The sequence below is a fragment of the Papaver somniferum genome, chromosome 8, assembly GCF_003573695.1.
Source record: "Papaver somniferum cultivar HN1 chromosome 8, ASM357369v1, whole genome shotgun sequence".
Lineage (NCBI taxonomy): Eukaryota > Viridiplantae > Streptophyta > Magnoliopsida > Ranunculales > Papaveraceae > Papaver > Papaver somniferum.
Genome location: NC_039365.1, coordinates 42,285,389 through 42,357,477, shown reverse-complemented (window position 1 = coordinate 42,357,477; position 72,089 = coordinate 42,285,389).

The following is a 72,089-nucleotide window of genomic DNA, read 5'->3' as shown; positions in this document are numbered from 1 at the left end:
ACAGATAATTTCAAGTCTCCACATACCACTTAGTCGATGAAGTTCCACCAGTTCCTTGAGTAGTTCTTCGTCTTATATGATGATCGCCATGAATTTCTTGAGCTCAACTATACTTTCTATCCTAGTCTGAGACTTAGCTATAGTAGACTAGAGATCAAGACTTATAGTTTTGATCACTAACATTGACAAACATGCTTGAGATAGAAACACATGCGAGTTCGACCGAGAAGTGCTCTAACAAATTCCATTCAAGAAGGTTATGGTGGACAAATTATTGTTCACCCCAGCACAACTTAATTGTGTTGGTTGTGTATCTTGTCTCATGTTCCTGGTTCAAAAGAGACAAGGGTTTGCACACTTCAGGATTTAGGAAAAGAAAACTTTTTTTTTTTTGGTCTTGTTTCACCGTTTCGGAATTCTTCCATTCTTTCATATCTGATTGATATTTAAAAGGGTTTACTCTGTTTGATCAATAAAAGAGGGTTAAATCGATAATTCTGCCTTCTTTAGGGTTGTGAGTTGTGCGTACGTGAATCCTTTTTAGTATATAAAGGTTCCGTAACCCTACATTCCTTTCTCCTTCACCAAATACTCTTTTTATCACAAAAATGCTTGTTGAGTCTGATTTGTGAATTCCTCCCACAATCCCATACTTTTATGGAGAATCCAAGCATTATGTCTTCTAATGGAAAAGATGTGAAAATGATTGTTAAGCCATCAATCATGAAGGAAAAATATAAATCTCATGTTCTATCAACTTTGAAAATAAAAACAAGGAATGTGAGGAAATCAAGAGATGCTCCTTCAAATCTTTAGAAGTTTTATGATGTTCTTGAAGAGTTGATTGAGACAAGAAAGGAGATTCAACAAATAAAGGCTATTGTTTTGAGGACTCTCGAAATTCAGAAGGCCCTAGTTCAGCATCAGTGTTCGTTGGAATTGAATCCTTTCTTCATGAAACTTATATTCCAACGGATATTGACGACAAGGAGTTCGGGGACGATAAAGAATATTTTAGAGGCCTTAATGTATAGGAAATTTCTTATGAGAATTTATTCTTTTATTTTAATAAGGATAACTAAGGTTTGGAATAGCCATTATTGTGAGCATACATAGCTATTTCCAACGATTCTTGCAATGTTTTTAGATTTATTTATTGAAATTCTAAAGCTTATTTGGAAGATGATTTTGCAGTATTAATCTTTATGGTTTTATATATGGGATATGTGTGTTTGCGTCTGTGAACTATGATTGTCCCATATATATCAAAAGTTAAGTCTTTCATATGTCAGTATGCAAATATTGATAAAAGATTGAATGAACTTTTGACAACAAAAGTTAAGCCTATTAGGTCATTATGCAAATATTGATGGAAGATAGGATAAACTTTTGTTCACAAATATTAAGTCTATTACATGTCTCTATGCAAATATTGATGAAAAATAGAAAGAATCTTTGAATATTCCGCAGTATTGGTCTTTCACTGATCCACATCTTTGTGTAAGTACTGTGTGGCTCAGTAAGTTCTCTCATGTGAGCATTTTCGACTAAATTAATCATGGATTCTCTTGTGGTTAATTTAATTTAGTACTTTGGATACAAATTCATGTTTCATGTATTTTGTTCATGTCCAAAGAAATCCTTCTTTTCTTGTGAAAGTAAGGTCACTCTTGTTGTTCTTTCGGGAATGACATTTTATGGGGGAGAGTTCTTAATTGAACTTGTGCTTAATTGCGAAATCTTTGTGGGGAGTGCGGCTGTGGAATATTGTAGGCGTTCTCTTGTATCTTTATTAACTCCTTAGATGAATGCATTTAGTTTTGGCTATATGATTGCATCTAAAAAAAGTTGATATTTTGTTCTCTTTTGGTCATGAAGTATCTCTATGGAAATTTCATTAGGATCCCACTAGCTTTCATACCTTTGCCAATTTTTATTGACAAAAAGGGGGAGAATTAATGTGTAGTTTGATCGAATTTTATATAGTGGTAAGAAAGGGTGTCGTTCACTCGGACTTGGTGAGATTGATTTTAATAATTAATAAAAAAAATACTTAAACTAGCAAAAATATACAAATTATGGTGACAAGATGAAGAGACACCGAGACGCAGGATTTCACTAATTTTCATATTCTTGTGGTTCAGTCATTAACTCTAGACAATATATCTCAAACAAAAAAAATTGTGACTCTAATTGTTTGCCAAAAATAGATTTCATAAAACATTAGTTGTAAGTTGTAAGCATGACACATCAAAAGTAATTGAAACTAAGCATGCGACTTCAGACAAAATAACAAGTAATTAATAGAAATCATAAAGCAATTAAATCTATGCAAAAAGTCATAAAAATAATTAATTCATTTACCACAATCATGAAAAGTTTCTTCCTCCATTGTCCCAATGATGGGGTTTAGCTCCTCATGTGGTACACACTCTCAAAATAATTTTTCGTTGCTCAAAGTGTTTACAAATGATGAAAATGAGAGAAAATGGTGAAAACCGGTTTGTAACAATTATATTAGTTACAAACTCAATTGTTACAGAGAACAATAAAAGTAAAGTGTCACTGTCACTGTAGCTTTATGTCTTCCTTAAAGCGTCTTATGTTCTTCGTGTTCTTCTTCACCAGCAGAACTGGTTCATCTCTGCAACTTGATTTTTCTCCATCCTCAACCTTCTGTTCCCTCCCCTATCACTCCATGCCCCGCTCTAATCACCCTATACAACTTATATAGCCTCCAGCACCGAGAATCCTCCTCCATTACTCCCAAAATCCTCCATTAATTTAATTTCGATTATTCTCTTCTTCCTATCACGGGAATAATTTCCGTTTGAAGCTCCTTCACGTGTCTGCATGTTCTCTGCACACTCCCAACAGCATGATACACACTTCATAAGAATTATAGCACGTTTAAAATACATACAAACCTTCCCAAAATAATTCATAAATTTCCCGAGAATATGCTTTCCCTATTTTGTCGATATTATGAGAAATCTTCTCCTTTAATCGAATTTAAATCTAGATATAACAGGCTGGGATGTATCCAAATCAAGAAAAATATCTGATTAAATCTCATCCAAATCAATTCCAGAAGAAGTCGCAGGTGACGGGTTAACTTTCCCTGTTTCACTTCGAATGGATTATCCAGCCAATTTTAGCCGATTCCAAAGCCCATATCTCCCTTGTCTAGCTGAATTAAGCCTACGCAACAGAATTCAGCCATTGAGTCTCATGAAATCACGTCCAATTCTTGAATCTAAACATTGCCAGTTCACTACTCCATTTTCGCGCCAAAAACCATTTCAAACAAGGAAGAATAGGATATCCCTTATCCAACAACTGGGTGTCGATAATAACTGGGTTACCCCTTATCATTTTAGGTTCCCCTTATCCAAATTTAGAGTTCATTTAGCAGTTGTCCTTCGGGGTGCCTTTAACCACTTTCCGAACCGATTCTTCCAAAAAAAATTATTGCCCCAAAATACCTACAAATACAAGTTTATTAGCGAAAAATGAGTCGTAGCTAACGTAGTTATGGGTGAAAATGCGTCTCACTTGCGTGCTTACCAAATTCCCCCCCACTTACATTTTCCTAGTCCTCGAGAAAAACAGAAAATTTGACCCGCTCCACAACTAGTCATAAAATGATGAGAAAAAGAATAGACCCGCTCAACAGCTGGTCATATTATGATAAAAAAACAGAAAATAGACCCGCTCAACAGCTGGTCATAAGAACCCTACAATAGACCCGCTCCACAGCTGGTCATAAATTGCAAGAAAATTCCTGAAAAAATAAAAGTAAAAAGTTAACCACTCCCCTACAGTTAAATCTAACATTGTCCTCAATTTTCTGAAAATGAAATTAAAAACATGAACAAGGAGAAATTGTTACTACTTAAAGGAAGTGAGGACGGATATTACCAGAGTACCGGAAACATGGGTTACCTCCCAGCATGTGCTAAGTTTAAAGTCTTCAGCCAGACTAGGAAAGTCTTAGTCACCTCGTAGAATCATAAACCAGTAACCTGAATAACCTTATCTAATATTTTGTTTAAGACAACTATATCTAGTTGTGGTTCAGGTTCAGGCTCTATAAAAATTTCTTGATAAAAAAAATTCTTGGACTGGATTTCCTCAAAGGTAAGATCCCGAAGATCAGGTTGTATAGTCCGAAAATACTCAACTAAGAACTTAAAGGCACATAACAATAACCTGAATAATTGGGGATCCTCTAAGTCAATCAGATTTGACTCACACAGTTGACCACAGTGGTGGTCATTCTTAAGAAAATGTGTCGTTCCTAATCTCCTAAAGTAATTAGGTTTAGTCTCAAAACTCAATAACCAACACAACTGAAATTCATACGTTCCCGCAATTGGAAGAAAAGTTTTTAGTGGGAAAACAAAGTCAATCTTGGTATCATAGCCTAGGTCAACCACATCAACTAGAGGATGGATTTCTAACAACTTGTTGATGGTGGTTTTTAGCTTAGGGTTAAAATTGTAAAACCTTGCATCTGATGTGACGTCACTGTGTAAGGAAATGAAGCCATGAGTGTCAACCTCTTCACTGGAACATTTATTGAGCAACTCAATACTTTCTTATGAAATTTACCCAGAATGGTGCATGTAGCAACAATCCCAGGCATTCTGTAAATTTTGGCACCTTGCCTACACTCAATTAATATAAGTTTCTTTGAATGCTTTCTGTGCTATGTTCCCCGGTTGAACTCTTAATATTGATATGGCATGATAATTTTTGTTCACTCGCAGCAGAGTATCACGAATTTCCAAATAGAATCCCAAGCTCTCTCAGGAAGCGGTGTTGGGAAATACAACTGGGGACTGCTGACCACGGTTTATCTGAGAGACGCCGAGCTTGATAGCACATTAATCGACGCGAATTCTGACTTCAACATCGTTACTATCAAGACTCTGAGAGCTGCAAGAATTTCGAAGCAAGAGGCTACTCTTTCCCAAATTGCGGTCAAAAACTTGGAAGGAGAAGCAATAGACGCATATGGCTACATCAACCTTGAAATTAAGGTGGGAGATGCTCTAACACATGGCAAATTCCATATTGTCAAAGAACTCTCAAATTACGACATGATTCTGGGGCGCTCATGGGTACATGGAAATAAAGTGAAATTAGGAGTATCTCTTCTGCCGGTGTCGATACCCGAAAGATTTCCAACAAGCCATCTAACCCTGAAGATCACATGTTGCCATATCAACAACTTACCAAGGTAACTCAATTACCTAGAGAATTCCCGTCGACGTTCATCCGAAGATTCCGAACACAAGTAAGTCTTATTAAACAACCATTTTCTGCACCCAGTCACTTCTCCTCTCGGTCAGGCATGGGGACTCGGTCCAGTTATCAACCCGGGCGTCATTAAGAGATGTGAATGGGATGCTGGGCCTTTCAAATGATTTGCCAAAAATTTAGAAGCTTCCCCAGTCAAAGATAACGAGGTCAAAAATCAAGTGGTTGCTCAACGCCCAAACCCATTTCAAATTGGAGATATGGTAGTCAAGGCGACCGCGTTTCAAGTTGGAGATGTAACAGTGAAGCTAGTCGCTCAACCTAATTTTCCTAAAGAAAGGGAAGACGAGCCATACCTGGTGGCATATGTTTTCTTGGGAGGTTACTGCAAACTCATCAATGCCTACGAACTGGAAGGCGTGACAATTCACTTGTGATGGCTCAAGCCCTTCAATACCTAAAACGATGTGCTACCTTTTCCTCCAGCGTTTTCCTTTTAAGTATTTTCTTCAGTAATTTCCCTTTTCTCCGCAATATTTGTAATCCCTTCAAAATGATTGCACTGCTTGCATTCATAATTAGGGTTTCGATTTTAATTAAAAGCATCTTTATTTCAAAATAAGTTTTCCTAAATCATCTCAAGGGAAAAGTATCCATCAAACCCACTAAGTCACTACCCATCAATTAAAAACCAGAAAAAATCAAACCCTACAAGAAATATCTTATTCGAAAAAGAAAAAAAAATACTGAAGAAGGGAATGTGCAAGGAAGAAGATCATCGAGTGGCGGCACAGACGCCTTCCTTCAAGAACATTTGGATTCAACTTTTGCCCAACGAGGATTCTCTATTCCTCACGATGTACTTCCTAGCTTGTGACGGCTCACACTTCTACATACCCAGGCGGTATGTCAAAGACGTCCTGTGTAATTTGCGAGGGACAATCCAATAAAAGGTTGATCGAAATCCTTAATCATTGATACTGTTTTTCCTTGTTTTGAGATACTGTTGCCAACGACATGTGAGGAGTTCTCATGGGAGTAGCTAAATGGAGAGAATATGACACGCCTACTAGCACTATTGCTGCGTCATTTATGTGATTTGGCTTCCCATCCGCTGAATCGCTTTGGAAGGGTGGAAGAACTTGTTTTTCGTAAAAGGGGTTTTAGGTCTCTTCCGGGAGATTTTATTCATTCAATCAAGGATGTGAAATTATCAAAGCAGCATAAATGAAAGAATATTACTTGGTGAAATGTGGTTTCAGTCACACGAACAACAAGAAAAACTTAAGTATCAAAAACATCTACGATCTACGAAAAGATTGTTTTCTCTGTGGAAGGAAATCACAAAATGGAAAACCAGTTGTCAATGACAAGACACCTTGGTCAATGATGCCTCCATCAGAGCTTTTTCAAGCACTTTCCCCAGCACCCTCTCCGATAGCAAACATTCCATCCAGAAGTCGTTTCAGCAGCAGCTTCAATTTTCCATCCAGAAGCCGTTTCAGCAACAGCTTCAATTTTCCATCCAGAAGCCGTTTCAGCAACAGCTTCAATATTCCATCCAGAAGTCGTTTCAGCAGCAGCTTCAACATACCAACTAGAAGTCGTTTCAGTAGAAGCCTCATCATCCCGTCCAGGATCCGATTCGACAACATCTCCAACATATGCTTCCGCCGCCTCACCATCTACCTTGACAACATCCTCAGCTATCGCTTCAACTCCCTCAGCAACAGTTTCGGCGTCCAATCTGGAAGCTGCCTCAGTCTCGTAAACCGCGTCAACATCTTTCTCCGGAACTTTTCCAACAACCCCTTGAGGATGCTCCAGTTCGTCCACTTCAGAATCAAGGATTACGATGCCATTATGGATGGGGTAATCAAACTGGATCTCGCCCAGAAGTTTCTTGGGCTCAGTCCTTCGCCGTTTCAATTGGGAAGTGAATCGACTAGCCCTGACATTGGGATGTGGAGAAGCTTCATCACTTTGAGATTTCCTCTCTTGCTGGGACGCTTCATCATGTCTCCATTTCTCCTCCATGTCCATCAAAGCCATGAAAGCCTGAGCACGCACCCACACGATGCGTAGATGGGTGAGAGACATGCCTTGTATAATATGGCCGGTTACATGGAACAAAGGGTTGATTTGGTTTAGTATCTCCTCATGTGAAGATAACCTGGGTTTGTCAACTTCAAAAATTTTCTCCGAGAAGTCAAAGGTATGATCATCACTGAAAGATCCCATTGTGCACTACAAACAAACAATATTTTTTTTTACATTAGGTCTGCATCGGAAATCTACATGATGAAGAAGACAAAATAGATAACTAGGATAAGAGATACGAGATGGTACCTGCGAAGAGGATGGACACAATTCCATAGTGATCTATATGAAAGAAAGGTTCAATATCGCCTCTTATATTGGGCGGATTGATAAAGCCTGAGAAAGAAAACCCTGTTACTAGCCGTGTACAAAGGCTCCGAACGCGGGATACCAGCTGGATTAGATACTTGAATGTACGGATAATTAGGGTTTGGTATCCAGGTCAGCAGCCATCCCTACCATTTCATGACCTAGGCAGCTCCATCTTCCCGCTCCACAGCCATCCAAAGCAGCGCCATCTTCCCTCTCCACAGACTAGCAAGCAGCGCCATGACTCCAGCACTCCGTGATCAAAGCCGTGTTATCTCCACCCATCATGTGACCTAGACGGCCCCATCCTCACTGTTTGGATAGTCAAAGTTCCAAGTCCAGTTTCCACCATTCCGCGAAGTGAAGCCAGTCTCCATCGTTCGACATACTGAAGCAAAGCGCCATCTCTATACGTTCCGTGACCTAGCCAGATAGCGTCATCCACCGATTCGTGGCCCAAGCCAGCAACGTCATCGTTACCGCTCCACGACCGAAGCCGCGACGTCAGCATCCCTCCCATGGCCCAAGTTGGCACCAACGTTCCGGGAAGCAAAGCTTGCCAGCACCCTGCGGCCAAGCCGGAAATATGCCAAGTTGCCGACACAAGGATCATAAACTACTTGTGCCTCCTGAAAAAGGTTAGCCAAATCTTCCTGACAATCTCTTCATGACTTGACGTTTCGATTTTATCCTTGTCTGTCACCATCTCATGCTTACCCCGCAACAATGCCACTGTTCCGAGCTAAGCAGGGGACTTAATGTTGATGGTGGTTTTTAGCTTAGGGTTAAAATTGTAAAACCTTGCATCTGATGTGACGTCACTATGTAAGGAAACGAAGCCATGAGTGTCAACCTCTTCACTGGCACATTTATTGAGCAACTCAATACTTTCTTATGAAATTTACCCAGAATGGTGCATGTATCAACAATCTCAGGCATTCAGTAAATTTTGGCACCTTTCCTACACTCAATTAATATAAGTTTCTTTGAATGCTTTCTGTGCTATGTTCCCCGGCTGAACCCTTAATGTTGATATGGCATGACGATTTGTGTTCACTCGCAGCAGAGTAGCACGAATTTCCAAATATCATGGATAAGGTCTTTTCATAAGGTATTCAATCAGAAAGCATGCTGCTCTCTAGCAACGAACTTAAAAGAACTCTGTGTCAACACATAGAATTCAAACAATTATCTTGACTAATTTGCAAAAGTTGGGTTTTGCGCCTTGCGAAGTATATCAGACCTTGCTTGTAAGCCTAGGAAAACTAGGTAATTAATCCTCCATGGATTAGTAGATGCAAAATCTTGCCCAGAATCATAAAAAAAGGAGCCACAGGATAGAAGCAGCAACAAAGAGAGGTGTGGTGATGCCTTAGGCCAACCGGCACCATTTTCCATTGGCCACGCCCCATCCTAAACCGTCCCTATTTCCCTCGACCAATTAAGTCGCCTTAAACTCGCCACACGCACATAAGTTGTGGCTGGACCCATACTTACCGGCTCTATTTCCCATCGACCAATCAGGTCGCACTAAACCTGCCACGCACACCAAAAGGGTGTCCACGCCCATGCTTGGCCGGATCCCTGCTTTCATTGACCAATCAGGTTTCTGTAAACCTGCCACAACTTTTAAAAGGGTGGAAATTGTGTCAAAAGGTTGCCCTCCCAAGTTGGCTTCCCAAAACCATGCTAACAGCATGTCAAACATGCCAAAAAAAAAAAAACATGTCAGGCGCACATGCCAAACGCACATGCCATGCGCACATGCCAAGCTCGCAACCAGATGCACATGCCAAACGGCATGCCAATCGCACATTCCAAACAGGCATGCCAAGTGCACATGCACAGACTATGCCAGCCATGCCGCAACGCCACTAGCATGCACTAAAGGCGCCACTGTGCCATTGCCAGGCGCCAACAGAAGGTAGCCACAATCAACGACTACCCTTCCACATGAGATGCAATCTCAGCCATCCAAGTTTGCCACCAAACTAATAGACTTTTGGCAACTTTTAGGCGACCCGCCGCCTAAATCTAGTGGCCATGTCTACGCCAGGCGCCACTTGCACCACCGTGCCACTGACATGCACGAGCCATGCCAGCCATGCTGCAATGCCGCTGGCATGCACCAAAGGTGCCATTTCTCCATTACCAAGCGCTAACGGGAGGTATCCATAAACAACGGCTACCCTTCCTCATGAGATGTAATCTCAGCCATCCAAGTTTTCCACCGAATTGCTATACTTGTGGCAACCTTTAGGCGACCCGCTGCCTAAATCTAGTGTCCATGGCTACGCTAGGCTCCACTTGCACCACCGTGCCACTGACATGCACGATCCATGCCACCCATGATGCGATGTCGCTGGCATGCAACAAAGGTTCCATTGCGCCATTACCAGGCGCCAACAGAAAGTAGCCATAATCAACGGTTATCCTTCATCATGAGATGCAATCTCAGCCATTAAAGTTCGCTACCGAGCCGGCAGGCTTGTGGCAAGTTTCAGGCGACCAACCAAGACAAGCTTAATAACATCGCATGCTATTTTTCTGCGGAAAGCCTCTTGATTTTAACTTGCCACACGTAGTAAAGTGCTACATGTTTTCCACGAAAACACTCGAGACATCAAACATGTCACAAACTGGGGGATACTCATCAGGATATTGGTCTGGCAGTTTACAACGTGCGGCGTGCAATACGCCTGTTACAAAAAAGTATCATGAAGAAGAGCGGTTAGTAATGGCAAGAAGTAATGGTGTAAATGTTTCCTTCATCATGGAAGCATAAATTCTGACGTTACACGTTATTCCACTCTTCCACTACTCGATCGTTTCCACTTCCTACGAGACCAGGGTACGTTTTACTACGACTTGTATAAATAGGTTTCACCTATTTCCACCAAAGAACAAGTTTTGGTCGGGAAAGCAACATGGTATCTAGAAATCACCTGACAACTTTTCATTCAGCTAGCCAGTTCTACTTTCAGATACAAGTCATAAACAACCACGCCTTCAAAATTAACTATTCTGGTCTCAACACTTTCTTTGATTCCCTCCCTAAGACCAACCCTTCTCCTTCAATTTGTGACCGAAGCAAGCCTGGAACGGCCGTTTCTTGGTTTAGCTAGGATTGTACAAATTGATCTGTCGAATCAAAAGTACTCCCGTGCAGTACATTGTTTAGGGTCTAAACTCCTTTCTCATCCACACACACGAATTTACCAAAACCAGCAGAAACCGTTTTCACCCACAAACACAACTGAACTTCTTTTATGGACACAACTAGGTTCAATAAAAAGTGTATGAAGATAATCTTTTAAAATGGTTGATAGACACATTTTTGTGTCTAATTTGTCCTCAATGTCCGTATTGTTGGCACTCGATTTTGTACTAATTTTGTTATTTTATGTATTTGTAGGTATTTTTTGGAAATAAATATTTTAAGAAAATTCGGCTCGAAAAGTTGATTTTGGCACCCGGAGGACAAGTGTTATTCGGACTCTCGCTTTTGGATAAGGGGCGACCACTGGATAAGGGGCGACCTTCTTTCAAAATTCAAAATTTGTTTTGGCGGGAAAATTCTTTCCTTTACTGGCAGATTTTCAATTCGACATTTGAAGGTGTTTTAACGAGATTAAAGAGCTGAGACTTAATGGGTATATGTGATATGAGTTTATGAAGATATTATGGTGGTTGGGATCGATCAAATTTGTCCAGAAAATCAATTCCCAATCAAAACAGAGAAAAGAATATCGTCTCATTTTTGGAAAGAAAATCACGTAAAAGATGTTGCATGTTTGTGTAGTAAAGCCCAGATATTCTCCTAGGATGCGTATCAATCAGTTTATGAATATTTCCAAGACAATTAACGTACACAGAGGAAGAAATAAGAAATTATTCTCAAAAATATTTTTCTTCATTGTGAATATTTTTGAGGAGTTATGGAGAGATTCAATGAGGCTTAGGTGTATAAATAGGTTGCTACTATCACAGGGAAGGGCTGTCGAGAGTTGGGAGTCGAAAGGAGGGCCAGAGGAGCAGAAATCAAAGTTTTCAGAACTCTGTTGCTGCTGCTGCTGCTGCCCGTGAAGAACAGGAATCGGCACGGTTCCTTCATCCATTTGCAACTGTTTCTTCAACTGTTCTGCAACGTTTATCTTCATCGCAACAGTTTCTTCATCATATTTTGCAACAGAGAAGTAAACCACAGCATTTAATTTTCCGTCACCATTTGTTTCTCTGTAACAGTCCAACATCGTCTTCGCAACAGGAACTGCTGTTGCGATTTCTCTGTTGCATTGTTTACTCAATTGTAATCAACTTTGGAGCAATAATAAAACATTTTGAGATTATGATTAATATGAGGAGCTAAACCCAACATTGGGACGACGGAGGGAGTCTATTTTCGTCATTGTGGTAAATTTAATTTATTCTTTTTATGACTTTTGCACTGATTAAAAATTGAAAAATGATTTTAATTAATTAGTTATCATTTTATTTGATGCGGCATGCTTGCTTAAATGTTTGATGTCCCATGCTTACGATTTATAACTAATATTCTGAGAATCTATTTTGGCAAAATAAGAGTTCATATATTTATGTTTTGAGCAGTAATTGTTAAGAATAAATAAAATATACCACATGCATGAAGAATTGGCCAAGTCCTTAGTCCCAATACCTCTCGAACATCTTGTGACAAATTTGTACATATATTTTCGTTTTAAAATCTATTCAAGTCCGAGCAACGAACTTTTACTTACCTCTTGAAAAATACTATAACAAAATGGCGCCGCCGACGCGGACTTGTATATAGATTGATTTATTTTTTTTAGGTTTATTATTATTTTATTTTTTAGAATTGTTTGTTCCCTTTTACGTTTCTTTTTGTCTTTATTTTGCAGGTTCAAAGTGAAAACTAAGGACTTGGAGAGGAAAAATCTTAAAGCGAAAAGCGAAAAGAGAAGAAAAAAAGGACAATTTTAGGATTTAATTTTTAATATTTTTTTTTAGAGTGTGTGAGGAAAACTGTAATTTTTTTTCTTTTTTATTTAGTTGGACTTTGGACTGGACTCTTGGACTTTGTTATTATTTTTTTTAACCCTACGGAAGGGTATTATTATTAAAAAAAAAAATTATATAAACTGTGTGCAGGGAAGGACGACGATTACTATATCGTCTCGGCCCCTCGGGTTCGTACACGGCATAGGAGTCGTGGCCCGAGTCGACGACAACGGTTCATCGCCCGTCTGGTACGGGAGGTAAGTCCAATCGAAACACCCGCGAATCTTCTGCAAGCGGGTTACTGTCTGCCTTAAGGTGATAATTGTTTGAGGACGAACCGGACTGTCTTTATTTTCCTAGTAAAGGGCAAGGCCTGGCCTAAACAAGATAAGGGTTCGGATTTCATCACCGTTCCCTTCTTGCCCGCCTTAGGAAAACGAAACCTAACGCGAACCCAAGCTTAAAATTTGGAATAGAACGAGACCGATAGGGTAACGAGCTTAATAGGAAACTCGTTCGAAAAATATTGGTTGCTCTTTAAGCACACTCCAAAGTTCATGATGGTTTCTGTGGGTTGAATGCGTGACTGCGCCGCCTTGTGATAGCGGTGAGGCCTTGGGTATCAAAGCTCCACTGAGCTTCCCTCGCCTCAATTCAACTTACTTTGACTCGGATTGATTCCAGAGGGGTTTGCTCAAATTGCAACGAATTCCCTTTCGAAAGATAGAAGCTGGTCTAGAAACAATCTAAGTGGAGCCATCATGCTTTTTGTTTGCTAGAAATCTTTAGGTTTGTTTGGTGGAGTCGAGTCGGCCTTGTTTGTGATTGTATAGAATCCCTCTGTAGTTTATATTTCTTCGGTGATGAATCCTTTTGAGGAGACGCCACCTGCGATGACGTTGCGAGAATATATGTCTAGAAATTCTCGTTATCAAGAGACGTCTTCGGAAATGACTCTTGGTGAATATATGCGTGGGCAGCGATATATGGATACTCCAACTTTTATTGAGGAATCACCTCTAACGATCTATGAGAAATATTATAAACATAGACCATGTAGTTTGGAACAAAGATTGAGAATTCTTGAATTTCAAAAATTGTATCATGATGATGAGGATAGTGATGATGAAGAATCTGAAATATGTGGGAATAGTGATCAGGAATTTGTTACCCCAGTTGAGCCTTATAATGATTATATTATTTCTGATTCAGATCCTAATAATTTTAAAAATTATTCACCTATTCAAAAGGACGAGGATTTGACTAGAGATACCCCCGTTTCAGACGATGTAGTATGTCCTGTTTACGAAACCGATGATGGTTTAGAGGAACCAGTTTATCTTGAGATCGAGTCAAACGATTTAGAAACAATAGTCTTAGATGAACTCGTAGAGATTAGCGAGGATGAACCTGACTTAGAAAAATCAATTGCCGACCTAGAAATTAGGGAGGTTATGACTAGTCTATCTAGAGACGCCGAAAACTCTAAGTTTGGGGGTGAGTATCATTCTCCATGTGCTTTAACTCTTAGTAAGGTCCCTCACTTGGGACTTGACATCAATGCCTCAACCATCTTACAAGATTATCTTCATAATCGTTTTCCAGAACCTAATGATATCCAACAAGAGTCTCAAATGTTAGAAACCCATCCTCTGGTTGATGTGGTTAACCCATGCAATAATACCAAGATTGATTTTGTTTTCCCACCAAATAGTTTTCTTCCAATTGTGGGAACGTATAGATTTCAAATGTGTCACTTATTAAGTTCTGAGACTAAGCCTAAGTACTTTAGGTTAATGGAATCGACACATTTTCCTAAGAATGACCACTACTCTCACTGTGGTCAACTATGTAAGTCATATCTGATTGACTTAGAGGATCCGCAATTATTTAGGTTATTACTTCGTGATTCTAAGTTCGTATTTGAGTTTTTACAGACTCTAAGACCTAGTGATTCGGATCCCATCTATGAAGAAACGCAGCCAATGAAAATATTCTATCAAGATCCTTTCATAGAACCTGAACCTGAACCACAATGGGACATAGGTATCTTCATCAGGAAACTAGATAAGGGTATGCAGTACATGTTCACTTTCTTGGGTTATTGTAGTTTCCTTTGGTCAGCTCTATTTAGTTTTGAAGACCCACAGTTATTTCGACTGTTACTTTATGGTTCGAGTTGACTAATCCTTTCCTAAGTCTGGCTGAAGACTTTAAACTTAGCACTTCTTGGGAGGTAACCCAATCTCACGCAACACGGTAATATCCTTCCTTAACTCTTTTACTTCAAATAGTAACCGTTTCTCCTTGTTCATGTTTTTAATTTTATCTTTAGAACATTGAGGACAATGTTAGATTTAAGTTTGGGGGTATTGGGAGAAACTTTTTAGTTGCGCAATAAATAAACTCCAGAGCCTAGAAATTTATGCGTATTTAGGATAGCACTAACCAATCTAAGTGGATGGAAACATTTTTGTTTTAGGAGTTGAGGAACCAATCTGACTAGATGGAAACATCTATAGAGTCTATTCATAAAAGCACAGAGCTCAGGTGTTAGAAATAACATGATAGTTTCGCCATATCTTGTCGAGTCCTTTTCACTTTCTATTTTTAGTTTTCTTTTATTTCAAGTGATTTGGTGGGGCACACGATTCAAGTTGTTACCTTTGCTAGGGTGAAATAGAGTGACTGAGTTACCTTTTCAAAAAAAAAAAAAAAAAAAAAAAAAAAAAAAAAGACCGGACCAGTTAGACCAATCGGAATAAGTATTAACACTTGGATAGCAATATGCGTGTGTTCTCCCTGTTTCCGTCGCCTAAGCAAGCGTGGAATGCAGGACCCGTGGGAACTATCGTGTAATCTGCTGACAAGAAGCATGCGCTTGGATCCAAAAGATCTATTCATGCCGTTAAGTTAAAAAAAAAATGATTATTGTTATGTGTAGTCAACTGCTGGTTCCCTTGTATTTGCCAGTTTGTTGATCTAGATTTAAGTTATTGACCACTGGTTCCCTTGTATATGCCAGTGTGTTAATATTAGTCAGACCGGTATCTCAGTCATTTAGGTTAGGTTCATCTTGGCAGAGGCCTTCAGACAGATATGGGAAACACCGTTCGCTTTTCAACCATCTACATTTTTCTTTTTCCATCTTCTTAATCTTTTCATGTGATTAGTCTGACTCCGAGTATGATGTCCATCGTGAAACTATCTTAGTAGAGCTCTGTCACTTATATGAATTTTAGTATGCTTGAGTGCAAACTCGTATACAATTGGAATTTCGCGTCAGGGTACTTCCTCCTGTAATTAATAAGTATGCCAACCAAGGAGGTTCTTTAGTGCTTTCCAAGATTTTTCGTAGATAGCTAGGGTCTGGAGTATTGGTTTTTGTGGGTACACCTCTGATAAACCCACCCGAGATTAACTCGGTCACTTTTCAAGAATAAATTTTGCTCGAGGACTAGCAAATAATAAGTTTGGGGGTATTTGATAGACACATTTTTGTGTCTAATTTGTCCTCAATGTCCGTATTGTTGGCACTCGATTTTGTACTAATTTTGTTATTTTATGTATTTGTAGGTATTTTTTGGAAATAAATATTTTAAGAAAATTCGGCTCGAAAAGTTGATTTTGGCACCCGGAGGACAAGTGTTATTCGGACTCTCGCTTTTGGATAAGGGGCGACCACTGGATAAGGGGCGACCTTCTTTCAAAATTCAAAATTTGTTTTGGCGGGAAAATTCTTTCCTTTACTGGCAGATTTTCAATTCGACATTTGAAGGTGTTTTAACGAGATTAAAGAGATGAGACTTAATGGGTATATGTGATATGAGTATATGAAGATATTATGGTGGTTGGGATCGATCAAATTTGTCCAGAAAATCAATTCCCAATCAAAACAGAGAAAAGAATATCGTCTCATTTTTGGAAAGAAAATCACGTAAAATATGTTGCATGTTTGTGTAGTTAAGCCCAGATATTCTCCTAGGATGCGTATCAATCAGTTTATGAATATTTCCAAGACAATTAACGTACACAGAGGAAGAAATAAGAAATTATTCTCAAAAATATTTTTCTTCATTGTGAATATTTTTGAGGAGTTATGGAGAGATTCAATGAGGCTTAGGTGTATAAATAGGTTGCTACTATCACAGGGAAGGGCTGTCGAGAGTTGGGAGTCGAAAGGAGGGCCAGAGGAGCAGAAATCAAAGTTTTCAGAACTCTGTTGCTGCTGCTGCTGCTGCCCGTGAAGAACAAGGAATCGGCCACGGTTCCTTCATCCATTTGCAACTGTTTCTTCAACTGTTCTGCAACGTTTATCTTCATCGCAACAGTTTCTTCATCATATTTTGCAACAGAGAAGTAAACCACAGCATTTAATTTTCCGTCACCATTTGTTTCTCTGTAACAGTCCAACATCGTCTTCGCAACAGGAACTGCTGTTGCGATTTCTCTGTTGCATTGTTTACTCAATTGTAATCAACTTTGGAGCAATAATAAAACATTTTGAGATTATGATTAATATGAGGAGCTAAACCCAACATTGGGACGACGGAGGGAGTCTATTTTCGTCATTGTGGTAAATTTAATTTATTCTTTTTATGACTTTTGCACTGATTAAAAATTGAAAAATGATTTTAATTAATTAGTTATCATTTTATTTGATGCGGCATGCTTGCTTAAATGTTTGATGTCCCATGCTTACGATTTATAACTAATATTCTGAGAATCTATTTTGGCAAAATAAGAGTTCATATATTTATGTTTTGAGCAGTAATTGTTAAGACTAAATAAAATATACCACATGCATGAAGAATTGGCCAAGTCCTTAGTCCCAATACCTCTCGAACATCTTGTGACAAATTTGTACATATATTTTCGTTTTAAAATCTATTCAAGTCCGAGCAACGAACTTTTACTTACCTCTTGAAAAATACTATAAATGGTTGAGGCACAAATGCCAAGTCCCAAGTGAGGGAACTTCTTAAAAGTTAAGGGTATGGCACTAGGAAAGTGATAATTACCCCCAAACTTATAGTTTTCAGTGTTTCTAGATAGACCACAATTTCCCTAATTTCTAGATCATCACATTCTTGAAAATGGTTAATTGATTCTTCTAAGTTATTATCAGGTGGTGCATCCTTACTCATCTCTACGAGTTCATATTCCTTGTCTAAGACTATTGGTTTTAAATCGTTAGACTTTAAAATAGTGTTCTCAGGATAAACTCGTTCCTCTAAACCATTATCGGATTCGTAAAAAGGAAATACTACATCGTTTAAAACAATATCTCTATTAAAATCCTTGTCCTTTTGAATAGGTGAATAATTGTTAAAATTATTAGGATCTGAACAAGAAATAACATTTTTTTCGTGAAGGTCAATATTTGAAGTAACAAATTCCTGATTATTGTGCCTACACATTTCAGATTCTTCATCAACACTATCCTCGTCATAATCATCGTAATAGTATGAAAATGGTTGAACCTCATCTAAAGTATTGTCTCCAATTCTATCCTCATCATGTTGATTATATGAATAAACACTATCATTATTTTCAAGATTGGTATTGGGAACACTATATTGGAAATTAAGACTATCTTGAGAAAAAATTTCCACAATCTTATTTGTATTCTCAGTAAATCGCTTGAGGGACTCTTCTAGAGACATCTTAGTTGACCGCTCTATGGACTCTTATAGAAGCGGAATATTATAAGTCTTTTTCATAAATAAGTGAAACTTCTGTGTTGATTCATTGAAACTCTTGAGAGACTCTTCTAGAGAAATAAGAGGATCGTTTTGCTCGTATGACCTGTGGGTATGCGAATAGTAATTAGGCTCACCATGGTATGAGCCATAACCTTCAAAAGGTTGATGTTCCCAACCACTATTCACACTATGGTCAAAGTAATAATGTCCATTTTGTTCAGTTGTATATTAGTTGTATTGGCTATTGTAATACCAATTTGACATTCTCAACACAAAATAAAACCCACTGACAGGGGATTCGTGGGTGGATAAAGTCTTACTTCCCGTACCAGACGGGCGACGAACCGTTGGAGTCGACTCGGGCCACCGACTCCTATGTCAGTGTACGAACCCGAGGGGCCGAGACAGTATCGTAACTGTCGTCCTTACCTGTGCAGTTTAATATTTAAACTAACCCTTCCTTGGGGTTTTTTAAAAAAATAATAAAGTTCAATGTCCCAAAAATAAAATTCCAAAAGTCCAAAAATAAAAGATTACAACAATAAATCCCTAATTACAGTTTCTAAAAATAAAAAGAAATAAAATCTAAAAAATAAAATCTAATAAAAATAAAATAACTATTCAAAAAATCTTCTTCTTCACTCCTTTTGGATTCCTATTTTCTTTACTTTTTGGGCTTTGCCTTTCTTTTCAGCATTTTTTCTTTTTCTTTAGCTTAGCTCCGATTCTGAAAGCGAATAGAAAATACCAAAACGCGTAAAAAAGAACAAAAATAATAAACATAAAAATAAAACCTAAAAACAAATCTAAAAACAAGTCCGCGTCGGCGACGCCAAAATTGATATGATCTCGGGAAAACCTATATATAATAACGCAATCGCACGGTGTCTAACTAGTAGACAGAGGCAAGTACGGGTCGAACCCACAGGGAGCGGTGGAAATACTCTAATCAATATCTCTAATGAACTAACCAGAAACGGTTTTTGGGAAGTATCCACCACTATTTATATCTATTCAATTACTGAAATGAAACATAATTCATGAATTATTTATTGTTCGTTATATTGACATCACCTATTATATGTATTAGAGTCACAAATATCACTGGGACGTCCTAAGCATGACACATCAAAAGACTAAACCGAAGCATGCACCATCAAATTACATTAGCGAGAAAGTTATACGAAACTAATTATAGGTTCACAAATATTACCTGGCTATTCTAAGTATACCCCATCAAAAGATTTAACCCAGCATGGAATATCAAATAAGTAGACACAAATATTTGCTATCTTAATAATTATGCACAGAAGTTACTGTGTCCTACAGAACCGGTGAAGCAACAACTAAATTCATCGTTAAATCAAATATATAAAATCATGGAATTAATTTATTCAAATCAAAATAGCCTCAAAACCTTATGTGTTTCAAATCAAAGTGGTTTAATGCTCAAAAGTGGTTTCAACATAAACCCTAATTATAAAAATCTAGCAATACATAATTATGGGTTTCTAAAAACCCATCAAAAATAATAACAAGATAAGAAATGATTAAACCGAAATCGATTGTCTTCGTCTTGTCTTGTTCTTCCGCCCTGAAAAAACCTTCGCGGCCGCCAACCTTCTCTTTCTCTGTCTGTCACCAACAGAGCCAAGTGTTATATAAGACTTCCAACAAGCCAAGTGTTAGAAAGAGTGGTAGTTGGTTCGATTTCTCAAGGTGCAGAGAAATCAAACAAGAGAGTATCAGCCGTTTTATCCCATAAAGTTTTCGACAGAATTGACTGCTTGCACAATCAAGAGACAGAGTCGCGAAACACCATAAAGATAGAGGCTTAGTCCGCGACTCAGCTGTTTGAGATTTATTATTTGATTTTTTCGTGCATTGTTTCCAACATGAGTTCATGGAAGACTTCACCAATTGATCTCCATATTCAAATCATGTTGCTGATTGTTCTTCCATTATGGACTGAGGCATCAGCAAATACCACCAGCTGTAATTTCTTCTCATAAGCATATGACTGCCATGTTGAGACAATTCCTCCACTGGCCGAACAAAGAAGATCGATCATCTCCTTCCATTCTCTTCCATCTCCAATCACAGCAACACTTCTCACTTTCTGACACTCTAATCACCATTGCATGCAACGGCGGCTGATTCAATCCTTTTCGCTTTTCAGTCCACATAACGACCTTTCTTTGCTCAACACGGACATGGAACCTGTAAATAATTGATGCCGCTTCTTCCACTGATCGCAGCACTAAATATCCCCAAATTCAAGTGCTCCATCACTGTTGTACGTGCCTTTACTCTCTGCTTAATGAGTTGATCTGTCCCCTTCTTTGATAAGAATATTAGATGCTTCTCGAGAATTTCTTCTGGTTGATAAGAAATAAAATGGTAGATAACTGAACACGTGACACCTATCTCCTCAATCTTGAATGCTTTACATCTCTCGGAACCATCAAGTTACACTTACTTTCTTACCTTTCAGTGCCTTAACATGCGTGGCCCTTTGCCTGAAATATGTGAGTTGACTTTGATTTTGCGACCAACAAAAGTAGTGACTAACAAGGTTGATCAGTACTAATTCAAGCCCTGTCTCTTTTGGTGCTGTGATTCAGTTTGGTATCCGCAAATGCCATTTTGCTTCCATTTAACCATTTGTTCTCCGAATGAGCCGAATTCACTTGTACTTTCTACAAAAGCACTAAAATAGTGTTATTACACAAAATATTGAGTCCTAGCTAATATAAATATGGGTATAAAATGCATCACTTACATGTTTATCATAGTTCACACTACAAATACATATGGTTTACGGATCATTATGTAAGGGGGAGTGGTTTTCATGTGAGATGAAGTATTGACTAAGGGAGAGTGATACATATCACCATAGTATTGTTGTCAAAGTTATGATACAATTGGACTTTGATGATGCGTAATAATACTATGACATTGTATAACAATGATTGAGAGCTATTGCTCTCTCATTGTTACAGCTACGGATCTTCAACAACTACGATGCTGATTTTGAACACATTCAGAATCACTGGAGTATTTGGAAGTGACGAATATTTCGAGTAATGTTGAAGAACCAAGGAAATCAAGCATTTGTATTGAGAGATAAAAGTTTATTTATTTTGTATTCCATATGTATTGATAGTTTTGTCACTAAAATTGACAAAGGGGGGGACTGTTAGAGCACCGCTCTGTCAAACTCGTAAGCATTGCTATCTCAAGCTTGTTTTCAAGTTTAGTTGCCAAAACTATAAGTCTTGATTTCTAATCTACTTATAGTTATGTCTCGGATTAGGACAGAATGTGTAGTTGAGCTTTAGACTTCACGATGTTCATCGATTAAAGACGAAGATCTACTAAGGGGAGCTTGGAGGAACTTCATCAACAAAAGGTATGTGGAGACTTGAACTCATCTATAACTCAACCGTCTATCTACTTTATACCCTATTTGAGACCAAATTCTTATATCTAGATAGACTTCAATTACACACATTTGATATTTTGAGCTGAGTTTAACTCGCTTACATATTTCTCGAAATATGTGTTGGTAAGCTTTCGCTTTAACCAAGTTCATCTTATATTCTTGACGAAAGTCAAAAGATGATCATGTGAAAATCGTCTGGTAATATCTTACATAATTTGTGTGAGACAGTCATTTGATGTAGACTCAGAATGTTTCGTATTGATCATTCGATCACTTGAAAAATTCTTTGAAGCTAATAGTTTGTGTGAGACAGCTATTGTCGTCTTCCGAGAATGTTTCAATAGTTAAAATGAGAGTTTAGAAAAATTGTATATAAGCACAGTATACGTACTTTCATATGTGTAACCCAAGTCCGGGAACCATGGTATGCATACCCGTGTGCGTACTGATTGGTTTAGTCAAGGTCCGGGAACCAAGTACGCATACTGGTACGCGTACTGGCATGAGGTTCAAGTTCCGAGACTTTAACTGAGTTTGTAGTATGCGTACCAGTTCGCGTACTGGCGAATTCAAACTTAGTCCAGCCACTTAGGTATGCGTACCCTTTTGCAAAATTGAGTGGGTTAAGTTCTAAAATCGGTTGTTCATGAACTAATACATTTATATAATAAGGAATGCAGTTTTTTGCAAACCGTGGCTATAATCTTCTTGACTTGATTCGAGTGAATCAAAATCGATTTTGCTTCAATTGTGTCTTGTATACTTCTATGAGAATATAAACAATTTAACAACTCTATAACTAGTTTCATTTGAGTCATTTGAACTAGTTATGGTTAAGATGAATATGGTTGATATTAAAGTTTTCATATGGATACCTTCGATTAACTATTGTTGAGCCAACAAAGGTGCACACGTTTAGGTACGGTTACTCAAATCTAAATGAAGTCACTTTTCATTGGTGTGTAACAAGTTAAGTTCGATCTAACGGTTGAAAGATATTAGCTTGAGTTTCATCTAACGGTGAATATTGAATGCTTTGTTTCCAAGGTAACATTGATTGCAAACCCTGATTTGAAGACTATATAAAGGAGAACTCTAGCAAATGGGTACCCTAATCCCCACACGGCCACACCTCCTGTGTGATACTAGTTGCGACTAGAGTCGATTCTCCTTTAACCTTAAGTTTTTCCAAAACTCTGTAAGTTAACGACTTGAAGACTTCATTGGGATTGTGAAGCCATACCCAACTATTTTCCCTGTATTTGCGTGTTATGAGATTCTTTTTTTTATCGTGATTGAGTAATATCTTCTCTAAGATTTGCTCGAGATTTAATCTCCGATAGGAAAGATAAAAAGTAGTCACAAACATCTTCATCTCATCGTTTGTGATTCCACAATATCTTGTTTTGATACCATACGATTAAGATTATCGTGAGGTGATTGATATTTCTAGGATGTTCTTCAGGAATATAAGACCGGTTTATCAATTGGTTCCTGTTCACCTTGATTATCAAAAGACGAAACAAAAACTCTTGGATATTTCTGTGGGAGAGGGATTTATTCATTCTATAGACTTTTCTGTGTGAGATATATTTGTTTATCAAGTCTTCGACTTTGGGTCATAACAACTCTTGTTTGTGGGTGAGATCAACTAAGGGAATCAAGTGCGTACAGTCATGCTGGGATCAGAGACGTAAGGAACGCAACTGTATCTTGAATCAGTGCGAGGTTGATTAGGGTTCAACTACAGTCCAGTCCAAAGTTCATTGGTAGTAGGCTAGTATCTGTAGCGGCTTAATACAGTGTGGTGTTCAACTCTGGACTAGGTCCCGGGGTTTTTCTGCATTTGCGGTTTCCTCGTTAATAAAATTTCCGGTGTCTGTGTTATTTCTTTTCCGCATTATATTTGTTTACATAATTGAAATATCACAGGTTGTGTGTAAGTTCAATCAATTGTGAATCCAACCTTTTGTTGTTGATTGACACTTGGATATTATTTTTTGATACCGTCCAAGTTGTTTCTTATATTAATCAGGATCACGGATTTTTATCCGTTTAATTTGTTGATTACATTAAAAACAGAGATATAACTTTTCGATATATTTCTTGATTGAGCTCGCTTTATTAGTTGGTACTCTTAGAATTATATTGGAGTTAGTCCATATACATATTGCTAAGCCAAATATTTGGTGTGGTTGTTAGACCCCTGTTTTTTCAGACTTGTTCATCAACTATACATATAGTATGTAGTTTGTACTATTCTTAAAATGTAGTATGTAGTTTGTTTACATTTTGGTTCTTAAAATGTAAATTATACATATAGTTTGTAAACTACATATAATATGCACTTTACTTTTATATTTTATTTATTTTAGCTATCACTTATTTTCTATTTTTGCTTCTTACAAGTGGTGATCCCATCATAGTATTTGGGATCAAATATTCCATCATTATAAAGATTTGTACTCCTTCGTTCGGTATTAAAAGTGACAAAGATATGAAACACATTATGGAAGAAAACAATATTTTGTCCCATATCGACAAACAATTTCGAGGTTATGACTTTTCGTAATCAAGATTTGAAACGGTTGCCGAGAAGATATACATTTTTTATAAAAAATAGAGAATGGTAAGCATAATCTAAAATATTAGTATATCTTCGAGTCCGGTGAATATATTTTTGTTTTTCTATTCATTTTATTTATCGGCCTAAATTAATTAGTGGGTTAAACTACCAAAATACGTATCATTAATTTTCTGTTTATCAAACAAAAATAAAACAACTTGAATAGAATTTTGGTATTTATTTTTATCTATCCGTCTTATTGATAATCAAACTTTCATAAATAATAGACAAAACTCTATTTATTTATTTTTACCTTCGATTATATTTATATTAATTGACTTTTTAAGGGCAAACTTTTCAAATGACAATAATATATTTATACCAACTTCGAACTTCTCATTTTCGTAGTTTCGTAATTATTTTTTAATGTTTATCGAATATTAAAATCTAACTAGAAACTAGTGAGAAAGATTTCTTTTATTTTATTTAGGAATAAAATTGATCAATTTTAATTTTTTATTCTTTAAAGATTTCTGTGATAATTATTTTACATAATTTCTTATGTATGAGTTTACATATAACAAAAATTATTAATTGTCATGGACAAAGGTTACGAACAACCAGGCGAGTATTTTCTGAATATATACTTATTCTCACTGTCAATAACAAATATAATTAGATATCTATATTATAAGGGACAATGGTGTTTTTCTATTTGGACGGAGATCTACAGTTTAGACACATAAAGAACGGCCCAGATTAAGGCACCTATTTAACTTATTCAGTTACATTTCTGGCATATAAAGAATGGTCAAGATTGAGCTACATATTTAAGATTTTCAATCTATATTTTAGGAATATAAAGAGGGTCCAGATTAATTCACATATTAATTTTACCTAAGATAATGAATTTAAATTGATTTCCCGTTAATTTAATATCATTTATTTGGGAGTTATTCCTCCCATTTAATGTTAAACTATTTATTTTCTTATTCTAAATTAAACGCCCATTAACTTTACTCTTAACTTAATCCTTTTATAATCAAATTTCTTTCCCAAGGTTCATTTTTTGTGCAACTCTATTCCCAAGATATGATTCACTCTTGTTTTGGTTGATTTAGATAATTGTTATTAATGGATGTGAATCATTTTCTTAGTACTGTTTAATATTGACATAATAATACAATATCAACCTAATTTTTGTGACATTTATACAGTTTAATTTCTTTTTGATTCTTTTCATTAATATTGAATTTTCCTATCTCGATTTTGTTTAGTAACTGGATTACTAAATTATCTATACATAGTCAACCATCTTACTAATACTGAATTTAGGAAGCCTCAAAATAAGCAACACGGAACTGGATTATTGAAGCTCACCTATAATCTTTCATTTTCTGATATCGGTAGATTCTTTTTAAGCAATGGATAGGTTTAGGGAAGAATACAGTGATGCATTTTTTTTATGGTGTGTCACTATAACTATATATGTCGGGACTAAACAAATTTCCATTCCATACATTTTATCATTGACGAAGATGAAGAAGTTTTGATATTCCAGAAAGGTAAAAGTCTAATTTTTGCTAGAATATGTGGTTCATTTGCACATATGTGAGTTCCATGACTAAAATGTCGAGTTTTCTAAAGATTATCTTGGATCAAGAGAGCTTAGTGCATAGGAATACATATAGATCTTGCATGTAAAGATACCATCTTGCTAAAACTGAAATTTAGGAAGCCTTAAAATAAGCAACACGGAACTGGATTATTGAAGCTCACCTATAATCTTTCATTTTCTGATATCAGGAGATTCTTTTTAAGCAATGAATAGGTTTAGGGAACAATACAATGAAGCATTTTCACATATGTGACTTCCATGACCAAAATATCGAGTTTTCTAAAGATTATCTTGGATCAAGAGAGCTAGTGCATAGGAACACATCTAGATCTTGCATGTAAAGATACCATCTTACTAATACTGAAATTTAGGAAGCCTTAAAATTAGCAACACAGAACTGGATTATTGAAGCTCACCTATAATCTTTCATTTTCTAATATCAGGAGATTCTTTTTAAGCAATGAATAGGTTTAGGGAACAATACAATGATGCATTTTTTATTTGTGGTGCGTCACTATACCTATATATGTTGGGACTAAACAAATTTACATTACATACATTTTATCATTGACGAAGATGAAGAAGTTTTGGTATTCCAGAAAGGTACAAGTCTAATTTTTGCTAGAATATGTAGTTCATTTGCACATATGTGATTTCCATGACTAAAATCTCGAGTTTTCTAAAGATTATCTTGGATCAAGAGAGCTTAGTGCATAGGAACACATTTAGATCTTGCATGTAAGGATACCATGACTAATGCTTGATCCATCACCTGTCTTTTACTCCATGAATATCATCTAATACCTGAGATTCTTTTATTTCATTTAAGATACCAACAAACCAAATTATGTATAAATATATTACACTTTGTAGAAGTTGATTTAAGAAATATTTTGATATTCAGCTGTAATGTCATATTCATTTTGTGCTAGCAATTTGTAAGATTATGGTTTTTTTAGGTCTCTTATGTACAATTAGGTCAAGGTATAATATCAGTTCAATCTGCAAGTTTTCATACCATTGGTATTTAGACTGGGTCTCTTATTTACTTCTAGGCCTCAAACACATATGCTAATAAAGAGAAACTCTCTTATACACGTACAATTTATCGATTCATGTATTAGAGGGGGAAATTTCTTTTATTTGGATATGTAATTTATTTAATGCGAGTATTTCACTATTTAGTAAGACAACAAGATTGTATTATCAATTGCAAGGAAAAGCATACTTGGCATATGATGTATGCAATTTCATCAGGCGCATCATTTTTCACTGCTAAGAAAGATTCAAGGACGCTTCATATCACCAATATCCAAGGGAAGGTTGTAGGATTTAATATTTTACTTTTATTTATTTTTGTGACGTTGTTAGCTGCGCGTTTTTCATGTGTTAGTTTAAAACATAAATGTATAGTTACCATTCTTTTTCAGGAGGCTTCACAGTACAGTGTAACGTCTCTCAAACTATAATACTGTAGGGAATGATGGATGTATATATATACAAATGACATGTTTAATGGCTGTACATTATATTAATCTAGCCAATTAAACTTTTTTACCATGGGTTCGAGTATTACTAATGTGTAACCATGCCAATTATACATTGATACTAGCACAAAGTTAATATTCATTTTCAAAATTGTCAACGGTTCCAAAAACTAAAGCATGTGTAACACTTTTTAGGTATATGAATGAAGGGTTCCCAACTCATATTCAACTTTTTGAATTTCGAAAAAAATTGCACTAATTTTTTTTAGCGCAAAATAACAATCTAATTAAATGTTGACTGAACTGCATTTGTAATTTGGAATGCAATCGACAAGTTAATTTTATTCAAACAATGAATTTCTGCGAGTTCCCGCTTAGGAATTTAGGTTTTCAAGTTTGTTGGTATTGTTTGCAACAACTGTGGCTGGATAGTTATCTCAATAAGCATAAATGAAACTAGGTGCAGATTCCAGTATACACATTTACATTGGATATCTTTACCACCAAAAAAATTACTCTCTGGTGTATATATGTCTGTGTACATGCATATATGGACATCCTAATCACCATCTAATTAGAAAACAATCACGTTGACGTTAGTAATATCGATTAAAGCTTCGAATTCAGTTTAAGAAAGATTACCATTCCCCGAGTTTTCCATGCTCAGCTCATGGTAGTCTCGCAAGAAACGAAATACACAACTAATACAAAAACAACTCATTGCCCGGGTCATTATGGCACGGGTCATATCCTAGTGTACATTTAAAAGAAAAGGGATATTATTTGTGAAAATTGCCATTAAGTAATAAGAGGTAATTATCACATCACAATCAATAATTGGAGGAGCCAACAAATTAAGAATAAACCCATAATTTCTGCTAAAGAGTAAAGAAGCTAAAATAAGGAAGATGTACCTAGAGTACCGAAAACACTGACTCAGGTTGACTTGACCTAAGTGGGGATTGAGTTGACATGGAATTCGCTCACACCATTTGAGAGCTCGACCATAAGCCGCGACATTTAAGAAGGATCCAAACAGATAAGAAAAAAGTTCTCCATAAATTGGTAAAGAATCCAAGCTAAGGAAAATCTTAACAAGCCACAGACTCACTCGCCTATTCGTTTTCTTGTAATAAACTTATGGCCATTTATCGTGTCGTTTTTGTATATGTTCCTTTCGAAGCCATCCAAAAATACAAAAGTGCAGGTATATATCATTTGTGCCAAAGTAACTATGTTGACACCAAAAAGTAATTTATCTTCTTGTTCCGCCGACAATGGTTGTTGTCAATCAAGTGTACTCGAAGAACTTGGACTTAAAACGTATGGATTCAATGTAGAAAGTTTAAATTTGAAAAAGCAAATCCTGGATTCTTTATCATAATCCCATGACTATTAAATTGTCTCATAACACATGAATACTTTCAAGCTATCATATAATAAGAATATTATACGCTATATTCAATTATCAATGTCATATTACTGGTAAATTTACACATGTAATTATATATTAATGCCGATGACAATAGATATATTTCTAAGTAATTTGTGTCTCGTTTGTAACCATTATCCATTACAATTAATAATATTAATTACAAGAGTAAACCCATTCATAAGAAATCTAGATTAAAAACTACCATCACATATATCACAAAAATCATAAAAACATAAAATTAGTGAGCCTGGTCAATCTTTTTCTGTTTAAAAAAAAATATAAAATCCATCACTCTCGAAGATGGAAGATTGATGAAGATATTTGGAGAACTTTTGTATCATGTATGTGAAGGCTAAACCATTCTATTTACTTACTATCTTACCATTCTATCATTTGAGACTGTATTGTATGACTTCTAGTAGATTTACAAAGAAGAAATTTCGAGTCAAGCTTGTCTTGTTAAATATCTCGAAATATGATTCAATCGTAGCTGTTCAAGGTCCTTCAGAATATTAGTTCGAAACAATTTATCGTTCCAGAATTAATTTGTAGATCAATTGAAAATTGCACCTGCAAATGGTTTTGTCACTTGGGAATGTTTGAAACATCAAAAGAGAGAAATTCAGAACTTCTGATATTTATGCTTAGTGTAGGTTGGCGAACCACTTCGCAAACCATAGATATCTAAGTTTCAGAAATATAGGGAAGGTTGGCGAACCAGTTCGCAAATCGTAAGTGAAAAAGCGGGGGTACAACAACCGCACCCAATATTTTGTTAGGCAATATGTATGGACTAACTCCAATATAATTCTAAGAGAATCAACTAGATAGTCAGACTCAATCAAGGAAAATATATCCAAGAGTTATATCACTATTTCTCAATGTAATCAGCAAATCAAACAGATAGAATCCGCGAGCCTGATTATTATGAGAAACAACTTGAACGGTACCAAAGACCAATGTTCAAGTGTCAATCAATTTCGATCAACAACCAAAGGTTGGATTTACCAATTGATTGAACTACGCATAACCTGTAATATTTCAATAATATAAAAAATATATGCGGAAAATAAATAACACAGACACCAGAATTTTTGTTAACGAGGAAACCGCAAATGCAGAAAAACCTCGGGACCTAGTCCAGATTTGAACACCACATTGTATTAAGCCGCTACAGACTCTAGCCTACTACAAGTGAACTTCGAACTGGAATGTAGTTGAGCCCCAACCAATCTCACACTGATTAATGTACAGTCGCGTTCTTTACGTCTCTGAATCCCAGTAGGACTCTACGCACTTGATTCCATTAGTTGATCTCACCCACAAAAAACAGTTGCTATGACCCAAATTCGAAGACTTGATACACAAATCTGTCTCCCACAGAAGAGTCTATTCTGATAGATAAATCTGTCTCCCACAGAAATACCTATGAAATTTGTGTTCTGTCTTTTGAAAAATAAAGGTGAACATGAACCAATTGATAATCCAGTTTTATATTTGAAAAAGCGGGGGGTCTAACAACCACACCCAATATTTCGTTTAGGCAATCTCTATGGACTAACTCCAATATAATTCCAAGAGAATCAACTAGACAGACAGACTCAATCAAATAAAATATATCCAAGAGTTATATCTATGTTTCTCAATGTAATCAGCAAATCACACAGCTAGAAATACGCGAGCCTGATTATTATGAAAAATAACTTGAACAGTACCAATGTTCAAGTGTCAATCAATTTCAATCAACAACCAAAGTTTAGATTTACCAATTGATTGAACTACGTACTGGTAGCTGGGCAAAGAGTACCTAAAACTACAACCTATGTTTTACCTACAAGTATACAGGGTCTTGATGAAGCTAGTGTGCAAGTAGGGGAAAGTCCACAGGGACAAGGAGGGTGATTTTTTTTTTCTAAGTGATTTCCTAAAGAATTCTAAATGGCAGTGATATGGGAGGGACTAGGATCTTGAATCCACCCTTTTCCTAAGCTAAGTCCTCCTAGTTCTAACAAAGTCTTGTTCCTTGTATAGATATTAGTGAAGTTCTAGCCTCATGTAACTATCTAGATGGCAGTTGAGGTTTTATGCCTGCTGCTCATCAAAGGATGGTCTTAGGAGAATGGTTCAGTGTCTCTAAGATGATCCTAATCCTAGTTCTAGCTGCCTTCTCACAATGCAACTAACTATGGATTAACCTCTTAGATAGCTAAACAATCCTGAAGGATATTCTAATCGCAACTAAGGTGTTCCTACAAAGTACTAACTGTCTGATTAAAGTACAATTAGTCAAAGTTATGAACAACAATCTGTTAAGCATGAGTTGCAACACATTCAACATAGAAATAACCTGACTACAATGGATACAAGGCATACATTGTGAAAGTAAAATGCTGACATGTTTAGATTATATTTATCCACAACAATATATCACAACAAGAACACTGTCTAGAATATGAACAACTTAACATCAGAATTGGGGTTTCATCTAAACCCTAGACATGAAATCAGAACATAACAAACATTGTGCAAAACAATTAAAAATAACACAGTTGAGGAACTGGCTAGTCCAGTCCTCTTGGGTGAAGCTCTGGCTAGCCCAGGCATGCCCCAACACAACACACAAGCCTTCTATTTATACCCAATTTCAATTCCCCCAAAATACCTAATTTCTAAAATTAGGGTTTACAAATTAAATCAAAAATTCTTACCAACTACTTCTGATATCCACTCAATTAGCTTGACCCACGCTTCCTCTTCCTCTCCTGCTCACTCTTCTGGTAAAATTTCCCTAGCTCGAGCTATTCCATCATTTTCTCTCCTAGGGTTTCAGGAATTGTGAAGAGGAGAAAGTGATAGAATAGTAGGCTAGAATGATGGGGGATTAGGTGGTAGTGATGGGTTCGAGTGTTTGGGGATTTGACGGCTCGTGGAGGGGAGTGGTGGTGGTTGAGGCGACGGAGAGGGTGGAGTTGGCAGGAGCATAGCTCGACTGCTCGAAGGAGGAAGATGAAAATTTGGGTAAGGTGCGTTTGGCTGAAGGGTATAGGTGTCAGGTGTTGTAGTGTTGAGCGGAACATCAAAATCTGATGCACATCGAAGCGAAAACATTGGATTATCAATTCTAGATTGATTCTAACGGAAAGATGGAAGCAGGTCTTGAGAGACCGTTGGATGCGTGACACAAAGAAACTGACGGCTCAAGATGGAGTTAGGTGCTATAGTGTTTGACAGGAGCTTCAGATTTTGATGCACTATGATGAAGCGACCGTAGGATGCTGAGATGATCCAATCTGACGGCTGAAGATGGAGGCGGGTATGGATATTGGAAATGGGTTTGGGTAAAGGTTTTGGACCTTGGGTATGCCAAGCCCATACCTTCTTTAAGAACAATTATTCCTTGTTAAGCCCATTTCTAGCCTTTTACTCTTGTGCATAACATTCCTCGCGGCTTCCTTGCGTAATTCCTCTCGACTTTTCACTACTTTTCTGCTCTTTTCGCTCCGCAATTCATCCAAACTTTATTTACAACCTAAAAATGCAAAATTAATTAATAAAAATATTTATTCTTGAAAACAATGAAAATACAGAATATGGGATAGAATGTAGAATTAATGCACAAAAGATGAGTTAAATGCCAAGAAAAATATATAAAAATACGCACTTTTTAGCACTCATCAAATACCCCCAAACCTGAATTTTACTTGTCCTCAAGTAAAACAAAACTAAGGAAATCCTACCTATACCACTGTCGCTGGTCTCTCGAATGCATTTAGCGTATGCACTAAGCCTTTTAAACCACTAAGTGTCCCTAGTGGACGAGTTGAAGTCTCGTGAAGGTTTGCTTAGAACGTACCTACAAAGTTCTAGGACAAAATATAAGCTCAGATTCCATGAAATGTGACATGTGCAAGACAGTAGAAGCTCACAGCAAAATGGAGATGTCAATATAGCTATCAAAGGCACAATCCTAGCACTGATAACAACTAAAGACATGTGATAAGAGTGTAAAGTGTATCTACACATGTTTCTAGAATGACCTGAAGTTATGACTACTAATCACCAAGAGATAGTTTTTAGGCTAAGAACCGAATTCTAAGCCAAGCTAGCTGTCCGGCTTTACGAGAATTGTGAATGTTCACCCAATGGGTTGGTGATATTTCAGTTTACCCGTGTTGTACATCGATGGCTGCACCCTCCTTGCTTATTACAAGACTATTTACAACAAAAAGATGACTCTTTACATGACTCTTATTTACATTAATTACTCTCTTTTATTTTTGGAACAAGAGAGAACTATTGTCTTTAACATGACAAAACATGGAATAAATAAATACTTGATTTTTTTATTTTTATTTTTTTTTTAATATTTTTTTGATTTTTCTGAATTTTTCTGATTTTTTTTTTTTGAAGAAATAACTTTGATCTTTACAACATAGTGACACTTTTGATATATGAACAAAAAGAAAAACATAATTACATGACTCTTAGCAAGAGGTGTGGCCCTTATCGAATGCATCCGGTCAAATTCTATGGTTGTTGTTCTTAACGTATCCTCCAACTTCTATCCCAGCCAACCAAAGAACAAGCTAGTCAAGTCTCATTCAGTATTCTAAAGTGATTGGCAATCTATCTTCCTATCAAACACCTTGAAGATCGAGGCTATACATGTATTGGTAGATTGTGCGTGTGCAAGTTTCTTATCACATGTGAATTGTGCTAGAATCAGGGTGCCTAAATATCTAGACTAAGAATCCTTATGTTTACATACATGCACAAGAGTCAACATTTCAAGGTAAATGAGCTCCATTTTTATGATTTTTTTTTCAAAAAGAAAGAGTTCTGTTTTCAATTATTGCATGCTATCGTGGTATCTACTCTTTACCCCCAAACCTAAACTAAACATTGTCCTCAATGTTTCAAAAGATGAACAAAATTGTAATACAACATACGAAGAGGATCATGCTGAGTAGACAAAAAGGAAAGAGATTACCCAATTTGACGGCGAAAGCAAGATTAGAACTCCGTTATTCAAGGCTAGAATCCAACATTTTTTAGCCGAGATCATATTGGATTAGCACAATATATACAAAAGAAACAAAAGATTTATCTAGAATATTATCTACTGGATTATATACAAGAAAATTCACCATACACTAACAATCTAAAGAGTTGAGGATCAACCCAAAAGACGGAGTGTAGACATTTCAACAGCTTCACACAATAATAATAGGAAAGAAATGCAAGTGAGGCTGTGAAAAAAAATGAGCTACCCTCAAACCTGGATTTTTCAACAGATATAATTTTTGGTACAAAATCTCGCAGTTTTGGGGGTTCATCATGCCCAAAGTCTAGCTCGAAATGAACTTTGCTAGGGACGGGAAAACATGCTAATTCCAACTGTGGCTCCTCAAAGATATTATACTTAGATGCAAAATAGTCCAAAAGGACTTGGGAAGCACACAGTTCCAAACCTAGGTTGGGCATTCTCAGAAAAATTGGTTTGACAATATCGGTACAAACCAAATCTAGGTTGGGTGGAAGGCCATCAGATTGTGACTTATGTAGGACGATAGGAACATCATTATTAATCACATCAACATCTCCTAAGTCTTCTACAAGTGTCACAACATGCTCACCATGCTCACACAAATCAGAATCATCAACATCATCAGAAGAATTATTCTCATGCATCGGCAAATCAGTGGAAACATCACAACGTGACCCAGGTAGAGAATCAGACACAACAATTATATTTTCATGCATATTAGTGTCAACTGAAGATTCTATATTACCTAAGTCATCTTCATAGGACAGATGCACATGCTCAAAATCAGTATCAACATCACATGTATATGGAATACTAGAAGAAACATCATTCATGAAGGTCGAGGCAGAGAAGCCTAATGTATTTGAACCCAAAGGTTCCATAACATTTTCAGTATAGACATGTTCTTCTAACATAACATCATAATCATCATCATCATCATCATGATAGGGATTTTGCAATCTAGGATAATTTTCAATCCTAAGGTCGGAGCTATCACAAGAATAAGACTCTAACTCATGGGGGTGACTCATACCATGTGGTGTTGTCCCTGTTTCCCTAACAGATTCCCATTGATGGGTTTTCTCTGCAATCTCAGCTAAAAGTTTCCATGCATCACCCACAGATTTATCAAGAAATTTACCATTACACATAGACTCAACCATGGTTCGAGATTTAAAGTCTAGTCCCTCATAGAGGATGACGACAAGTCTCCACTTCTCAAATCCATGGTGCGGACATTCGCTCAACAAATCATTAAAACGTTCAAAATAGTGAAAAACAGTTTCCTCATCCAATTGGACAAAACAATTGATACTTTGACGAATAGCGATGGCCCTATGATGTGGAAAGAATTTTTTGAAAAATAGATCTGTGAGTTGGTCCCAAGTTTTGATTGATTGTGGTCTCAAACCGTAAAACCATGTTTTGGCCCTTTCCTTTAGAGAAAATGTAAACAAACGCAATTTCAGAGAGTCTTCGGACATATGATCAGGTTGCATAGTCCGACAAATTTGTTCAAACTCTCTTACATGAGTATAGGGGTTCTCAGAATCGAACCCTCGAAATATAGGAAGTATTTGTATCATGCTTGCATTTATTTTAAAAGGGTTATTGGTTTGAGGTAAGAGAATACATGATAATGGAATTTTTATTGTGGGATACATGTATTCATGGAGAGCACGAGGTTGGCCCATATTGAAAAGACACAAAGCCCACTATTTGGTTTTAATGGGTTTTCAAAATTTTGGTTTTTTATGGGAAAATTTTGGTTTTGATGGGAATGAAAAACATTTGGTTTTTATGGGATTTGAAAACTCCTTTTGGTTAGACTCATGAGAAGGTGAAAGATGAAATGACAACTTTTTACTTTTAACAATTTGACAAGGATGATACATTTGATCATCATGAGCATAGATGATATTTATGGCTTCATTGGAATGTAAATGTTGGATGATTTTCTTTGATAGATGTCCTAATCTATTATGCTACAGAGATGAAGAAGCAGTAATAGTAGAATATGATGTAAAATGAGCATTACTCAAAGAAATATTTAAGATCGGAGCATAGATGATAAAAGTTGTTAACCATTTTTCCCTAAGCCAAAATAGTATGTGAAATAAAGTCTTTAATCTCAACACTCCATGGATAAAACACAAAGTAGAAATATTTATCCTTAGCAAACTAGGCAATGGATATTAAATTCGGTTAAACCTCAGGAACTAGTAAAACATGCTTCAGCTCAAAACTAGTGTCAAAAGTTTAATATAGAAGTACCAGTTTTAGAGATTTAAAGAGTCTTACCATTTCCAACAATGACTTTATCCTTTCCATGATAAGTAGAATTATCCTGAAGAAGATTCTTATCACAAGTCATATGTCTTGATTCACCAGAATCAGAAATTCAAGTTGTTGAAGTAGAACCCTCAGAAGGATCATACAGTAGAACCCCTATAAATTAATAAATTTTGCCGGTCCTGAGTCGGGAACAACGTGCTAAATTCGCTAAATTTATAAGTTAATAAATAATTAAGACTTTTTATAGGTCCCTTAATTATGATATATAAATTAATAACTCTCTATTTTACATAAAATTAGGTTTACATTTATATTAGTGAAAAAGCGGGGGTCTAACAACCACACCCAATATTTCGCTTAGCAATATGTATGGACTAAGTCTAATATACTTTCAAGAGTGTTAGAGCATATATCGATTGAACCCACCAAGCGTTGGTATGTCAAGTTTGGTTGTCATATTTTAGTGAATCAAAACTCATGTTAAGAGTCGCTTGATTATGTACTAGAGTCAACTTCGAATAGGTTAGCTTGAAAGTATTAGGATATGAGACATTACAAGTATTGCGAAGACTTGAATATGTGAAGAAGCAAGGAGATACAACGACAACAATCATCCTTCCACTTGAGGTTAGTGATATTTGACTTGAACTGTTTCATTCCCTAACGTATCTTTCAATTCGTGCATATTGAAAACAAAATTGCGAAACATGTTTGAACTCTAGATAGACATAGTATTAAGGAATACAATATGAGGCTTATTACTTAACCATTAAACTTTGTAGATAAGACATCTCCATAATCATTTGAATGCTATTGTGATTATGTATGGATATGAGGTGAGGATTTCATCCTAGGAAACAATGTTTTCATGTGTTCTAAGGAAGTAAATTCATGAACTTTGTTTGTGAATCGAAAAGGAAATCGCTAGGTGTTATTTTTTTTGTTATTCATTGCTTATCTTATGAACAACCAATATGTGTGATTAGTATAACCACTCATGACTTGTTTGTGTTGTTGGTAAAACTATTCACAAAGGCCTGACTTATGTATTGGTATGGCTTTTATTAGTGAAACCGATCTTAAGTAATCACCTGAGATGGTATGATCGGGTTTGTGATTTTATTTCTGAAGAAAACTGGGAAAAGAGGAACTGATCTTAGTAAAAGGTGCAGTACATCAAAAAGTGGAACCGATCCTTGTATGAGGTACAACAGGTTTATAGCAGAAAGGGTAACCGATCCTATGGACATGTGCAACACGTTTTTAGGCAAAGGGGAACCGATCCTATGGACATGTGCAACACGTACAAGTTAGATACCATATAATGTGGGGAACCGACCGTAGTACCTAGTGAACCGAATTTTGGAAAGCTAGTGTGACTATGCACAGTACTCACATGGAGGTAGAACCGAAACTTGTTTTGGTAGAATCGTTAAACCCATGATTTGTGATTGAATGTTATTTGATAAATCACATAGTTCTTGAAAGTCATATGAACCAATTCTAAACTTGTTTGGAAGTGTGGCAAATCGGTTTCAAGGTTGTAAGTATGAAAGAGAACTTACAAAGTTAGGATGTCGACATGATTTGAGAACGCGCTATGAATGTTTATTATTTAATTGTTCAAAGTTATTCCTTAATCGCTAAGGAAAGAGAATCCCAGGATCGAAACATAAATAAGTTAAGAATCTTTTAATTAAGGTTATTAATTTCATTTTTAGGAAACTAAGAATTAAGAATTAGTAATGTGCATTTACTAATTAAATATTTTCTGAGAGATTTGGATCATTATTTTTGGACAGAGCTGTTGATGGCGGTTTTTAGCTTAAGGTTAAAATTGTAAAACCTTGCATCTGATGTGACGTCACTCTGTAAGAAACAGAGCCATGAGTGTCAACCTCTCCACTGGCATACTTATTGAGCCGTTCAATATACTTACATGAAATTTATCCAGACTGGCGCATGTAGCAACTATCCCAGATGTTCTGTAAATTTCGGCGCCTTGCCTACACTTAATATAAGTTTCTTTGAATGCGTTCTATGCTATGTTCCCTGGCTGAACCTTAATTTTGATATGGCATGACAATTTGTGTTCATTCGCAGCAGAGTAGCACGAATTTCCAAATATCAAAGATAAGGTCTTTGCATAAGGCATTCAATCAGAAAGCATGCTGCTCTCTGGAAATGAACTTAAAGATTTCTGTGTCAACACATAGAATTCAATCAATTACTTTTGCACCATGCGCAATATACCAGACCTTGCATGTCGAAAGTAAACCTAGAAAAACTAGGAAATTAATCCGCCATGCACTAGGAGGTGCAAAACCTTTGCCCAGAAAACAGGGAGCCGCAACAACAAAGGGAGGCGTGGCCATGCCTTAGGCCAACTTTGCACCACTTGCCATTGGCCACGCCCCTTCCTAAATCGGCCATATTCCCTCGACCAATCGTGTCGCCTCAAATTAGCCACGCGCACATAAGTTGTGGTTGGCCCCATACTGGCCGGACCCACTTCCCATCGAACAATCAGGTCGCTCAAAAGCTGCCACACTCTCGCCAGATGTTTAGCCACGCCTTATGTTGAACGATCCCTTTTCTTGGCCAATAAAATCGCTCTAAACTTTCCACCATACATTAAAGGCCAAACGCACCCTACCGCGCCACCATACTAACTGGAAAGCCAAACTTTCCCTCCCACAATAACATATTGATCGGCATGCCAACATGCCACTCTTCCGCGGTAACATGCCAACATACAACTTCGTGGCAACCTTCCATTAATAGCCACCCATGACAATCCCTATTCCCATGGCCGTTTCCACACTATGGCCTTACCATAACCCCTTTAGCATATCTATGGCGCCATTTGCACAAAAGTATCACGGTCGCATGCCGCAAGCACTAATTAGGGTTTCGACATGCCAAACCTTAATTTGGGCAAAGTTGATACGCCAACCAAAGCCAAATAACGTTTCCCAGAGTGTTGGGATTGATGGCCCTGTTGCCACGCCACATGTGGGTCCAACACCACGGCGCCAAACCCTAGCATTGGCCACGACGCCAAAACATAGCATTGGTCACGGCTCCAAATTTTAGCTTTGGCCATGCTACAACGCCACTGACATGCCTCTATGCCACGGATACACCATTGGCATGCCGCTGTACCACGTCTATGCCATTGGCATGCCGCTATTCCACGGCTACTAGCATGTCGCTATGACACGGCTACACCACTAGCATGTCGCTATGCCACGGCTACGCCAATAGCATGCCGCTATATCATGGCCCCACCAGGCGCCACTATGCCAATGGCGCCACTCCATTGTACAACAATATGCGGCCATAATCAATGGCCATCCTTCCTCATGAGATGCAATCTCAGCCATTCATGTTCGTCACCGAACTGACAAACTTGTGGCAAATTTCAGGCGACCAGCTGCCTAAATCTAGTGGTTATGGCTACGCCAGGCGCCACTTGTGCTGCCGTGCCACTGGCATGCACGAGCCATGCTATCCATACCACATTGCCACCGGCGTATACCAAAACGCCATCGCGCCATTATCAGGCGCCAACAAAAGATAGCCATAATCAACGACTACCCTCCTTCATGAGATGCAATCTCAGCCATCGAAGTTCGCCACCGAGCTGACAAACCTTTGGCGAGTTTTAGGCATCCAAAATGAGCCTAATAGCATTACATGTTATTTTCCTGCGGAAATTCCTTTGACTTTGACTTTCCACACGTAGCAAAGTGCTACATGTTTTCCATGGAAACACTCGAGACATCAAACATGTCACAAACTGGGGGATGCTCATCATGGTATTGGTCTGGCGGTTTACAGCGTGCGGCGTTCAATATGCCTGTTACAAGAAAGTGTCATAAAGTGGGAAAATTAGTGATGGTGAAAAGTAACGGTGTAAACGAATTCATTTCCTTCATCATGGAAGAATAATGTCTGACGGTTACACGAATTCACTTCCTTCATCATGGAAGCATAAAGTCTGGCGGTTACACTTTACTTTTTTCTTCCACCACTCAATTGTTTCCACTTCCTACGAGACCAGGGTACGTTTCAATATGACTTGTATAAATAAGCTTCACCTATTTTCACCAAACAACAAGTTTTGGTCGGCAACAAAAAAGTATCTAGAAATCACCTGGTAGCTTTCCATTATGCTAGCCAGTTCTACTTTCAGATACAAGTCATAAACAACCACACCTTCAGAATCAACTATTCTGGTCTCAACACTTTATTCGCTTCCCTCCTTAAGACCAACTCTTCTCCTTCACTTTGTGACTGAAGCAAGTCTGGAACGACCATTTTTTGGTTTAGGCCAGATTTGTACAGATTGATCTCTCGAATCAAAAGTACTCCTGTGCAGTACATTGTTTAGGGTCTAAACTTGTTTCTCATCCACACACACGAATTTACCAAAACCGGCAAAAACAGTTTTCGCCCACAAAAATTGGCGACCACAGTGGGAGATTAATCTCTCGGTTACAAATTCAACTCTCAGTTCCATCATCCTACCAGTGAATGCAATTCTTTGAAGTGCATCGTCCAAGGAAAGAAGGATTCAGGAGAATTATGTTTTGGGACTAGAGATTCTTCGCCTTACCTCGGATCGACATAAAGATGTTCCACAGACAATGAAGAATGACTGGGGACTTCTCGTGGCAATGAGGGAATCACATAAAGACTCGGATTTATTCTCTGAAGATTCAGTTTGATGAAAGACCCTAAAGCGAGTAAGTTTTGTCAGACAATGCTTACACAATTTATTGTTTGGGTTTTCACAGTTACAAATGGAAGTCGATGACCCAATCACCTCAGGATTTCATATCATCGCATATTTCTCCTTTTCTCATGTGAAATTCACGGTTTTGCAATTTTCCCGAATGATTTTGCTACTTACATTCGCAATTCAGATTCTGACATATCAATTGAATAAAGGGACATTATTCCAAAATAATCCAAAACTCTTATAAGAAATAATCATCTATCAATCCAGAAACCAGAAAATCAAACCATGAAGTAGGCGTTTCTTTTGCCTTTCAAAAAAAAAAACTAAGAAAAGAAGTTCAGAAAAATAAAACGCTCAAGGAAAATTGCCTAACAATGGCTCGTTCTTCTTGGAGAAAATGTCATTCATGCTTTGGAGAGCCTCCTGCTTTAGCTTCAACTCCTGAGACAACTTCTCAACTTCTGCCTCCTGTTGATTAATCAAATCCGCGGAAGGACCGTCAACCGCTTCAGCCTGTAGCCTTTGGATCTCGTAAAATCCCTCACAGAACCAGGAAACATTAAACTCAAAGTCTACACACATATCCCGGTGGAACTTCCAACTTGAGATGACATCTCCAAAAACAGTATGACCAGTCACGTTGAACATATCATGGATTGAAGATAATGTTTCTTCCACCCGCTTAACCAACACAAACCGGCTGGTGATCTTTTTAGTTTTGGCAATATGTCCATACCTTTTCCATATCTTGGTATACAACGCCTCATACTTAACTGGTACACTAAAACCTCCAATCAACACGTGATCTTCATAAGGAGTCAAGAATGGAGGGACGAAAGCGGCGCCTGCAGCTGAACCCGCAACCAACAAGGGTTCTTTGGGAACAATCTCGCCCGTCGTCACAACAGCGTTTTCCGCCATTGGGGACATAACAACATCTTCACGATGATCAATCCCAATCTCCAGATTACCAACGAGTACTGTTTCCATGATTGGAGACACAGTTACATCTTCATTGCCATGAATCTCCATCTCGAGGTTACTTTCAGAAGTGGCTTCTTCCTGTGATATCACCAATTGAATATTTTCTCCATATAAATAAATAAATATAAGACGAAAAACGTGTGAAAACTCACCGACTCTTCTGAGAGATCACTGGAAGAAGACTTATCACTACTATCAGAAGTGCTCTTCTCATTTCCACCGGATCTTGAGCTTTCCTCCTCTCCAGATTCTTCCCCAACTTCAAGAAACTCAGTATCGTCGGACGCTTCCTTAAGAGGCGCCATTTTCTGACCCTGGGCAAGTCTGGCGAAGACGTTCGAATTGTCGAGATCCTGAGTTAAAAGACGAGCTGATGTTCAGCAGCAAAATGGAGGATTTATGCAATTCAACCAAACTAGTAAGAAGATCATACGTACTTGCATGTTGAAAGAACTGAAAGTCACAAGAGATGTCGAATCCGATTGGAAGCCACTTGCATGACTTTTCGACCTTCGCTCCTTTCTCTGGGGACTTTCTGCATACAATCTAGAGGATTTAAGTTTTCCCGAAGGAAGCTGTTTCAGCAATTTATGCTTGGATAGAACCGCAGAGGAAGGTTTTCCACGTGGATTTGTCACAACATCCTGCACAAACTGATGAATGGCGAGAAACTCATCTTTCCAGAAGATATTATACTTGGGAGTCGTCACAGTTTTTCGTTCCGAGAGAAAGAAGGGAAGGATTTTATCCGGTGAAAAGACGTTGTAATCAAGAATGGCGGGTAACAATTCATCTGGAATTGTCCGTGGGCGACGGAATGGGACTCCATGATTAAAGTCCATATGTCGAGTAGCTCTGTCAATGTTGTAAGATACTACTCCGCAAGACCCTCTGAAGAAAGATGGTACATACCCAGGTATGCAGCTTCGCAAGAACACAGTTTCTCCAATGCTCATATTCTCGTCAGCAGAATGTAATATCATGTTCGGTGCAGAAGCAAAAATGTCTGGTTGAACTATGGAGGCATGGGACGGGGCCCAAGGAAAAAAGTTAACTGCATGCGAGTTGTCAAGAAAATCAATGAGTTTTATGCCAGGTCTTGGACGCCTCTCGAACCAACTGAGTATTCTAGAGCCGCCATATGTATCAGTAAAAGAGGTTCTCGGGTTAGGGGAGTAATGTCTGAAATGCTCCCACAACCATGCTTGGAGAAATGCGACATGGATATACGAGTCTACTTTCATGTGCCCGTTAGATACGTATATTTCCGCTACCAAGCGATCCAGATGGGTGTATAAAGAGCCAAGGAATAAACTGCCAATGGGAAGAACAACGCCTTTCTCTAGCTTGATAGAAAATTTAATGAGATTCTGCCTCATCTCCTTCTTGCTTATAAATGTCTCTGGATAGCCACAGAGCTAAAAATGCAGCAACATGGAGTGTATCATCTAGCAGTTGATCCAACTCCGGATCATCAGGAAACCACTCAGACACCCACCAGTTATAGAAGCACTTTTCCTCATAATTCTTTCTAACATATCCTGTTTCTTTCGTGACCAAGGTGGAATGTATTTCTTTATTCTTCCTCAGACAAGACAACGTTAAGTTTCCCAATTATTGGAAGACTCAGCAGAACGGCTACACTTTCCAAAGAAATAGTCATCTCACCCCATCTACGTATAGCCGTGTGAGTTTCCGGGCTTCATCTGGAGATGAAAGTAATCAAGCCTGCATCGTCTTTTCTGATTTGAAATATTGAAAAAACCATGGAAGCGTTCACGATTTGCGCTCCAGCCATATTATCTCTTACATGGTCTCGGCTCATCATGAACTTCATCCATTTTTCATAAGAGCGCAATGGACTATGAAAATTTTTGATGTCTATGGGAGAAGCCATATATTCTTTCTTCTGAAGTCAAAACCTCATTATGCGCCCTGGACAGACTGATTGGACTTCTCCATCATTTTATGAATCAGTAAGAAGAGTTGGCACGAATTTGGGATGGGTCCTTGTAATTGTAGCAGATTTTGTAAAGAACTCATCATCCTTGTTCGGCTTGGAGTTGTTAGCATTTTTCGATGCGGCGGCAGAATTGCTTTCAGGTGACATCTTAGCAAAATTCCTTATGCTTTTGAAGTAACTACAATGGAATAGGACAGAAAATTACTACTTTGAAGAAAAGCATACATAGATATTTTTGTCAAAATTCGGGTACAATAATCAAGAGCCAACAACATATTTTCTACGGAAATTTCTCCTTTGGCCACATGTTATAGCACTCACGTCAAAAGGGAATGGGGATTGGTGCTTACTCAACGAGATATACGCAATGCCGCAGGAAATATGCTCTCGGTCATATTACGTTTTTCCACGAGAAATATGCTATTAATCATATCATGTCTTGTCGCGGGAAATATGCTCCAGTCATATTACGTTTCGCGGCGGGAGTTATGCTCACAAACAAAAGGAAACCCTAGAGCTAGTTTTTGTGGAGAAAGGAACAGACGGAATTGTTCACACATGCATACTTGACTAACATGATGATTGTTTTCGTTGTGGTTAACGATACTACAATACTATTAGCGAAGAAGAATTATTCATATTGATGTTTTTTCCAAATTCATGGAGGTCGTTCCTATGGCTAGGTTTTATACCAACACATAAGAGCAAACAAAAGAAGAAACATTGAGAAACATACGTAAAATAAGCTCGCTTACTTTTGCTGCTTTTTTCTCCGCTGATCCAATCCTTTGCCGCCAGCACCAAGACATAGAAACAAAAATACGAGGTAAAGAGAATAGGTGACGCCTTTTATAGGCATAACACTTTTGGATTTCGAATGGAGGAAAGTTTCTTGTTTTGGGCTACGCACGGAAAAAGGCAACCGGGCCCGCGGAGGCAACACTCCATGGCGCCAACAGCCCGCGGCCATGATAGTGCCAACAGTCCGCGACCAACATAACGCCAACAGTCCGCGTCCAAGCAACCATCTCTGCCGCTTCATGCCAGCGCCAACAGTCTACGTTCGAGCCCCGTACCAAAGGACCGCGTCCAAGCTAGCATCCATCTCTGTCGTTCCCCATCCCAGCCAAAGCAGCGCCATCCACCTTTCCGTATCCAGCAACGCCATTGACCGATCCCGGGCTAGAGCAGCGTCATCTCCACCAGCCAAGGAAGCGCCATCTTAGCCGTTCAAAGCAGCATCATCTTCACCAGCCAAAGCGGTGCCATCTTAGCCGTTCAAAGCAGCACCATTTTCACCATCCAAGTTGGAATGCCATCTCTGCCGATCAGTAGACAAAGTTGCAGCGCTGACGCCAACACCCCATGGCGAAACAGAACTTATGCAAAGCCGCCAATATAAGGATCACAGATTCTTCATGCCTCCTAAGAAAGGTTAGCCAAATCTTCTTGAAAATCTCTTCATGACTTTCTGTTTCGATTTTATCCTCGTCTGACACCATCTCATGCTTACCCCGCAACAATGTCATTGTTCCGAGCTAAGCAGGGGACTTAATGTTGATGGTGGTTTTTAGCTTAGGTTAAAATTGTAAAACCTTGCATCTGATATGACTTAACTCTGTAAGAAAACGGATCCATGAGTGTCAACCTCTCCACTGGCATACTTATTGAGCCGTTAAATATACTTACATGAAATTTATCCAGACTGGTGCATGTAGCAACCATCCCAGATGTTCTGTAAATTTCGGCGCCTTGCCTACACTTAATATAAGTTTCTTTGAATGCTTTATATGCTATGTTCCCAAGATGAACCCTTAATGCTGATATGTCATAACAATTTGTGTTCACTCGCAGCAAAGTAGCACGAATTTCCAAATATCAAAGATAAGTTCTTTGCATAAGGCATTCAATCAGAAAGCATGCTTCTCTCTGGAAATGAACTTATAGAACTCTGTGTCAACACATAGAATTCAATCAATTACTTTTGCGCCTTACGCAATATACCAGACCTTGCTTTTCTAAAGTAAACCTAGGAAAACTAGGAAATTAATCCGCCATGGACTAGGAGGTGCAAAACCTTTTCCCAGAATCAGAAAACAGGGAGCCGCAACATCTAAGGGATGTGTGGCCATGCCTTAGGCCAACTTGGCGCCACTTTCCATTGGCCACGCCCCTTCCTAAACTGGCCATATTCCTTCGACCAGTCGTGTCGCCTCAAATTAGCCACGCACATATAAGTTGTGGCTGGTCCCATACTGGTCGACCCCACTTCCCATCAACCAATCAGGTCGCTCAAAAGCCGCCACACTCTCGCCAGAAGTGTAGCTGCGCCTTATGTTTGTCCGGCCCCTTTTCTTGGCCAATCAAATCGCTCTAAACTTGCCACCATACATTAAAGGCCAAACGTACCCTACCACACCACCATACTAACTGGAAAGCTAAACGTGCCCTGCCACAACAATATATTGATCGGCATGCCAACATGCCACTCTGTCGCGGTAACATGCCAACATACCACTTCGTGGAAACCTGCCATAAATAGCCACCCACGACAATCCCTACTCCCATGGCCGTTTCCACACTATGGACTTGCCATAAATCCTTTGACATAGCTATGGCGCCATTTGCACAAAAGTATCACGGTCGCATGACGCACGCACTAATTAGGGTTTTGACATGCCAAACCCTAATTTGGGCAAAGTTGTTACGCCAACCAAAGCCAAATAACGTTTCCCAGAGTATGGGGATTGAAGTGGAAATAGAGCCAATGTTGCCATGCCACATGTGGGTCCAACACCACGGTGCCAAACCATAGTATTGGCCACGGCGCCAAACCCTAGCATTGGCCACGATGCCAAATTTTAGCTTTGGCCATGCTACAACGCCACTGACATGCCGCTATGCCACGGCTACGCCATTGGCATGCCGCTGTGCCACAGCTACGCCGTTGGAATGCCGTTGCGCCACGGCTACTAGCATTTCGCTATTGCACGGCTACGCCACTAGCATGTCACTATGCCACGGCTACGCCACTAGCATGATGCTACGCCATGGCCTCACTAGGCGCCATTATGCCAATGGCGCCACTCCGCTGTACAACAAGATGCAGCCATAATCAATGGCCATCCTTCCTTATGAGATGCAATCTCAGCCATTCAAGTTCGCCACCGAACTGACAGACTTGTGGCAAGTTTCAGGCGACCAGCTGCCTAAATCTAGTGGCCATGGCTACGCCAGGCGCCACTTGCGCCACCGTGCCACTGGCATGCACGAGCTATGCCATCCATGCCACATTGTCACCGAAGTATACCAAAACACCACCGCACCATTATCAGGAGCCAACACAAGATATCCATAATCAACGACTACCCTACTTCATGAGATGCAATCTCAGCCATCGAAGTTCGCCACCGAAATGATAAACCTTTGGCGAGTTTTAGGCAGCCAAAACGAGCCTAATAGCATTACATGCTATTTTCCTGCGGAAAGTCCCTTGACTTTGAATTGTCACACGTAGCGAAGTGCTACATGTTTTCCAAGAAAACACTCAAGACATCAAACATGTCACAAACTGGGGGATGCTCATCAGGGTATTGGTCTGGCGGTTTACAGCTGCGACGTGCAATGCGCCTGTTACAAGAAAGTGTCATGAAGTGGGACAATTAGTGGTGGTGAAAAGTAACGGTGTAAACGAATTCATTTCCTTCATCATGGAAGCATAATGTCTGACGGTTACACGAATTCACTTCCTTCATCTTGGAAGCATAACGTCTGGCGGTTACACTTTACTCTTGTCTTCCACCACTCAATCGTTTCCACTTCCTACGAGACCAGGGTACGTTTCAATATGACTTGTATAAATAGGCTTCACCTATTTTCACCAAAGAACAAGTTTTGGTCGGCAACAACACAATATCTAGAAATCACCTGGTAGCTTTCCATTCTGCTAGCCAGTTTTACTTTCAGATACAAGTCATAAGCAACCACACCTTCAGAATCAACTATTCTGGTATCAACACTTTCTTCGCTTCCCTCCCTAAGACCAACTCTTCTCCTTCACTTTGTGACCGAAACAAGTCTGGAACGGCCATTTTTTGATTTAGGCCAGATTTGTACATATTGATCTCTCGAATCAAAAGTACTCCCGTGCACTACATTTTTTAGGGTCTAGACTTGTTTCTCATCCACATACACGAAGTTACCAAAACCGGTAGAAACAGTTTTCACCCACAAACAAGAGCGTTTCCAGGAACTATGGAAACCGAACTTGTGCTTTAATGAATAACTTGAGAATATTTTCGGTTTTAGAAATTCCTTGGTGTCCAAACTTCCTAGTCTATAAATACTTGAAGTTTGCATTTTTAGCAAACTAATCCTTCGTAACAGCAAACCACCTCTTGTTGTGCTGTTATTGGTGAAGCCGCCTATTCGGAGAGGAGAGTAACCTAATTAGGCGAAATATCTGACGGCCGCTCAGTTTAAAGTCTTCTTTGGGATTGAGAATCTCTATTAGTACTATTGGTGGGAAACTAGATAATTGCAGTTTATCTTTTGTTTTCGTTGATTTGATTGACTAACGGTGGTTGAACTTTGATTGCACCTAGTTTGTTTATGCTTGAGGATCTTCTCTTCTAATATAAGATTCACTCAAACTAGTTCAGAGTTTCGACAGGGATCTTTAGACTGTTTTTAGTTCTAAAGATGATCTTGTGATAATCCATTGTTAACAGACTCCGTTCTTTGCGTGATTGATCACAAGAGATTCAAATGATTGTGTGCAGGTGTTTATTGAAGATCTAAGAATATTTGAAGACGAAGAAGATATTGAAGATTTCTGATTTGTGGGTTCATAATCTTTGGTGTGCACAATACTTGTTTCGGTAAAGAGGATCCAATTTAATAATCAGTTTTATCCTTGTGATAGAATTAGATTGATTAATTGAGTAGATCGGCATCAACACAATTCTTTAGATTAAGAGTGTTGATTGCAAAATCTTAACGATTATTTTGGTAATTGAACATAAGATAGATCTAAGGACCTGACGAAGGATTTTATGTTAAGATAAACAGAAGAGCCTTTGTCCGACTCATATCACTTGATTGAAGAGAGTTGATACCAAACAGATTTGTTGTTTCTTTACTGTTTGGAATACGAACCAAAGGAATTGTTCCAAGTACGTGACTTATTTATAAGTTGGAGGCGTAGGAATACAGACGGAACTAGGTGAACTATAGGTTTAGTTGCTTGGTCTCAACTATACGAAGTTAGGTGTAATTTTGTGTAGCGGCTTAATCCTGAGAGTATTCAATTCTGGACAAGGTCCCGGGGTTTTTCTGCATTTGTGGTTTTCCTCGTTAACAAAATCTTGTTGTGTCATTTACTTTTGGTTTATGCAATTATAATTGTCTTTATTATAATTCAAAGTAAATCACACAAACGTTAATTCTTATTTACTTGATAAGTGAATCCTATTGTGTTTGGTTAAGTCCGAGCCTTTTTATCAAGTAAACATACTTCGTTGTTGTATTGTATCGATCTCATATCCATAGATGATCACACGAAGTGTGAACCGATAAGTTGTATTATCTCGACTCAGTCCATAGACAATCACTTTTGGAGAAAGGACTTATAGGTAGGAAAAGTTTTAGATTGAGGTATATTTTGGTACCCTCATCTTTTCAATTGGTATCAGAGCAGGAAAACACGAAAAGATCTAACAATTTGTGTTTGGTGCGATCCAACCTATAAGAAATTGAATCTAATGTCTGATTCAGTTAACGTCGAGCAAGAAGATAATATACTTCTTAAAGGATGTTTGTTTTCAAAAACTGATAAACAGCTTTGCACTGTTAGTTTACTAGTGGAACACAACCCATGAAGTATTAACCATGATGTGTTAATGAGAAAACAAACTGTTGTGGCAAACAAGTCATATTCAGATGACGGTGATGAGATTAAATTTTTTATAAAGATTGTTGAATCTAAAGGACTTGAACTTTCTCAAGCCAAAAGAGTTATATTAGTTAAAACAAGGATATGTGATTCTAACCTCCAGAATCTCTTAACTAATATATAACATTGTGATTCAAATTTTCTAACCACTCACATGAATCATGATGGATGAATTTTTAGGTATAATATTATGATTAGTATCCGGTCAAGACCAATTGTCATTCATGGTGACAACGATTATCTCTCAGACAGAACTAAAGATCAACTCTTGCACACAAAAGGGAATGATTTCAGATCATGTTGATATTTTGTTGATCAACTGTTTAAGATTGAATCCAGGAAACAATCTCATCAAATTATGATGTCATATTCCAAGAAATTCCTGGGTCAATATAAGAGTTCTGATTATTTCACAACTCAAAAAACTTGAAGTCACGATTATGATTTTGATCACTCTGTTAAATCATACCACTCCAATTATGACACTATGAAAGAAGTTTATTCTTGGAAGAATCCCAAAAGGATAGATATTCAAAAATATCATGATGGATCATGTTCCATAAATTCTGAGTTATCAGCACCTCACACCAACAACTGATGTTGGCCTTTGGAATTTCCCTAGATGTGCTCAATACAATTAAAAAGGGAAATTCTTAAAAGGAGCACAAGAATGTGAAGAACGTATAATTTTATACTCTTGAATATCTAAAGTATAATACTTGGAATATCTTTCTATCTTTGGGAAATCCTTGACAAAAGTTTTTGAATTTTTTTTCTTTAGAATCTCTAGGTCATACTATTTCGGAAAAAATCTTATGTTGTTTCCAAAAGTGTATATTTTCACAAATAAAATACCACGATTAGGTATTTCATTCTTGGAAACCAAGTTTGAATTATTATATAAACCATATTTTGGACTGATAGTCTTCTATGTTTTGTTTGTGGTCAAAGATAGGTGAAAATACTATTGACATTGAATCTCAACTTCGAAAACTTGAGACCTTTCCAGTTGAGTTCAAGTGATATTTCTCAAACGAACATAAAAAGAATCATATTTCTTTTGAGCTTATGCTTATGTTAATGGGAGATTTTGAAGTCGCTCGTGAGCTTTTGGAAACTGCAGTAATGAATGAGAAACTGCTTGAATCAAACCTCTTGAAGTCGGTTGTGGAATTGAATCTTCTGAAAAATAGACTCAATCATCTGAAAGAGAAGAGAAGACCCAAGAATCAAAATACCGAAAAATCTTCGGTAAATAATGAGAGGTCTTCTAAAGATTAAGTTATATACTGCATTACTTAATCTAGTAAAATAGACATCAATTTTTGATTTCTTTCAATGATTGTATTGGTCTATTTTGAATAAAACTATTATGAATAAAATTATTTGATTTATAATTTTTCTTGTGATAGTTTTTGATTTACATAGTATGTGCTTGAATGCTTTTATATTATTGCTATGTATGTTTATGGGATGTTTGATTTCGGTTTTACTACCTTAATACTCGATCTCATATGTTGTGAACCCTTGTGGTTTGGGTGACTTTTTGATTTAGCAGGATTAAGTTCTAGCCCATGTTGGTAGGCTTTATTAAAGAATCATGAGGGGTTCTAGTAGAAACAATATGTGAAAAAGTCACAATATGTTGAATCGGTTTTGGTTTAGCATAAAAGCATATGTGTTTCAATGGTTTTCAACTTTTTCTTGCAATTGTTAAAACCGATTTTCAACCTTTCTCTGGTAAAGGTTGGTTGTTGTTATTCCTTTGTTTTTGCATAAGGATGACAACATGATGATATTTCGATATCAATTCTCCCTGGTCGAAGACGCAGACTTATTGGAGAAGTGGATGTGAAATCTGAGAAAAACTATTGCTATCTTGCTTTATTGTGTGGTATCAATTGTTTAGGCTTACAAAATTTCGGTGCAATTGCGGTGCTATAATGTCTATGTTGTTTCAATTGCTTCCGGTTGAGGTGAATAATTATGCAAGTTGATTTACGAAATAAAAGGTTTACCGTATGAGTTGTTTAGTCCAATTCGATTCCGGATACGAGAAACTAAGTTAATTCTGATCTTAGTTAGACTTATCGAAGTGAGGTTTCTGTTATTCAAGTCTAATCGAATGCCTTAACAAGAAATGATAGTTAACTAACTTATTACTTGTCTTGTTTAAAATTGAAAGGTCTATGTTTATGGATAATTAGAACCTTATGAGAATAATAAAGTTATCTTTATTTTTGGTCTTATCGAATAAGCGATTGTTTTTGTACAATCGGTTTAGCAAAGGGACTAAGGTGCTTAGTTGATTTTTGGTTTGCTAAAACAAAGTGGAAAAATTGTCTCGGACAATTGTTTCCTTGGTAACATATCAAAATAAAACTACTTGTAGTTTCGGTTTTGATATTGGTTATCAGAACATGGTGTGTTGAACCCTCGTGCCCAACTCTACAGGTTGCAATTCTATTTTAATATTTGTAAGATTCTTTTCGTGTTGTCCTTTATTTTTTCGATTCTTTGTAATTTTGTGACAAAAAGGGGGAGAAATATATGGAGTAAACAAGTGATACGGACATTGATTTTATATTGATTGGTATAGCTAAGGAAAAGAACATTGGTGCTTTAACGTTTAATCTAAACGAAAGAGTGAAAGCACGGACTAAGGGAGAGTAACATATCATATTAAGTGGTATAACAAAGACATGCAGATTGAATATATACCTATCTTCCTGAGGGGGAGTATTAGCTTTGTTATTATAATGTCAACAACGACATTTTTGAGGATTGAATGTATGCAGTTTACTGTGCTGTTGAATTCGGGAATCAAGCGTATGTGTAATGAATTCTTGTAATTTGTTTATCCATATGATGTAAGAGTTTTGTCACTAAAATTGACAAAGGGGGAGATTTTTAGAGCATAGCTCGGTTGAACCCACCAAGCGTTGGTATGTCAAGTTTGGTTGTCATATTCTAGTGAATCAAAACTCGTGTTAAGAGTCGCTTGATTATGTACTAGAATCAAATTTGTATAGGTTAGCTTGAAAGTATTAGGATATGAGACATTACAAGTATTGCGAAAACTTGAAGATGTGAAGAAGCAAGGAGCTACAACAACAACAATCATCCTTCCACTTGAGGTTAGTGATATTTGACTTGAACTGTTTCATTCCCTAAAGTATCTTTCAAGTCGTGCATATTGAAAACAAAACTGCGAAGCATGTTTGAACTCTAGATAGACATAGTATTAAGGAATATAATAGGAGGCTTATTGCTTAACCATTAAACTTTGCAGATAAGACATCGCCATAATCATTTGAATGCTATTGTGATTATGTATGGGTATGAGGTGAGGATTTCATCCTGGGAACAATGTTTTCATATGTTCTAAGGAAGTAAATTCATGAACTTTGTTTGTGATCGAAAAATAAATCCCCAGGTGTTATTGGTTTTTTTATTCATTGCTTATCTTATGAACAACCAATATGTGTGATTAGTAGAACCGCTCATGACTTATTTGTGTTCTTGGTAAAACTATTCACAAAGGCCTGAATTATGTATTGGTATGACTTTTATTAGTGAAACCGATCTTAAGTAATCACCTGAGAAGGTATGATTGGGTTTGTGATTTTTTGTCTGACCAAAACTGGGAAAAGGGGAACCGATCCTAGTAAAAGGTGCAGTACATCACAAAGCGGAACCGATCCTTGTATAAGGTACAACATGTTTATGGAAGAAAGTGGAACCGATCCTATGGACATGTGCAACATATATAAGTTAGATACCATATATATGTGGGGAATCGATCCTAGTACCTAGTGAACCGAATTTTGGAAATCTAGTGTGACTATGCACATTACTCACATGGAGGTAGAACCGAAACTTTTTTTGGTAGAACCGTTAAACCCATGATTTGTGATTGAATGTTATTTGATCAATCGCATAGTTCTTGAAAGTCAGATGAACCAATTCTAAACTTGTTTGAAAGTGTGACAAATCGGTTTCAAGGTTGTAAGTATCAAAGAGAACTTACAAAGTTAGGATGTCGACATACTTTGAACACGTGCTGTGAATGTTTATTATTTAATTGTTCAAAGTTATTCCTTAATAGCTAAAAGAAAAGAATCTCAGGATCGAAACATAAATAAGTTAAAAATCTTTTAATTAAGGTTATTAATTTCATTTTTAGGAAAATAAGAATTAGTAATGTGCATTTACTAATTAAAGATTTTCTGAGAGATTTCGATCATTATTTTTGGACAGAGCATTTCCAAGAATTATGGAAACCGAATTTTTGCTTTAATGAATATCTTGAGAATATTTTCGGTTTTAGAAATTCCTTGGTGTCCAAACTTCCTAGTCTATAAATACTTGAAGTTTGCATTTCTAGCAAACTAATCCTTCGTAACATCAAACTACCTCTTGTTGCGCTGCTATTGGTGAAGCCACCTATTCGGAGAGGAGAGTAACCTAATGAGGCGAAATCTCTTACGGCCGCTCAGTTTAAAGTCTTCTTTGGGATTGAGAAGCTCTATTAGTACTATTGGTGGGAAACTAGATAATTGCGGTTTATCTTTTGTTTTCATTGATTCGATTGACTAACGGTGGTTGAACTTTGATTGCACCTAGTTTGTTTATGCTTGAGGATCTTCTCTTCTGATATAAGATTCACTCAAACTAGTTCAGAGTTTCGACGAAAATCTTTAGACTGTTGTTAGTTCTAAAGACGATCTTGTGATAATCCATTGTTAACAGACTCCGTTCTTTGCGTGATTGATGACAAGATTCAAGTGATTGTGTGCAGGTGTTTATTGAATATCTAAGAAGATTTGAAGATGAAGAAGATATTGAAGATTTCTGATTTGTGGGTTCATAATCTTTGGTGTGCACAATACTTGTTTCGGTAAAGAGGATCCAATTTAATAATCAGTTTTATCCTTGTGATAGAATTAGATTGATTAATTGAGTAGATCGGCATCAACACAATTCTTTAGATTAAGAGTGTTGATTGCAAAATCTTAACGATTATTTTGGTAATTGAACATAAGATAGATCTAAGGACCTGACGAAGGAGTTTATGTTAAGATAAACAGAAGAGCCTTTGTCCGACTCATATCACTTGGTTGAAGAGAGTTGATACCAAACAGATTTGTTGTTCCTTTAATGTTTGGAATACGAACCAAAGGAATTGTTCCAGGTACGTGACTTATTTATAAGTTGGAGGAGTGGGAATACAGACGGAACTAGGTGAACTATAGGTTTAGTTGCTTGGTTTCAACTATACTAAGTTAGGTGTAATTTTGTGTAGCGGCTTAATCCTAAGAGTATTCAATTCTAGACAAGGTCCAGGGATTTTTCTGCTTTGCGGTTTTCCTCGTTAACAAAATCTTGCTGTGTCATTTACTTTTGTTTTCTGCAATTATAATTTAAAGTAAATTACACAGACGTTAATTTCTATTTACTTGATAAGTGAATCCTATTGTGTTTGGTTAAGTCCGAGCCTTTTTATCAAGTAAACATGCTTCGTTGTTGTATTGTCTCAATCTCGTAGAAATAGACGATCACACGAAGTGTGAACCGATTAGTTCCATTGTTTCGACTCAGTCCATAGACAATCACTTTCGGAGAAAGGACTTATAGGTAAGAAAAATTTCAGACTGAGGTATATTTGGGTACCCTCGTCTTTTCAAAAAATAATCAACTAGATAGTCGGAATCAATCTTAAGAAAATTATATCAAAGAGTTATATCTCTATTTATCAATTCAATCTGCAATCAAACAAACAGGAATTTGTGAGCCCGATTGAATATAAAAAATAACCTGAACGGTATCAAAAACCAATATCCAAGTGTCAATCAATTTAATCAACAACAAAAAGTTTGATTCACAATTGATTGAACTTACGCACAACCTGTGATTTTTCAATTATATAGAAAATATAATACGGAAAAGAAATAATAGAGACACGAGAAATTTTGTTAACGAAGAAACCGCAAATGCATAAAAACCCCGGGACTTGGTCCATATATGAACACCACACTGTATTAAGCCGCTACAGACACTAGCCTACTCCAAGTAAACTTCGGACTTGAATGTAGTTGAGCCCTAACTAATCTCACACTGATCAAGGTACAGTCGCGTTCCTTACGTCTTTGAATCCCAGCAGGACTCTACACACTTGATTCCCTTAGCTTATCTCACCCATAACTAAGAGTTGCTACGACCCAAAGTCGAATACTTGATAAACCAATCTGTCTCACACAGAAAAGTCTATTGAATAGATAAATTTGTCTCTCACAGATATACCTATGAGTTTTGTTATGTCTTTTGATAAATCAAGGTGAACATGAACTAATTGATATACCAGACTTATATTCCCGAAAAAACAACCTAGAGATATCAATCACATCACAATAATCTTAATCGTATGGTAGCGAAACAAGATATTGTGGGATCACAAACGATAAGACGAAGAGGTTTATGACTACTTTTTTATCTTTCCTATCGGAGATTAAATCTCGAGTCAATCTTAAAGAAGATAGTACTCAATCACGATAGAAAACAGCAAGATCATAACACGCAACTACAGAGAAATTAGTTGGGTCTCGCTTCACAATCCCAATGAAGTCTTCAAGTCGTTAACCTACAGGGTTTTTGAAAAACCTTAAGGTTAAAGGAGAATCGACTCTAGTCGCACCTAGTATCACACAGAGGTGTGGATTATGTTTCCCAGTTGTTAGAGTTCTCCCTTGTATAGTCTTCAAATCAGGGTTGGCAATCAATGTTACCTTGGTAACAAAGCATTAAATATTCACCGTTAGATGAAAACCTGATTAGACTCAAGCTAATATCTTTCAACTGTTAGATCGAAGTTAGCTTGTTACACACAAATGAAAAGTGACTTCATTTAGATATGAGTAACCGTACCTAAACATGTACACCTTTGTTGGCTCAACAATAGTTAACTGAAGTTAGCCATGAACACTTTCATATCAACCATATTCATCTTAACCATAACTAGTTCAAATGACTCGAATGAAAGTAGTTTTAGAGTTGTTCAATTATTTATATTCTCATAGATGTATACAAGACACAATTGAAGCAAAATCGATTTTGATTCACTCGAATCAATTCATGAACATTATAGCCACGACTTGCAAAAGATTGCATTCTTTATTATATAAATGTATTAGTTCATGAACAAATCGATTTTAGAACATAACCTACTCAAGTATGCAAACGGGTACGCATACCTAAGTGGCCGGACTAAGTTTGGGTTCGCCAGTACACGAACGGGTACGCATACCACCAAATTTAGTTAAGTGCCGGAACTTGAAAATCACGCTAGTACGCGTATCGGTCTGTGTATTTATTTCCCGGACCTCTACTAAACCAATCAATACGCATACGGGTATGCATACCATGGTTCCCGGACTCGGAATAACTTGCAACAGTTAGCATGCAAGTATGCATACTGTGTTATATCCAATCATGGTTATTTGTTCTAAACTCCCAATTCAATCATTGAAACATTCTCGGAAGACGGGAATAGCTGTCTCACACAAACTATTAGCTTCAAAGCAATTTTCAAGTGATCGAATGATCAATACAAAACATTTTGAGCCTACATCAAATGGCTGTCTCACAGAAATCATGTAAGATGTTACCAAGCGATTTTCACGTGATCATATTTTGACTTTCGTCAAGAATATAAGATGAACTTGGTTAAAGCGAAAGATTACCAACATATGTTTCTAGAAATATGTAAGCGAGTTAAACTCAGCTCGAAATATCAAATTTGTATAATCAAAGTCTATATAGCTATACGAATTTTGTCTCAAATAGGAGATAGAGTAGATAGACTTTTGAATGATAGATGAGTTCAAGTATCCACATACCTTTTTTTGATAAAGTTCCACAAGCTCCCCTTAGTAGTTCTTCGTCCTTAATCGATGAACGCCGTGAAGTCTAATGCTGAACTACACTTACTATCCTAATCCGAGACTTAGCTATAAATAGACTATAAATAAAGACTTATATTTTGGCAACTAAACTTGACAACAAGCTTGATATAGGAACGCTTGCGAGTTCGACAAAGCAGCGCTCTAACAATTAGTTTGGTAGAGAATGATTCAATTGTGACCCATTTTTTCTTGAATTTTATGTCACATTGAATATCATCTTGGATTTTTTTCATATAAATAGAATTAGAAGAGTTTTTCATGTTGTCATTTACTTATGCCATAAAAAACTATCAAATGTCTTCATAGCTTCTATGATATATTTACGTGAAGGTGGCTCTATAACTATAACTCCATCTTCGGGTTCCACATCATTACTTCATCGTCCATTCCAATGTGATGATTCAATCATTTGATTGAATTTTGTAATTCTCTAGTAACTTCATTATCTAACACTTCACTTGAATTCTCAGACATGGTGTCATCAATTGAATGAAAATAATTTACCAAACTGAAATGACAAGGTTCATTGTGTCTAAAACATTAATCTTCTCGGGGTTTGGTTCCCATGTTTGATAACCTTTCGAACGACGATAATGAATCTTGCAAGCTCATATAATCCATGCGCCACAAAGGTTGAACATTTGATTTAATGTCTGGTGACAAGAATTATATATTGTTTTGATAAATTAATTATTATTATTTTACCGATAATTCAATATCGCGATAAATTGATAAATTTTTCCGGTCCCAACGCTGTTATTTTATAGGCGTTATACTGTATCTGTTAAATGATTTTAAGAAGTTTCGAGTCAAGCTTGTCTTGTTAAAAATCTCGAAATATGATTCTAAGCAAAGATGTTCAACGATCCTTAACAATATTAGTACTAAACAATATGTTGTGTGAATTAATTTGTGGATCAATTGAAATTTGTCCACGTATTACACCGGAATGATTCAAACATCATAAAAGATAAATATTGAACTTACAAATATTTCTACTTAGGGTAGGTTGTCGAACCAGTTCCCAAAACTCGCAAATCGCAAGTTTAATTGGGGACTGTTCACGGACCGGTGTGAACTGAAATTTGAAAGTTGGTCTAAATTCATACTCTCTTATTCCATTCATCAACTACTAAACTTTTTTGGTATGATTATTTACTTAATGCTACATACTTGATTAATAGAACTCCAACTCATATCTTATCCATGAAATCTCCTTATGAAGTTCTTTTTTCAAGTTGCTCCAGACTATTCTTCTTTGAGACTTTTTGGATCCATTTGTTTTCCTTTTCTTGGTCACTATAGATTGATAAAATATCACCCAAATATGTCAAATATATCTTCATTGGTTATAGTGCACTGCATAAATGATATAAATATTTTGATCATGTCTGTCACAAACTTCACATCTCAAGGCATGTCATTTTTGATGAATCAAATTTTTAATATAATGCTTCTCCTTTCCCATTGAGATTTCTAATGCAGAATCTTCAAATTTTGACTTATCTCCATCAACTTTTGATACTGATTCTTCTATTATTACTAGATCAATAAGAGGAATTTCAAAACTTTAACAATTCTCAGATTTTATCTTGAATTATTCAGTTAAACACCCCGTTTCTACTTCTTTCACAAGTTTGTTAACTACGATCTCTAAGCCAAAATATTTAGAGAAGCATGTAAGGAAGAAAAGTGGCTGATTTTTATGAAAGTTCTATGAAAGATGAGAAAAGCGCTCTTATGTTGAATGAGACTTGGGATTGTTGACAAAGGTTAAAATCGTAGAATCATAACCTTGCATATTCCCGATCCAGTAATCAGACGAGTGTGGAGACTCATGTCTCTCGTTTAAGCATGAAAGCTCATGCCACGATGATATCTGACTGAGTGTATTGCCTCTCAGATCATCCATAAGAACCTCTGACTAAGTGTATTGCCTCTCAGAGCATACATGAATATGCAGTCTCTCAATTGAGACCGCGACATATTTCATCAATACTGAACAATTTCAGTAATCACTTTTATGTAGAATCGAAAAACGATTGGACGGCTCCTAGACAGCTTGCCTGCTAGTATAGAGCGATAACGTCTTAAGGATGTAACAATGTTTTCCCTGACTATATAAAAGACATATGTATAGAATCTTAATGATTGGACGACTCCTAGACAGCTTGCCTGCTAATATAGAGCGATAACGTCTTCAGGATGTAACAATTTTTTTCCTGACTATACTGAATAAATATGACGCTTCAATTAGCTCATATCGCTTAATTCTCGAATAATCATAATGTTTCCTGCTAGTATAGAGCCATCAATTAATCAATTAATTATTTCTAGTCGCAAGATTCATCAATTTAAAACTCTTAGAAAGAATTCTACGTTAATCATAATATTTTGTTACTTCAATTCATGTCTTTTCCCAATAGAATTCCCTGGGTTAGTGATAAATATTCAACGTACGGGCATCTGGGCCACCACCAAGTAAGCCTCGAGAAAATGGTGCGAGTGTACTTGGCAATATGCATGAACGAGCACCTGAGCGCACGAACGAGCACTCAAAAATATGGACAAACGAGGAAACCTATGCAAAATAGGGAAGAAAAATAACATAATAAAATAATAACGAGCGCCTAAAGGGACCAGGCCCAGCGGCCGGCCGGTCATGCAGCCGTGGCCGGTCCCACGCTCTTCCTTTTATTTTACCTTATTTTATTATTTTTCCTAATCTCATGAAAACTCCTTCATTTGAGCAAAACTCTCAGTTTCTCCATATTTCCTTCACACGATGAAAAATAATTAAAAAATAGGGAAAGGTGCCATGGGACCGGGCTTACTAGCCGGACGGCCATGCCCTAGTTGAGGCCGGTCCTATGCCTTATAATCCCGTATCTTATTATCATTATTATTTCCTTCATCTCATGAAACTCCTTCGTTTGAGCAAACACCCTGGTTTTTCCATATTTTCTAAAATATTGCTCAAACCATCAAAAATCCAAAAAGTCAAATGGCCACATGACTGACTAGGCTACTCACGGATAATATTAAAATATTATTATTTTAATATTCTCAAAATATTGGTCGCGCGAGCAAAGTTCTACTTGCTCATTCGAGCAAAATTGAGAGTTTCAGTCGAGATCAAACTCTTCTAAAAATCTAAAATATCGCTTAAACGCGCACCAGAAAATACCAAAATTCTCAGGACTGAGACACGGACACTATAGTGACACGGTAATGTCACCTTGACCGACCAGGGTCGGCTCTTTGGCTTGCTAGGAGACGTCCCACACATCTTCATAATTTGGCCTAATTTTTTCATATTGGGTTCAAACCCTTTCCAAATAGCTTGGAATTTCATCAAACGACCATCCATAGGTCCAAGGGCCGGTTCCATGCCCTCTTGGTCGGTCCCTCATCTCTCCATAATTAGGTTTTATTTCCTAATGCTTAGACAAGCAATATTTTAATAAATGATTAAACCAGCATTTAATCATCCTTTCACCAACTGATCTTCAAAGGAATTTGGTGCATGCTCATTTGAGCACCTGGGAGCTACATGGTCGTCCATTATTCCATGTAGCCGGTCCCTCAATCGCTCAGTGATTGGTTTTATGTAAATCATTAATTGATCAACAATCGATCAAAATTAGGGTTTTGAATCAATTGCTTTTCAAAGCATAATTCTAAACAGATTCAAACGTCGATATTTTTTATGTTGATCCAGCAATCAACATTCTAATTAATTATTTGGTCCAGCTGCCAATATTTTAAATTAATACTCCCTCTGTTCCATTTTAGATGAATGTTTAGGGTTATTTTTTTGTTCCACATTACTTGATAGTTTTCATATTTTTCCTACAAAACTACCATCAATACCCTCACATTTTGTCTTGGAACCATAAGTTTATTTTTAAACACACAAATAGTAATTAATGTTTGAAGACTTTTCTCAAGGGCATAAGTAGAATTTTTTTGTATCTCTCTATATTTCTTAATCTGCGCTTCAAAAACATCATCTAAAGTGGAACGGAGGGAGTAGTTTATTTAGTCGCGCTACCAATAATAAATGAAACGAGCAATATTTTCTCGGGCTAGGAATATTGGTTCAACTAGCAATATTTAATTATTCACGTGAGCAGTACTTGCTCACAGGAGCAACATTTTCCCAAGTTAACAATATTGATTTAACTATCAATATTCAGTAATTCATCAAATGAGCAATATTTGCTAAAATTATCAATATTCATCATGTTGATTAAACCGTCAACGTTCATTCGAGAATTATACATCTGTCTCAACAAACATGCTCAATCCATGAATCATAGAGTATTCGTCAATCATGCTCGACTCAACAATATCAAGACTCATCGTCTGATCAATTCAACAACTGACTAACTAAATACATGTCTTCCTTGCAGACTCCACAATTTCATCCACGATGAGAGTGTGATTAAGTCGTGCAAGCGGTTAGAGGAGTTAGCAAATTAGTGGGTGGACAATCAACCAAGTCTCCGCACGATGATTAACTGGTTTTAACACGATTTTCCACTTTCCCACTCTTTCACTCCAGCAAACGTCACACTTACTGAGATCAATGTGTCTACTATTCTTTCAATATAAATAAGTCTCTAAATCCATGATTGAAACAACAAGCACGCTCGTCTGAACAAAGAATTCTCATCGCACAAGAATTCTCATCATTTGAGCAATCACTCTCAACAGAACATACATTCAATCAATCAGAACTTACCTTATTTCTTCATGCAGAATACATAATACATCCACAATCTTTGATCATCATTGATCTCACACACTTCTTAGCTTCCCTCCTACAGATCGACCCATCCTCTCTTGTGATCGAATTAAATCTTGAACGACCATTGTCTTGGTTTAGGCCGGATTCCTATAGATTGATCTCTAGAGATAAAAGAACTCCCATGCACTGCATCTATTTGCAATAGGTTAAAGAAATTTGCTCGGTCGAGGAGTCTCCTCCGCACGGTCATCTCTTCACTTCAGAGAAACATATAACTGCAAAAATAAAAAGAAAGTGATTCAGTAATGAGTAATTACGAGGATGAATCTTTCAAACGACTACCATGCTATTGCTAGCACCTGAGTTTCGCATTCAATTTCGAACGTATATATTTAAGGATTGAAATAAATTGAACTTAATTTATAGCTGGAAGAATTGTTTCAACCTTAAAAAGGTTTAGAGTATCATCCTAAATAGCTCATAATTAACTCCAAAAGATGAAGTCTCAAGAATGCAAGAAAACAAACAGTATTATTATTATTATTATTATTATTTTAATTTCTTTATGCAAGACAAACATGCTTAACTACTCCCCCACACTTAAATACAACATTGTCCTTAATGTTCAAAACCGAAAATTCTGATTTCTGACATAACAGCTCTGAAAACCTCAAAAACTGTACAAATGGGTAGGGGACTAGGAAAAACATCCTAAACTAAAGTTATTCGCCTACGTCTTTTCTATAACGTGTCAAAAGTGCACAGTGTTTCGATAAAAGGTCTGACTTTTATGGCTTCCGGACTGACAGACATGCAATCTGAAAAAGTTCTGAAAAAATACCGAAACTCAAATGTCCAGGACAATCGGTCCAACTTAAAAGACTCCGAATCCAGATTTTATTTTTGGAAAAGAAAGGTATGTTTGTTCTATTTAAAATTTGGGGTCAACCATTCAAATCGAACTCCGTATGAAGTCCCGAGAGCTGTTTTGGTGACAAGTGCGCAGTCAGAATTTTTCTGATGAAAATAGTTTCGTCAAAACTTTCATTATAGGTATATGAATTTGTAAAATCTAAGATGGGAATGAAAGATATGATATGAAAAACTAAGAAAACTAAAAACGAAAGGGATAGAAATACAAAACCGATGGGTTGCCTCCCATGCAGCGCTTGGTTTAACGTCGCGTTATTGTTATCGTCCGTACACCAACAATCTGAAAATTTGGTAATCCTTCCAAATAACAATCTGCAATTCAAATAACAGATTCACAAAAAAATTAGCACAAAATATAAATATTGAAGCTATCACTTTATTGAAGTTTCCCCCATACTTAGTCCTTTCTACACTTGGAAGTGGATAGAGAACATAGAATTCAGAAACTTCAAAAGGTTTCTCAACTTGGTGAACCTGCAAAATACTCGAATAAAACACATCAAGTGGTGGATATTTAGAAGAAAAATAATCCGTTAAAACTTTGGAAGCACAAAACTCCAATCCTAAGTGAGGTATTTTCTTAAAAGTTGGGTTAACAACTCTTTGGGAAGCTACTTTTATTGGAGGAAAAGGATCGATAGATATAGAATTATGCAAAGGACTAGAAAAACCTTGTATCAGATCCCCATCTTTCTTAATTAATAGTGAATTATTTACCTCAAGTATATCGTGGTCCTCTATCAAACTATTATTATCTAGCTCAATTGGGTCTTCCACAACTTCAATCAATTTGGTTTCATTTTCAATCTCAATCTCTTCAACAATATCGTCATCTAAATCAAATTCGGCTCTCAGGAACTCTACTTCAGTATAGATTTTGGGGTACTCTGTTTGAGTATTCGTCGAGGGAATAATCGGGTCTATTTCTTGCAAATCAACCGGCCTAAAACATTGTAATATGGATGTTCATTGTAATGTTGATATGCATTTGAGTATGTCACACCGTTCATAACAACGGTTCGGTCATACCAAGGATCCTCCTTTTGAATAGGTGAATGATCATTATTACGATCCGGAGCTGGGATAACTTCATCATTGTTAAAACGATTCTCCAAGGGCTGCTCATAGTTTTCTAATTCTTCCTTAATTTGATTCATGTCTCTCCTTAAGTTGTGCATGCCCTCTTAAAGTTCTTGGAGTGTAACTTCAGTCTTTTTATAGTATTCTCCTGTATTTTGAATGTATTAGTCCAACTTTTGATTATCCCGATTCAAATTATCCATAAATTGGTGTATTAGATCTGCAAGACTAGAAGAATCATCATTAGAAGAACAACTATCTCCTCATCCTTGTGGTTGCTCACTTACATACCCGTCAAAAGGTTGTTGATATACATGAGAGTATCCATAAGATCCGTTGGATATTGATCATAGCCAAAAGCTTGATTTTGATTATACCCATAGTTTGGTTGGTAGTTGTCATAATATTGAGATTGAAACCATATTTTTTCTTTTTATTTTTCCTTTACTAAACCATATTGATCGCCACTGTTATATGTTGATTGGTCTTGTGCCCCGTACATGTTATTTTCGTAAGGAAACATGATAACTCACAAGAAATAGAAAATCAAAAGAAATAAATTAAATTAAATTAAATTAAATTTTAATTTTAATTTAAACAAATAACAAATTTTGGCGTCGTTGCCGGAGAGCAGTTGATAATTGATTTGTTATTTGTTTAACTTGTTTTTGTTTTTAGATTTTTTCTTTTGTTCTTGTGAGTCGTCATGTTTCCTTACGGAAATAACATGTACGGAGCACAAGATTACAAATACAACAGCGGTAATCAATATGGTTTTCAATCTCATTCATATGAAAACTACCAACCATCCTATGGGTATAATCAAAACCAATATTTTTGCTATGATCAATATCCCATGGAACCGTATGGATATTCTCATACATGTCAACAACCTTATGACGGGCATGTAAGTGAACAATCACGAGGATTGAAGGATAGTTATGCTTCTGATCAATTTTTTTTCTAGTAATGTGCAGATGACAGAGAGTTTGGAACTAAAAAGTTATGATACTGAATCAGGACCTATTCCTCTTCATCGTCTTTTTCCCTCACTCTTTCCAACAAAGGAGATTGTGCATAAAGGTGGAAAGCGTATTAATGTCAGAAAACTTTTTAAGCAACATGAGCAGCTAGAAAAATTCGGTCCATCACAGGAGATTATTTACGAAATTAACAAGTCCATAGACATGGAATTCGAACATCGTTGGGATGTTGATGATTTTGAGGCTGACGAAGATTATGATAAAGATGAGCAACCTTTTGAAAGTCCTTGCAACAATGATACGATTATTCAAACTCCGGATCATAATAAAGATCATTCACCTATTCAAAAGGAGGAGATTGGGTATGACATATCTATTGTTATAAATGGTGTAATGTACTAAAACGAAGAAATTAGGAGTTGCATCAATGAACTAGACGTTTTAGGAGAGGATTCTGATTCCCATGACGAGGTTGTTGAAGAGATGAAGATTGAGAATGAAACCAAATTGACTGAATCCGTGGAAGACCCAGTTGATCTAGATAACAATAGTTCGATAGAGGACCACGATATACTTGAGGTAAATAATTCACTGTTAATTAAGAAAGATGAGGATCTGATACAAGGTTTATCTAATTCTTTGCATAATTCTATATCTATTGATCATTTCCATCCAATCGAAGTAGCTTCTCAAAGAGTTGTTAACCCAACTTTTAAGAAAATAGCTCACTTAGGATTGGAGTTGTGTGCTTCCAAAGTTTTAACGGATTATTTTGCTTCTTAGTATCTACCACTTTATGTGTTTGATTCGAGTATTGTGCAGGTTCACCAAGCTGAGGGACCCATTGAAGTTCCTGAATTCTATGTTCTCTATCCACTTCCGAGTGTAGAAAGAACTAAGTGTGGGGGAAACTTCAATAAAGTGATAGCTTCAATATTTATTTCTTGTACTAATATTTTTGTGAAGCTATTATTTGAACTGCAGATTTTTATTTGGAAGGATTACCAAATTTTCAGATTGTTGGTGTATGGACGATAACAATAACGTCGGGCTGACGACGTCAAACCAAGCGATGTATGGGAGGCAAACCATTGGTTTTGTATTTCTATCCCTTTCGTTTTTAGTTTTTTTAATTTTTCAAATCATATCTTGCATTCCCATCTTAGATTTTACAAAGTCATATACCTATAATGAAAGTTTTGACGAAACCATTTTCGTCAGAAAAATTCTGACTGCGCACTCGTCATCAAAACAGCTCTCGAGACTTCATACAGAGTCCGATTTGAGTGGTTGACCCCAACTTTTAAAAAGGACAGACATACCTTTCTTTTCCAAAAAGAAAATCTGAATTAGGAGTCTGTTAAGTTGGACAGATTGGCCTGGACATTTGAGTTTCGGTATTTTTCCAGAACTTTTTCAGATTGCATGTCTGTACAGAAGCCATAAAAGTCATACCGTTTATCGAAACACTGTGCACTTTTGACACGTTATAGAAAAGACATAGGCTAACAACTTTTGTTTAGGATGTTTTTGCTAGTTCCCTACCCATTTGTACAATTTTCGAGTTTCCCAGGTTTGTTATATCAGAAATCAGAATTTTCGGTTTTGAACATTGAGGACAATGTTGAGTTTTAGTGTGGGGGAGTAGTTAAGCATATTTGGCTTGCATAAATTTTTTTTTAAAATAATAATAATACTCTTTGATTTCTTGTATTCTTGAGACTTCATCTTTTGGAGTTAATTATGAGCTATTTAGGATGACACTCTAAATCTTTTTAAGGTTGGAACAGTTTTTCTTGCAGCCTATTGCTATTTTGGAAATGGATGGACGTGTAGTTCTAGTATACAGAAAGAGGCCGTACGCTGTGAAATTGTGAATATTGAATGATGGCACTGACAGAAAAATGGAGAATTATAAAGGAAACATAAGAAATTGGAGTGAAGAGACTATTGCGTTACCCTTTCTTTGCGATACACGGATTCTCGGTTTTCATGGAATTCCTGGGACTACCCAGATTGTCTTTGAAAACTATGGAGATTTTCATAAACACATTAAGTTACTGGCTTTGAATTCATATAATATCAAAAAGAAAAGGACTTTCAAATAAATTGAGATCGATGGAATCTCTTCCATTTCCATTCATTACACTAGGTTTCTATTAGCAACTTTCACCGAAAGCCTTTTTCCTGTTCAGCCTCAACAACACAACAGTTTTACTAGTGGGCTTACTTTATTGAGTAAAGCCTTGCTATTGTAAAGCTTACTTTATTGAGTAAACTTCTTTTTATTATTTCTGGATTTTGTGTTATGGTTTCATTCAGAGCCTTGATGTGGGTTTGATTGTTGAAGGAATTGGTTGGTTGGGTTAGTGAATAATCCTTGTGATGGAAGCCCAGGGTTTGTTTCTTGATTAAAATAAATGAATGGTGAACGTTATATCTCAGGTGGGCTTTACTAGTTTTCATGGATTATTTTTGAAAACTGTTTCGAGGCATACTCAAAAATCAATAACAACAAAATTGAGGTACTAGGTAGTAAAACCATTAACCTTTATAATGATAGTAATTCCCTAATCATTTATAATTTTATATATTTTTAATAAAATTTTATAAAATTTTGTAATACTTTTTTTGTTAATTCTTTTTGTTTTTCTGAAAAAAAGGTTAATTTTTCTAAAGTTCTCATTATTTACAAAACAGTCAAAATTAAAAAGATAACTAAAAAAAAAGTAAAGAGAAAAACAAAAATTAAAAAGAAAAGATAATTAAATAAAAACTTTTTTAAGAAAATTAAATAAAAAATTAAAACATTAGAAGGGTAAATAAATTAATTAATCAAGGTAATATAAGTAATTTAACTAATCTTAGACACCCATATCAACTCATACTAGTTAGGGTAATCATTTTATATGTGTTAAGATTTTTGAGTATGCCTCAAAACAATCTTCTTATTTTCGGTCAAGAATTACTCGCCTTCTAAGCATAATAGAATATCGAGAGATGATCATTTAATGGTCCGTTTTAAAACAATCATCTACACCGGCGCAACCAGAAATTAAGATTGCTGAGGAGGGCTAAAAAGAAATTAATACAAACATGTGAATTTAAGTGGACTAAATCCAAAATACTACATGGTCTAAATTTAGAATATAGGATAAATGCAAAGGTGTTAGAATGAATTTCATTATATGTTTCAAAAATAGCTCATTATTCTGTTCATACTAAACCAACTTTCAAATTTCAGTCATACCGGTACATGAACGGTCCCCAACTAAACTTGCGGTTGGCGAAGATATCTATGGTTTGACAACTGGTTCGCCAACCTATCCTAAATAGAAATATCAGTAAGTTCAATATTTCTCTTTTATGACGTTTGAATCATTCCAACGTAATACATGAGCAATTTTCAATTAATCCACAAAGTAATTCACACAATAAAACTTTTAGTACTAATATTGTTATGGATCGTTGAACATCTTTGCGTAGAATCATATTTCGAGATTTTTAACAAGACAAGCTTGACTTAAAAGTTTTGAAAGTTTAGGATAAATGCAAGGGTGTTAGAATGAATTTTCTCTTTAGAATGACAGATGAATTTCAAAAATTAGTCATTATGCTATGTTTTTTTAGGTATCGTCCACCACCAAGTTCTGATTCCAAAAAACAACCAATGTTGCACAAGTTGAAACATATTTTAGTGGGGCAAAGAGAAACAACACAAGGCATCTGTTTTCGATTTCATAGGATAAGTCAAATGAAATCTACTGGCATCATCTATAAAAACAATGTTGTATTTAAAACCAACATGAAAAACAATTAGATAAGGTCCCCAAACATCACAATGAATAAGAGTCACAGGATTAGACTCATGAGAAGGTGAAAGATGAAATGACAACTTTTTACTTTTGACAATTTAACAAGGATGATACATTTGATCATCATGAGAAGAGATCAGATTTATGGCTTCATTGGAATGTAAATGTTGGATGATTTTCTTTGATGGATGTCCTAATCTATTATGCTACAGAGATGAAGAAGCAGTAATAGTAGAATATGATGTAAAATGAGAATTATTCAAAGAAATGTTTGAGATCAGATATAAGTTGTTAACCATTTTTCCCTAAGCAAAAATAGTATGTGAAATACGGTCTCTAATCTCAAAACTCCATGGATAAAACACAAAGTAGCAATATTTATCCTTAGAAAACTAGGCGGCGGATAGTAAATTCTGTTAAATCTCAGGAACTAGTCAAACATGCTTCAACTCAAAACTAGTGTCAAAAGTTTAATATAGAAGTACCAAGTTTAGAGATTTAAAGAGGCTTACCATTTCCAACAATGACTTTATCCTTTCCATGATAAGTAGAAGTATCATGAAGAAGATTCTTATCACAAGTCTTATGTATTGAAGCACCGGAATTAGAAATGCAAGTTGTTGAAGTAGGATCCTCAGAAGGATCATACAGTAGAACCCCTGTAAATCAATCCGATAAATTAATAAATTTTTCCGGTCCCGAGTCGGGAACAACGTGCTAAAGTCGCTAAATTTATAAGTTAATAAATAATTCAGACTTTTTATAGGTACCTAATTATGATATATAAATTAATAACTCTCTATTTTACATAAAATTAGGTTTACGTTTATATTAGTGAAAAAGGGGGGTCTAACAACCACACCCAATATTTCTCTTAGCAATCTGTATGGACTAACTCTAATATAATTTCAAGAGTGTTAGAGCATAACTCGGTTGAACCCACCAAGCGTTGGTATGTCAAGTTTGGTTGTCATATTTTAGTGAATCAAAAATCATGTTAAGAATCGCTTGATTATGTACTAGAGTCAACTTCGAATATGTTAGCTTGAAAGTATTAGGATATGAGACATTACAAGTATTGCGAAGACTTGAAGATGTGAAGAAGCAAGGAGATACAATGAAAACAATCATCCTTCCACTTGAGGTTAGTGATATTTGACTTGAACTGTTTCATTCCCTAACGTATCTTTAAAGTCGTGCACATTGAAAAAAAAACTGCGAAACATATTTGAACTCTAGATAGACATAGTATTAAGGAATACAATACGAGGTTTATTGCTTAATTAAACTCTGTAGATAAGACATCGCCATAATCATTTGAATTCTATTGTGATTATGTATGGGTATGAGGTGAGGATTTCATCATAGGGAACAATGTTTTCATGTGTTCTAAGGAAGTAAATTCATGAACTTTGTTAGTGAATCGAAAAGGAAATTGCTAGGTGTTATTGGTTTTGTTATTCATTGCTTATCTTATGAACAACCAATATGTGTGATTAGTATGGATTTTATTAGTGAAACCGCTCATGACTTGTTTGTGTTCTTGGTAAAACTATTCACAAAGGCTTGACTTATGTATTGGTATGGCTTTTATTAGTGAAACCGATCTTAAGTAATCACCTGAGATGGTATGATCGGGTTTGTGATTTTATGTCTGACCAAAACTGGGAAAGGGGGAACCAATCCTAGTAAAAGGTGAAGTACATCAAAAATGGGAACCGATCCTTGTATGAGGTGCAACAGGTTTATAGCAGAAAGGAGAACCGATCCTATGGACATGTGCAACACGTTTTTAGGCAAAGGGGAACCGATCCTATGGACATGTGCAACATATATAAGTTAGATACCATATATATGTGGGGAACCGATCCTAGTACCTCGAATTTTGGAAAGCTAGTGTGACTATGCACATTACTCACATGGAGGTAGAACCGAAACTTTTTTTGGTAGAACCGTTAAACCCATGATTTGTGATTGAATGTTATTTGATCAATCGCATAGTTCTTGAAAGTCAGATGAACCAATTCTAAACTTGTTTGGAAGTGTGACAAATCGATTTCAAGGTTGTAAGTATCAAAGAGAACTTACAAAGTTAGGATGTCGACATACTTTGAACACGTGCTGTGAATGTTTATTATTTAATTGTTCAAAGTTATTCCTTAATAGCTAAAAGAAGAGAATCCCACGATCGAAACATAAATAAGTTAAGAATATTTTAATTAAGGTTATTAATTTCATTTTTAGGAAAATAAGAATTAGTAATGTGCATTTACTAATTAAAGATTTTCTGAGAGATTTCGATCATTATTTTTGGACAGAGCATTTCCAAGAATTATGGAAACCGAATTTGTGCTTTAATGAATATCTTGAGAATATTTTCTGTTTTAGAAATTCCTTGGTGTCCAAACTTCCTAGTCTATAAATACTTGAAGTTTGCATTTTTAGCAAACTAATCCTTCGTAACATCAAACTACCTCTTGTTGCGCTGCTATTGCTGAAGCCACCTATTCGGAGAGGAGAGTAACCTAATGAGGTGAAATCTCTTACGGCCGCTCAGTTTAAAGTCTTCTTTGGGATTGAGAAGCTCTATTAGTACCATTGGTGGGAAACTAGATAATTGCGGTTTATCTTTTGTTTTCATTGATTT